The 72,089-nt window shown below is 43.3% G+C and overlaps 1 non-coding gene across 1 annotated transcript; it reads left to right on the forward strand.

Annotated features, from left to right (window-relative positions):
- Positions 1 to 19,920: 19,920 nt before the first annotated feature.
- Positions 19,921 to 20,006, forward strand: LOC120996854. Its single transcript, XR_005777952.1, has one exon. It is a non-coding gene; the product is annotated as a small nucleolar RNA SNORD71 (small nucleolar RNA).
- The last annotated feature ends 52,083 nt before the right edge of the window (positions 20,007 to 72,089 follow it).

A 72,089-nucleotide genomic window follows, 5' to 3' on the forward strand; every position in this document is an offset into this window, starting at 1 on the left:
TTGCTAAAAATATATATTTCTGCTGCCACAAACAACAATAGTCCTTAAAAGGACTTTTGGGTCTCTGACAAGTTTTTCTACTGCAAATTTTTTTTCCATTCCCTACACTATCTTTCCCTTCCTCAGCACAGCTCTCTCTGACGAACACTGAGCTGAACACATGTCATTGTGTGCTATATAGCACCCGATGGCGAGTTCCGGCCAGCCAACAAACGTGCGGGGAGGAGACTCGAGCATTGCGCTCGAGCACATGCGGTATTCGGCCGAATACCATCATGTGCCAAGCATCGAGATGCTCGAGACGAACTGGTGTTCGGCCGAGCATGCTGGATCAACACTATGCCACACCCAACCACCCTCATTAAATTGAATCCCCCAAAAAATATTAAATTGCAACTTTGCGGAAACTGAACAAACGGAAACACATGACTGAGGCTTCACACCCAAATTCACGTTAACAGTCACAGGTAGACTGCTGTGACACCTTGTGAATTGATGCAGTAATCACATATGTATGCTAGTTTAATTAAATGGAACAAGTCCCACAAAAATTAAATTGCAACCGTTTGGAAACTGAATATACGTAAACGGAGGATTGAGGCTTGACGATCAATTTCTCTTTCCCTATCTGTCAGCTGCCTTGCTTGTCCCTATTCTACACAACTCACTCAATTCTTCTTTGGAATCCTAGCCTTCGCTTCACTCTTCCTGGCAATAATCTTGATTTCTGACTCTCCCTGACTCTCTAAGATCATTTTCCTGGCAGACACTGTCACACCCAACCAATATTGACACACATGGGGAGCCCTATCTTATATACTGGCACACATAGGGGGGCACTATAGAGGAGAGGAGCACTATGGGGGGTCCTATCTTATATACTTTCACAAAAGACAGGCACTATTGAGGGGGTGGAGCACTATGGGGGCCCTATCTTATATACTGGCACACATGGAAGGCACTATAGAGGGGAGGAGCACTATGGGGGATTCTATCTTATATACTTGCACACATGGGGGGCATTATTGAGTGGAGGAGCACTATGAGGGGCCCTATCTTATATACTGGCACACATGGGAGGCATTATTGAGTGGAGGAGCACTATGGGGGGCCCTATCTTATATACTGGCACACATGAAGGGAACTATGGAGGGGGATAAGCACTATGCGGGCCCTGTCTTCTATACTGGCATACATGGGGGTCACTTTGGAAGGGGAAGATCACTATGAGGGCCCTATGTTATATACTGGCACATATGGGGGCACTATGGAGAGGGAGGAGCAATATGGTGGCTCTATCTTATATACTGGCACATATGGGGGCACTATGGAGGGGGAGGAGCACTACGAGGGCTCTATCTTAAATACTGGCACACATGTAGGGCACTATGGAGGGGGGATGAGCACTATGGGGACCCTATCTTATATACTGGCATACATGGGGGCACTATGGAGAAGGTGGGAGAGCAGCACTATGGGGACATCTTCTGAGGCCCTATCTTATATACTGGCAGACATGGAGGGCACTATGGAGGGGAGGAGCACTATGGGGGCCCTATCTTATATACTAGCACACATGGGGGGCACTATGGAAAAGGGGGGGGGCTATGGTGGCATCTACTGATGACCCTATCTTATATCATGGCACACATAGGGGGCACTATGGATAAGGGGGGACAGGAGCACTATGGGGGCCCTATCTTATATACTGGCACACATGGGTGGCACTATAGAGAATAGGGGGATAGGAGGGTCTTGTGGGCACACAGTAGGGAGCATTGGAACACATTATGAGGGCACTATAGGGACATTGGCTCTACAGGGGGCACTAAGAGGAGGTATTGTTTATACTGCCACACAACAGGACATATAAGGGGGCATTTTTCTACTGTTACACATTATAAAGAGGATTATTACTACCAGGGGCATTATGGTGGTCTTTATTACAGTTAAGGGACTATGAGGAACATGAATACTAGTATGAGCATTATGGGAGCATTATTATTTCTGGGGCACAGTGGGGACATTATTACTGTAGGGGCACTATTACTACAACGTGTTGTCTAGTAGATAATTATTTCTATTGGTGGGAATTTGGGGAGCACTATTACTGTGGGGGGCACCCAGGCACGGTATCAGCTTAGTACAATTATTTTTGGGGAACATTATGTTTACACTATTAGTGTTAGGGACACTGCTTCCTGGGTGCAGTTATTTTTTAGGACACTGTGTGCCAATAATTATTGAAGGGGAACAATCTGTTGTGCATCAGTTCCGTGCATTGGGGACCGCAATTTGGGGTCCCCAGTGCACGGGCAACGTCTGTGCGGCGGCCAGGATGGATAGAGACCCATTCAACTTGAATGGGTCCGTGATCCGTCCGCACCGCAAAAAAATAGAACAAATAGAGCGGACAGAAACACCACGGAAGCACTCCGTAGTGCTTCCATGGGGTTCTGATCCGTGCTTCCGTTCCCCATCTCCGTGATTGTAGACCCATTGTTCGTGTGCAAGAGGCCTAACTAGTATAGGGAGCACAACGGGCACACTATTGGGGGTGGCAGGATGGGTGTTCAAGAAAGTGGAAGGATGATGGAAAACTAGGAAACTAGGATGTCTGTCTGTCAAACTCTGCAGAGAGAAGAGATGGCTGAAAGAAATCATCATGGCGGTCTGGTCTGAAGGGAGAAGTTGAGGACAGAGAACATCTACATCAAAGGAGATGCCACTGTATGTAAGAGGTATATGTACCTGTATTAGGGTATTTTCACATCTGAGTTATTGATTCTGACAGGCTTTTCCAGCAGAGAACAGCCTGTCGAAATGCTCCGGAACTGCTGAATGTAGACAGAATGCCTGCCGGCCTCATTAACTATAATGGGGTCTGGCAGAGATCCGGCCACAATCTGGCAAAAATGCTGAGAATCAGCGGGACACAAACTGCTGCATGCCTGAGTTTGTGTCCGGCCAATTCCTTGCATTCTCTGCCGGATCAGGTGGACGAGCATGGTGCCACAGGTGTGAAAGTCGTGTTACCCTGTATGTTTTGTATTGCTATAAGTAATATTAAGACGGAATAGGTTAGGTTGAGAATTTGGTTTGGGGAAGAAGGGGGGGGCAGGCACATTCTTTGCACAGGGGCCCTCTGCTGTCTGTGTCCGCCCCTGACTGTATATAACACTTCATACACATACCATATCAGGAGTGGTAGGTTCCACTTTAAACACACTTTCAGACACTGCTAAGTAGATGTGCTCACATGGAAGGAATATTGCTGTGTAAAGTAATTAACACGGAAGAGGACAGTATACTGGTACAGATGGATCTGGATAGATTGGAGGCTTGGGCAGATAAGTGGCAGATGAGGTTTAACACTGACAAATGTAAAGTTATGCACATGGGAAGGAATAATGCAAGTCACCAGTACATACTAAATGGTAAAAAACTGGGTAACACTGAATGGAAAAGGACCAAGGAATTTTAGTGAACAGTGTGCTGCTACGCAGTTAAAATCTATATAGTTTATTTAGTTGAACTATTCATATATTCTATATTTTGTCATATGCTCCCATCTAGTGGCCGTTTTTGGTAATGCACTTAGTTTATTTGCTCATCATCTGTCTTTCATTTCTTTGCTCCACCCCTTCTTCTGTGTACCTCCCTTCCTGTTTTCTTCATTCTGCTCTAAGGATTCAACAGGTACACATGTATTCTCATGCTCGCTTGCAAAAGCATCATCTTTTGACCACACAACACCGCAATCCATGCTGCTGTACTCTGTTATCTGGCTACAGAATAAAGCAACTTACTCGGATAAACTCGGTGTTGGTGAGTTCAAGCTATCTGATAAGGATTGTCCGCAGTGATTATATTTGCTTATACAGGCCAGGCATAGAGGTCTAACTAGGGATAAATCGCTATTACAACAATCTGAGTCAGAATAGTCAAAAGATGTATAGAATTCCTACAGCCTGCTGTGTATATGTGTAGGCCTAATCTGCAATCAAGCTCAGTGCCATCCGCCATCTTGTGAAAGCACAAGCTTACTGCACTTCATGTGAATGTTCAAAACTGTTTCTCTACATTGCACTGTGTTACCTCACCTGTCTAAGCTGCTGTTCGTCTTCTTAAAGAGACAGTACAATTTTTCGCTGTTCGTCTTCTTAACCCCTTAAGGACACAGCCTTATTTCACCTTAAAGGGCTTCTGTCACCCCACTAAACAATTTTTTTTTTTTGTGTACTTATAATCCCTATCCTGCGATATATCTATACATTATGTTATTAATCATTTTCGTTCAGTAGATATGTCAAAAAACGTACTTTTATAATATGCAAATTACCTGTCTACCAGCAAGTAGGGCATCTACTTGCTGGTAGCAGCCGCAAAAAACCGCCCCCTCCTCCTGTTGATTGACAAGGCCAGCCGCGATCTCCTCCTCCGACTGGCCCTGTCAGCATTTCAAAAATCGCGCGCCTGTGTTGATTCGGCGCATGCGCTCTGAGATAAGGAGGCTCGCCTCCTCAGCACTCCCTCAGTGCGCCTGCGCCGATGACGTCAAGGACCAGGACATTTTTTGCAAATCTGACCAGTGTCACTTTAAGTGGTGATAACTTTAAAACACTTTGACTTATCCAGGCCAATCTGAGATTGTTTTTTCATCACATATTGTACTTCATGACACTGGTAAAATGAAGTAAAATTTTTTTTTTTTATTTATAAAAAAATACCAAATTTACCAAAAATTTGTAAAAAAAAATTGCAAATTTCCAAGTTTCAATTTCTCTACTTCTATAATACATAGTAATACCTACAAAAATAGTTATTACTTTACATTCCCCATATGTCTACTTCATGTTTGGATCAATTTGGGAATGATATTTTATTTTTGGTGGATGTTACAAGTCTTAGAAGTTTAGAAGCAAATCTTCAAATATTCTGAAATTTTCAAAAAAAACACTTTTTAGGGACCAGTTCAGGTCTGAAGTCACTTTGTGAGGCTTACATAATAGAAACCACCCAAAAATGAACCCATTCTAGAAGCTACACCCCTCAAGGTATTCAAAACAGATTTTACAAACGTCGTTAACCCTTTAGGTGTTCCACAAGAGTTAATGGCAAATGGTGATAAAATGTTAGAATTTAGATTTTTTTGACAAATTTTCCATTTTAATCAATTTTTTCCAGTAATAAAGTAAGGGTTAACAGCCAAACAAAATGCTAAATTTATTGCCCCGATTCTGTAGTTTGCAGAAACAACCCATATGTGGCTGTAAACTACTGTACGGGCACACAGTAGGGCGTAGAGGGAAAGGTACGCTGTATAGTTTTTGGAAGGCAGATTTTGCTGGACTGGTTTATTTACACCATGTCCCATTTGAAGCCCCCCTGATGCACCCCTAGAGTAGAAACTCCATAAAAGTGACCCTATCTAATAAACTACACCCCTCAAGGTATTGAAAACTGATTTTACAAACTTTGGCTGTTAACCCTTGCTTTATTACTGAAAAAAATTGATTAAAATGGAAAATTTGACAAAAAAATCTAAATTCTAAAGTTTTATCACCACTAAATTCTAAAATTATTAAAATGGAAAATTTGCAAAAAAATTCGAAATTGTCAAATTTCATCTCCATTTGCCAATAACTCTTGTGCAACACCTAAAGGGTTTACAAAAGACTTTAGGTGTTGCACAAGAGTTATTGGCAAATGGAGATGAAATTTGACAATTTCGAATTTTTTTGCAAATTTTCCATTTTAATAATTTTTTCCAGTTACAAAGCAAGGGTTAACAGCCAAACAAAACTCAATATTTATGGCTCTGATTCTGTAGTTTACAGAAACACCCCATATGTGGTCGTAAACCGCTGTACGGGCGCACGGCAGGGTGCAGAAGAAAAGGAATGCCATACGGTTTTGGAAGGCAGATTTTGGTGGACCGGTTTTTTGACACCATGTCCCATTTGAAGCCCCCCTGATGCACCCCTTGAGTAGAAACTCCAAAAAAGTGACCCCATTTTAGAAACTACGGGATAGGGTGGCAGTATTGTTGGTACTAGTTTAGGGTACGTATGATTTTTGGTTGCTCTATAGTACACTTATTGTGATGCAAGGTAACAAGAAATTGCTGTTTTGGCACCGTTTTTATTTTTTTGTTATTTTCTAAATTCATCTGACAGGTTAGATCATGTAATATTTTTATAGAGCAGGTTGTCACGGACGTGGCGATACCTAATATGTATACTATTTTTTTATTTATGTAAGTTTTACACAATGATTTAATTTTTTTGTGTTTTAGTGTCTCCATAGTCTGAGACCCATAGTTTTTTCAATTTTTGGGAAAATATATTGGGTAGGGTATGATTTTTGCGGGATGAAATGACGGTTTGATTGGCACTATTTTGGGGTGTGTATGACTTTTTGATCGCTTGCTATTACACTTTTTGTGATGTAAGGTGACAAAAAATAGCTTTTTTTACACAGTTTTTTTTTTTACAGTATTCACCTGAGGGGTTAGGTCATGTGATATTTCTATAGAGCAGTTTATTACGGACGCGGCGATACCTAATATGTATCCTTTTTTTATTTATGCAAGTTTTACACAATTATTTCATTTTTTAAACAAAAAATAATAAAAATCATGTTTTAGTGTCTCCATATTCTGAGAGTGATAGTTTTTTCAGTTTTTGGACGATTATCTTAGGTAGGTTCTCATTTTTGGCGGGATGAGGTGACGGTTTGATACTATTTTGGCGTACATACGACTTTTTTGAACACTTTTATTACCTTTTTTGGGAAGTAAGGAGGGCAAAATTTCAATTTCATCATAGTTTTTAAAAAAAAATAAAAAAATTTTATGGCGTTCACCGTGCGGGAAAAGTAACATGACCGTTTTATAGATCAGGTCGTTACGGACGCGGTGATATCAAAGATGTGTAGGGAATTTTATTTTTTTCATTTTTAATCTGTGATAAAGGTTTTTTTTGATTTATACTTTTTTTCACCTTTTTTTTACATTTTTTTGACCCAGACCTACTTGGTTCTTGAAGATCCAGTGGGTCTGATGTCTGTATAATACAGTACAGTACACTATATAGTGTACTGTACTGTATTTTCACTTTACAAAGTCTGATTAGACTTCTGCCTTTAGCAGAAGTCTAATCAGCACCATGGACAGCCTCTGATCAGTACCATGGACAGCCGGACGCCTGTGAAGGCGTCCGGTTGCCATAGTAACCCATCACTTGCTGCCACAGCAGAGCAGTGGGTGATGGGGAGGGAGGGGGGCCCCTCCCTCTCCCATCGGGGGCTGAAAAGGCACAGCAGCCCCCGAAGGGAGAGGGAGGGAGCTCCCTCCCTTTTAACCTTTTCCATACAGCGGTCCTTAGGCACCGCGGCATGGAAGGGGTTAAACGCATGCATCTGTGCCAGCACTCTGCAAACCGCTCAGATATCCTGAGAGAGGGGGCGGGCGGATGATCGCATGCCTGCCCGCCCCCCCAAGCACCGCCCGCCCCGCCCGCCCTCTTTGCCGCACTCCCCGCACCTTCCCCGCTGCGCTCACCGGCAGATAACAAAGAGGGCAGCAGGGGGGGTTAAACATTAAAATAAAGGTTATTTGAAGTTTATGATCCCCGCCAACTTTACAGGATTCTTAATAAAATTTGAACAGGCTTATAGAATGGTCATGGAAATTGAGGATGATTCTGAACCCACCTCAATGATAAAGTCATTTGTAAAAAGATTCAAATACCTTGATCCAGTCTCCAGGGAATTAGCATTAGGAAAGCTTAGTTTACAAGAGGCAGCAACATTTATTGATCAGATTAGGAGATCGATGAAACAAAGTAGTGTTAAGGCCAAAGTTGTTGCTGTCCAAAAAAAGGATGAAAAACAGGTAACTAATTCAAGTCAGCTTAAATCAAACCCTCCATGAAAGGAGAATATTCCAAACAGAAAGGAAAGGTGTCATTTCACAGAGGACAAGTTACTTGTTATCATTGTGGGAAAATAGGACATTTAAAATGGCAATGTAGGAAATTCTTTAGTGAGACACAAAATTCAGGGAAAGAAAATGGTTTTGTGCCAACAGCTCCTTCTCCAGAGCAGTATCAGTCACAGTCACCGTATGCACCTCTAATGCGACAAATTAGAGAATTAACATTGAATAACACAACGTACAAGGGGAAAACTTATGGTGATAAGATTGAGGGGACAACTGGTTTGTTACCTTCCCCATGACTAGGACGAACTATGACCTCTCGTCCTTTGGAACTAGTAGCTCCAGTTTCATTAGATGAGTGTGGGAGACCTTTTGTAAGGGGATCTTTACAGGGCAAAGAGGTTACATTTCTCATTGACACAGGAGCTCAATTAAGTGTGACTAACCAGGATTTACCTCTAACTCCAAATGCACCTGTTTGTACAATTGTTGATTTTTGTGGAAAGAATGGTACTAAAGCAATTTTAGTTCAGAATGTTGGTTTGGAAATACCTGGCTATCTGAAAACTGAAATAGACATTTGGCATAGTAATAACTCTGAAAACATCATAGGCACTGACATCAGGAAAAAATGGGGTTGGGTCATTGACTTAGGGAATAAGGTGATCTGGAAAGATGTTGATGGATCTAAACCTGTAGTCAGTGATCCCACTGAATACAGTCATGTTGGGACTGTTAGCTTAACAGAAGTTGTTTTTTCAGAACATTTGTGGCCAGATACTGGTGATAATGAAGTTTTAAAAGGAATTGTACAATGTACTCCTTCTTTGTGGGCACAATTCAGAAATGAGGTGGGCACAATGAAGGAAGTGCTTGTAAATGTAGAGGGGAGAGATCCTCCTCCCCAAAAGCAGTACAAATTGCCACCTGAATCAATTGGTCCCATGTCTAAAATCATACAGGAACTACTTGATCAGGGTGTCATTAGAAAAGCAAATTCAGTAACGAACAATCCTTTGTGGTGTACCGTGAAGCCTGATGGTTCATACCGAATGTTATTGGACCTAAGACTGCTGAATGTGGCACCCATTGTTGCAGATACTCATGACATAATGGCACGACTGAATGCTAATGCAAAGTTTTTCTCTGTTTTAGACATCAGTAATGTTTTTTTCAGCATTCCTCTTGCAAAGAGTTGTCAATACAAGTTTGCATTTTCTTTCATGGATGAGCAATATGTATTTTGCAGATTGCCTCAATGAGCTCATTTATCACCTAGCATATTTCATCAGGCAGTTGCAAAAGTATTGTCCAAATTTTCAAGACCCGATTGTCTGTTGCAATATGTAGATGATATTCTTTTAGCCACTGAGGATAAAGAGTTGCATTTGTCTCTCTTAGCAGAATTGTTTTCATTGTTGCATGAAGCAGGTTTGAAATTGAATACCCAAAAAGTCAAGTTGTTGCAAAATAAAGTGAGATATCTTGGAGTGTTAATCAGTCCAGGAAAGAGATAGCCTCTTCAAGAAAGGATTGAAGCTATTGCTTCTCTTCCCATTCCAACATCACACAAGGCTCTAAGACATTTCTTGGGTCTGGTAAACTTTTCCAGAGAATTCATAGAAGGGTTTGCAGAAAAAGCTAAGCATCTTTATGATCTCTTGAAAAATAATGATGATGACTCTTTTGGACAATGGGAAGAGTAACAACAGAAGGCATTTGAACTTTTAAAGCGAAATATGCAAAACTCTCCAGCATTGTCAACAGCTATGCCTCTGGCACCTTTTGCTTTGCAGGTTCATACCTCAGACACGGCTGTGTCAGCTGTACTCTTGCAGTTGCAAAGGGGAGAATGGCAGATTTTGGGCTATTTCTCTAAGCTTCTCACACCTGTGGAAAAAGGGTTTGAAACTTGTGCAAAACATTTGGTGGGTGTTCATTTTGCTGTCAAGGCAATAGAACACATAGTTGGATTTAACAAAATCATTCTGCAGATTCCTCACTCCACATTAAAACTTCTCCTTGAGAAAAACATCCCGAGTGTGTCACATTGCACATTGGTTGTTGTCTTTATCATCAAAGCAAATTGAGATTGATCACAAAGCCAAGTATGTACTTCCTCAACTAATGCAGTATGAAGGGAAAGGGCATGAATGCTTAGAGACATTTTGTGAACCAAATTCATCTCTTTTTAGAAGAGATGCAGAGAACGTTGATGAACCAGTGTTCGTAGATGGCTCCAGATTCTGGTCAGAGGGAAAATACTATTCAGGTTATGCTATCTGGTATCCTGAGAGGGGATATGCAGTTCAGCATAGGCTACCAGGACACTATTCAGCTCAGAGAGCAGAGTTAGAAGCTGTCAAGACAGTACTGACAATTGATGAGAAAGAAAACAAGAGTCCCTTGGTTATTTATAGTGACAGCTCATATGTCGTGAGATCAATGTTATTAGACAAAGGGAATACATGGGTTGATGCAGTACCCTTTGTACTGATGAGTATAAGAGGAACTGTTTCCTCTACAACACAATATACTCCATTTGAATTAATGACGGGAAGAACAATGCCATTAATTTTCCCAAACGAACCATTCTTGTCTACTCCTCAAAAAGATGCAGTAGCAAGGTCCAGGTGGTTACAGTTATTACAAGAGAATTTAAGTACAATTCTTCCATATGCTGCATCCAAAATGCAACGCATGATCCCACCTCACTCTTCTAAATTTTTGAAAGGTACTTTTGTAATGATTAAGACCTTCAGGAAGAGTGGACCTTGGGAAAGTAATTGGGAAGGTCCCTTTGAAATCATTTTGGGACAAACAACTATGGGACAAGTACTAATTTTGGTTCAAAGAGCACCGAATGCTTTAAAGAATACTCGCAGACAACAAGTTGATCAATGTAAATTGTATGTACCAAAATAATGATACTGCTTTTCTTCATTAGGGAATGAAATTCTTCATGGAATATGCATTCTACAACGGAAAAAGATGTCTTCAGAAAAACAGTTTTATGATGAGAATGTCATTGTTGATTATGATGTTCACAACTACGTTCGCAGCATGATAAAAAGAGTGACCATGATACAGAGACTTCAATCCTTGCATGAAGGAGAAGAGAATTTCATCTTGAGGATTTTCTGGAAGAACAAATTCAAGATAATTCCAGAGACATTTCCGGAAGTCTTTGCATGGGTTATGGCGTTAACTGTTGTATTGAATTACAATTCAGACATGATACACACATTGAATTACATGCAACAGCAGGACCCAAAACATTCACACAAGGAACATTCACAGATAACAATAGAACAGGTACATGGCAGTGTACATCGATAGATGTATTATACTGGAGTATCGTGATAAAAGGAAATAAGTCAGCTACATGGTCTGGAGACCTCACAAATGATAAGATATCATTAGGAAGAGTGGGAAAATCTCGAGAGGAAATTTGGTTTCAAACCCAGAATTATGTAAAAATAATGGATTCATAAATTTTTCCCATAACAGGAAAAGTTGATGAAGATTAGGTGGAAAATTGGAGATTCCAAATAACTAGGGAACCTGTTGACGTTAATATAACCATAAATTTCAGAGGTACAAATGTTATTAATCCTGAAGTTCAAATCGCTCTAACATTGGTGAATATTCAGGAAGGAACAGATCCATTATATTTAAAGTGCAACACAAGATTGGAGATTCCATCTGAATCTGTGGTAACTTGGAAAAAAGGAGAGGTATTTTTAGGTAGTTTCTCTAATGGTCCAACTAACATGATTCATAAAGGTCAATCTGGGAATGTGAAATGGTTTGATAAAAAGTTCATATTTTATCAAGACCATTCATCTTCCAAAGATTCAGGAATTTATCAGTGTTGCATATTAACTATAAATAATCATAAACAATGTGAAACTGTAAATGTCACTGTGTGGTCACCTACAGAAAATATTTGTACCAATGTTAAATTTGAACCATCTAGTCCTTTCCAGATTAATCACTTCTAGTCGAAGTCTCTTTTGAGAAATGGTTAATATGTCACCATAATGTGGACATTTAATATATCAGACTGGAAAATATCATCAAAGTATCCTCAATGTGGAAAGCATCTTGCTCACATGGACGAAGGTTTAGAACAATGGTTTAAGAAGAGTATTTCCAAGCAAACTAGAACTAAAAGAGTTATAGTAGAGGGTATTTTAGGAGGAATAGGTACCTTTGGAAGCTTGGTCAATACAATGAATATAAATTCATTACAATCAGATTTAAAAACCATAGGTTATCTGGGAAAGAAAGGAATTCAAGTACAGAAAAGTCTAAATCAGCTTTTGGAAAAAATGATTGTTAATTCTGTAGTTGTTTTAGGATCTTCTGTTTCGCATCTTCAAGATGTTACTTTAAGTTTGATCCGAAGTGAACAAGAGTCAGAAGTAGCCAGGGCATGTATAGAAATCCAAATAGAATATTCTACGAATTTGAAAATGATGGCTCAGGCTTTACAAAGTGGAATTACTCCACTTGGTATACTGGAAAATTTACCTATGAAATATAATTATAGTATGAGACATATAGATTTATGGGTAAATAAGTGGTTAGGATGTAATGAGAACACATGTACAGTGACCTCATTGATTCCAGTAGCTGGAAGAGAACAAATGGTCGTTCCAATAATTGTTTTAGGAAATCCTGTGAGTGAAACACAGTTGATTTATTATCAATTGCAATATACTGAATTTGCATATGATGGTTCTCATATAGAACAATTGGATCTTTCTTCATGTCTACACTTTGTTTCTAAAATAATCTGTTTACCGGAGCAAGATAAGGCGAGTTATCATTCTTGTTTCAATAATCAAACTTCTTGCCATGCACGGATTGAGAATGTATACTCAATTCATGATTTGGTAACTCAAGTTGGTCTAAACAAAGTTTGTGTACAAGTGATGTCTGAGAAAAAAAAGGTCGTAGCATTCTTTTTGTCACGGAAGGTGTTACAGAAAACTAGAAGACACAAATGAAGATCATCCCAAAACTAAGGAACCAAAGGGTAAGCCCTGTAACAGCCCTAGCTCTCTCCCTTACTGCTCAGCCTATGCAAAAATCTATATGGTAGATAATTGCATACCCTCGTTCCTCGACTGTATGACACCTGAACTCCCTATAATAGTGAGGGGACACAACCACCAGCTCCCTACACTTAATACGGAGGGAGTCAGGGTCACCTAAGATCAAGCAAACAGAAAAACAGGAATAAAGAAACAGACTTATCTTGTGGATGCAGCAGTAACAGCTTCTAGCATCAGCACACTCCAGGAAGTTGTATAAACCGCAAAGTGATGCAGCATGGGAGGGGATTTAAAGGGATGCAATCAGTGCAACTAGATGACAGCTGAGAGAGGGAAACGAGATGACAAAACGAAAGCAAAACAAAAGAACCTCAAGCAGGAGGTTCTGAAGAACGTCTGTCAGAGCTTCACAGATGTCTGGCGGTGACAGTACCCCTCCTTCTACGAGTGGACTCCGGACACTCAGAGCCCACCTTCTCAGGATGGGACCTATGGAAAGCCCTGATGAGACGAGTGGCCTTAATGTCCGTCACTGGGACCTATCACACCCGTGGAGGAAAAAGTTTGAAACACGTACCAGGCGCCAAATCCCTCGGTTATTAGTCGTGAAAAAGATATAGGTTGATTCTTATTTGTGTATAAAATATAAAAAAATAAAAAAGACCTTCACTAGGTCTATTGAAGAGCTCGGGTTTTCGGAAACAAATACCTCAGTTCGATAGTGATGATATTAAGAATCATAAATTAATGATAATAAAAACAAATGCACTCACTTCACAGGGGGGGCAGTCACCAGGATAAACTCATGACACCTGAGACTATTTTCCCCCCCGGCCAGGATCGCATGAAGAGATGTAAATAATTGAACGCCGCCTACACACGTGGCTTCTGGTCAATCATTTTAATAAGTATAAGGCTCAACGCGTTTCGAGGGTCTGAGGCCCTCTTCTTCAGGAGAAATACATAAATGAATAAATAAATGAATAAATAAATGAATTTGGTTACAACAGAATACATAAAAAGTTATTGTATAGATACATACATACATATACATTCATACACACATATACGCACACACACGCACACACATGTGAAAATTGTGTACATGTGTGTGTAGGTGCACCCATACAAAACCACATGGCAGCACTCATGTGGATGGTATTTTGCCTCACGTTTATCGTTAGGTATATAGAGATAATCATAAAGATATGCATATGGATAATAAATCACATGTATCAAGTTCATTCATGGTATGTAGATACATACACCTAATAAGATAGAAAAAACCCAATAGAGCCTTAATAAACAATAATCAATAAAGAATGTGTAAAGATACATATATATATATATATATATATATATATATATACACATACGTACACATATACATACACATACACATACACATACACACACACATGTACATTAGATAATAGATAATAATATATATAAATATTCATATGTAAAATGGTGAACACACATATGCTGTCCAACCAGGATACAGATAAAGATAAAAGGTATACATGCATATAAAATCTGCATAAGAATAATTCTATGCAGATTTTATATGCATGCATACCTTTTATCTTTATCTGTATCCTGGTTGGACAGCATATGTGTGTTCACCATTTTACATATGAATATTTATATATATTATTATCTATTATCTAATGTACATGTGTGTGTGTATGTGTATGTATATGTGTACGTATGTATATATATATATATATATATATATATGTATCTTTACACATTCTTTATTGATTATTGTTTATTAAGGCTCTATTGGGTTTTTTCTATCTTATTAGGTGTATGTATCTACATACCATGAATGAACTTGATACATGTGATTTATTATCCATATGCATATCTTTATGATTATCTCTATATACCTAACGATAAACGTGAGGCAAAATACCATCCACATGAGTGCTGCCATCTGGTTTTGTATGGGTGCACCTACACACACATGTACACAATTTTCACATGTGTGTGCGTGTGTGTGCGTATAGGTGTGTATGAATGTATATGTATGTATGTATCTATACAATAACTTTTTATGTATTCTGTTGTAACCAAATTCATTTATTTATTTATTCATTTATTTATTCATTTATGTATTTCTCTTGAAGAAGAGGGCCTCAGACCCTCGAAACGCGTTGAGCCTTATATTTATTAAAATGATTGACCAGAAGCCACGTGTGTAGGCGGCGTTCAATTATTTACATCTCTTCATGCGATCCTGGCCGGGGGGGAAAATAGTCTCAGGTGTCATGAGTTTATCCTGGTGACTGCCCCCCCTGTGAAGTGAGTGCATTTGTTTTTATTATCATTAATTTATGATTCTTAATATCATCACTATCGAACTGAGGTATTTGTTTCCGAAAACCCGAGCTCTTCAATAGACCTAGTGAAGGTCTTTTTTATTTTTTTATATTTTATACACAAATAAGAATCAACCTATATCTTTTTCACGACTAATAACCGAGGGATTTGGCGCCTGGTACGTGTTTCAAACTTTTTCCTCCACGGGTGTGATAGGTTCCTTTTTCTCTCTCCTCTCCACACCGCCTATATCTCTTCTTAAGTGGACAAGGGCAATCCTTTACCCACTGAAACACTTGAGCAGCCTATCCTGTTCCTTAATTGCAGAAGGGCATAACTCCATATATATATATATATATATATATATATTGATATATATATTGGTCTATATAGAATTCACCTCCGCCCCCTGGCGCCTCTGATAGCCTCTACTCTAGGTACCTATTTTGTGACTCCTGGTCTGTTTCCAAAACCAGGAAGTTCAAATTGTACCGTAATCCTCTTTTTGTATCTCTACATTTTGCGTCACTGGGACCCCCATCCTCTCCTCAGGACCATAACCCTCCCAATGAACGAGGTACTGGAGAGAACCGCGGACAACATGAGAATCCACAATCCTAGAGACCTGAAATTCAAGGTTACCATCAACCACAATCGGAGGAGGAGGCAAAGAGGAGGGTACAATGGGTTGGACATAAGGTTTTAATAGGGACTTATGAAAAACATTATGGATCTTCCAAGTCTGAGGAAGATCAAGACAGTAGGCAACAGGATTGATGACGGACAAGATTTTGTAAGGCCCAATAAACTTAGGACCCAACTTCCAGGAGGGAACCTTCAATTTGATATTCTTAATAGACAACCACACCAGATCACCAAAATTCAGGTTCGGACCAGGCACACGTCTCTTATCCGCCACACGCTTATATCTCACACTCATGCTCTTTAGATTATCCTGAATCTTTTGCCAAATAGATGACAAAGACGAGGAGAATCTCTCATCATCAGGTAAACCAGAAGACCCCTCTCCAGAGAATGTCCCAAACTGCGGATGAAACCCATATGCACCAAAAAATGGTGACTTATCAGAGGACTCCTGACGACGGTTATTTAAAGCAAACTCAGCAAGGGAGAGAAAAGAACACCAATCCTCCTGATTCTCCACCACAAAACAGCGCAGATATGTCTCCAGATTCTGATTGACGCGCTCCGTTTGGCCATTCGACTGTGGGTGGAAAGCAGAAGAGAATGACAACCGAACCCCCAAGCGATAACAGAAAGCCTTCCAGAATCTGGAAACAAACTGCGTGCCCCTATCAGAGACTATGTCTGAAGGAATACCATGCAATTTGACAATGTGATCAATAAATGCCCAGCATCTTAGCATTAAGCAACCCAGGAAAAGGAATGAAATGCGCCATTTTGCTAAAACGGTCCACCACCACCAGAATCACAGTCTTCCCTGAGGAACGAGGCAGGTCCGTAATGAAGTCCATGGACAGATGTGTCCAAGGACGGGAAGGAATGGGTAACGGGAGGAGAGGACCTGATGGCCGTGAATGAGGGACTTTGGCATGAGCGCAGGTCTCGCAGGCTGCCACAAAACCCTCAACCAACTTACCAAGCGCCGGCCACCAGAATCTCCGAGCGATGAGATCCACTGTGGCTCTATTCCCCGGGTGCCCAGCAAGGACAGTATCGTGGTGCTCCTTAAAAACCTTGTGTCATAAAGCGAGAAGCACAAACAACCTCCCAGGAGGACAAAGATCAGGAGCCTCTGCCTGGGGTGCCTGAACCTCTGCCTCCAATTCAGGATAAAGAGCAGAGACCACCACACCTTCAGCCAAAATGGGACCTGGGTCTTCAAAATTCCCACCTCCCGGAAAACAACGTGACAGGGCATCCGCCTTCACATTCTTAACCCCAGGGCGAAACGTGACAACAAAATTAAACCTACTCCAAGTAGGCCAGATTCTTATGGTCGGTAAACACGGTAATAGGGTGTCTGGCTCCCTCTAGCCAATGGCGCCATTCCTCAAAAGCTAACTTGATGGCCAACAACTCCCTATCTCCCACATCGTAATTTCTCTCTGCGGAGGAGAGTTTCTTCGAGAAAAAGGCACATGGTCGCCATTTGGCAGGAGAGGGACCCTGAGACAAGACCGCACCCACACCCACCTCAGAAGCGTCCACCTCAACTATGAAGGGCAGAGAGATATCAGGCCTTACGCGCCTCTACCGACCACGAGGAACAATCTACCCCCTTTCTAGTCATATCAGTGAGTGATTTAACAACAGAGGAATAATTCAAAATAAACTTCCTGTAATAATTGGCAAAACCCAAAAAACGCATCAGCGCTTTCTGATTCTCAGGAAGCTCCCACTCAAGCACAGCGCGGACCTTCTCGGGGTCCATGTGAAAACCAGAAGCGGAGAGAAGAAACCCCAGAATTTGAATTTCTGGAACCACAAACACACATTTTTCCAGTTTAGCGTACAATTTATTCTCCCGCAGGATGAGCAAGACCTGACGTAGGTGGTCCTTATGAGTTTTGAAATCAGGAGAAAAAATCAAAATGTCATCTAGATACACTAGTACAAATTTCCCCATTAAATGATAAAAAATGCTGTTCACAAAATGCTGAAAGACGGCTGGAGCATTCATCAAACCAAAAGGCATAACCGTCTTCCATTCGTCTCCTTCTCTGACCCTGTCCAGGTTGTATGCCCCTCTTAGATCCAACTTGGAAAAAACTTTAGCCCCAACAATCTGGTTAAACAGGTCCGGGATCAGAGGAAGCGGATAAGGGTCACGAATTGTGATACTGTTCAGCTCCCTGAAATCCAGACATGGTCTTAAAGAACCATCTTTTTTCTTAACAAAGAAAAAACCAGCGGCAACAACCCTCGTTCCTCGACTGTATGACACCTGAACACCCAATAATAGTGAGGGGACACGACCACCGGCTCCCTACACTTAATACGGAGGGAGTCAGGGTCACCTAAGATCAAGCAAACAGGAAAACAGGAATAAAGAAACAGACTTATCTTGTGGATGCAGCAGTAACAGCTTCTAGCATCAGCACACTCCAGGAAGTTGTATAAACCGCAAAGTGATGCAGCATGGGAGAGGATTTAAAGGGATGCAATCAGTGCAACTAGATGAGAGCTGAGAGAGGGAAACGAGATGACAAAACGAAAGCAAAACAAAATAACCTCAAGCAGGAGGTTCTGAAGAAAGTCTGTCAGAGCTTCACAGATGTCTGGCGGTGACACTTTTCTTCTTGTATACATTACGAGAATTTGACAAGAGGTCTATATTGTTTGGAAGGAGATTTGAGAGCTATTTCTATGAATTTAGGAAGACTTAATATTTCTTCCATAAATACAAATCCATTGAAAATCCTTCCAATACAATTCAATCTCACTCAAATTGATAAATTTCCGTGGGATAAGTGGACAGAAGAAATTAAAAAGGATAAAGGTCTTTTAAAAATATTAAACAAACAAGTAAAAGAAGCTGAAATTGCATTTAATCACCATCAAGGACAATTATCAGAAATAGAACATGAATGGAATACTATATCTGGAACATCTTGGTGGGGAAAATTGAAGAAATCTGTAAATATGTGGACAAAATCTTCTGCACAAACAGCAGTTGGGAATACTTTGTCCCATCCTATTATTATTATATTTATTTTGATATTTTTGTGTGTTATTTATCACATTTTTATTATGTATAGGATTAGGAAAACATATAACAATATAAAGGAAGAGATAAATAAGGGAGATAACATTTTAAAAGAAATGTTAAAAAGAACTCAGTATTCCAATTCTATATTGAATACTGAATCAAAAATTGATCAATCAACCAAGTGCTATAACATGGTCAATGAATGAATGTGATATGAATGTGATACGAATGGTGAATAATTGCGTTAAATTAGAAGGTTATGATTGAAAAATTTTGATTTAAAATCATAATCAGGGGGAAATGTAAAATAACATATTAACACTTTTTAGTAGGATAGGGTATTTTAACCCCTTCCCGACTGCAATCTGTATATATACGTGATAGCTGCACATGCCCCGTGCAGCTATCACGACTATAAACGTCAAGACAGTTCTTTAATACAAGCGCTGCAAAACGTTTGGATTAAAGCTTCTGCCCCTGCCCTGCTGCTGTCACGGACAGCATACAGTTCAGTAATGCCGGCAAGGGACCAATCAGAGTGGTCCCTTACCGGCAATCGACCAGATTGGTTAGTCTGTGCAGACTAACCAATCGGATCGCGGCAGTGAAAAAATGCTGGTTTCAGGCTCTGATCTGCGCTCTGCAGATCAGAGCCTGAAAGCAGGTAGTGTTCCTCATGCCCCCCGATCTGTGCCCCTCCAAGCCCTTGGTGCCCCTCTATGCCCCCCCGATCTGTGCCCCTCTCCTGCCTCCTGCGCTCATCTCCTGCCTCCTGCCCTGATGCGGTCCGCCCCCTCCCCGCCCCATACATTAGTCCTGCCCCAGCCTCCCTCAATGCTGGCTGCCGAATCACCCCCGACCCCCCCTTTCAAGCGCTGCCCCCGGTGCCCCTGCTGTGTGTGATGGCGGCGGCTTCATTCCTGAGCCGCCGCCATCAGCAGAGAGTGTCAGCTCTATGCTGACACTCTGCTGTAACCACATAGATGCCGCGGCAGCGGCATCCATGGGGTTAATAGAGGGAGGGGGCTCTCTCTCTCTACCATCGGGGCTGCTGCGCTGCGATTGCAGCGCCCGATGGTTGCCATGGCAACCGGACGCTTTCCAAAAGCGTCCGCTGTTGCCACCTACAGGGCATCTGATTGTATTATACTTTGCAATGCAAGAGCATTGCAAAGTATAGTACAGCCATCAGCCCCACTGGATCTTCAAGATCCAAGAGGGACTTGATAAAAAAAAAGTGAAAGTAAAAATAAATAAATAAAAATGTAAAATTAAAAGAATAAATTGCCTTTTCCTATAAAAAATTTAAATACACATATTAGGTATCACCGCGACCATAACGACCGTCTCTATAAATATATCACATGATAGACCCTGTCCGATAAATACCATAAAAAAAATAAAAAAAACTGTGTAAAAAATGCCATTTTTGTCACCTTACATCACAAAAAGTGCAACAGCAAGCGATCAAATAGGCTTATGACCCCTAAAATAGTACCAATCAAACCGTCACCTCATCCCGCAAAAAATGATACCCTATTTAAGACAATCGCCCAAAAAATAAAAAAGCTATGGCTCTCAGACTATGGAGACACTAAAACATCATTTTTTTGGTTTCAGAAATGCTATTATTGTGTAAAACTTAAATAAATAAAAAAAAGTATACATATTAGGTATTGCCACGTCCGTAACGATCTGCTCTATAAAACTGTCACATGACCCAACCCCTCAGATAAACGCTGTAAAAATAAATAAATAAAAACTGTTCCAAAACAGCCAATTTTTTGGTCACCTTGCCCCATAAAGTGTAATAATGAATGATCAAAAAATCCTATGTACCCAAAAATGGTACCAACAAAAACCTCAACTCTTTCTGCAAAAAACGAGCCCCTGCACGAGACAATCGGCAGAAAACTAAAAAACATATGGCGTTCAGAAAATGGACACACAAAAACATAATTTCTTTTTCAAAAATGCTTCATTATGTAAAACTGAAACAAACCAACAAAGAAAGTAAACATATTTGATATCATTGTGTCCGTAACAACCTGCTCTATAAAAATAGCACATGATCTACCCTGTCAGATGAATCTTGTAAAAAAAAATAAAAAATAAACGGTGCCAAAACAGCCATTTTTCGGTTACCTTGCCTCACAAAAAACTTAATATAGAGCAATTAAAAATCATATGTACCCCAAAATAGTACCAATAAAACTGGCACCTTATCCCCTAGTTTCCAAAATAGGGTCACTTTTTGGGAGTTTCTACTGTAGGGGTGCATCGGGGGGCTTTAAATGGGACAAGGCATCTAAAACCAGTCCAGAAAAATCTGCCTTCCAAAAACCATACGGTGTTCCTTTCCTTCTGCACCCTGCCATGCGCCCTTACATCAGTTTACGACCACATGTGGGGTGTTTCTGTAAACCACAGAATCAGGGTAATAAATATTGAGTTTTGTTTGGCTGTTAACCCACAATGTGTTAAAGAATTTTTTTTAATAAAATGGAAACTCTGCCAAAAAAGTGAAATTTAGAAATGTCATCTCCATTTTCCTTTAATTCTTGTGGAACACCTAAAGGGTTAACAAAGTTTGTAAAGTTTGTAAAAAAAAAGTTTTGAGTTACTTCAGGGGTGTAGTTTCTACAATGGGGTCATTTATGGGGGGTTTCCACTTTGTAAGCCCCACAAAGTGACTTTAGACCTGAACTGGTCCTTAAAAAGTGGGTGTTGGAAATTTTCTTAAAGATTTTAAGAACTGCTTCTAAACTTCTAAGCCTTCTCACGTCCTAAAGAAATAAAATCACATTTCCAAAATGATGGCAACATAAAGTAGACATATGGGAAATATGTGAATTTTTCAAAATTTTTGGTAAATTTGGGATTTTTTCATAAATAAAGGTGAAATATATTGACTCAAATTTGTGACTATCATGAAGTACAATATATCACGAGAAAACAGTCTCAGAATGGCTTGGATAAATAAAAGTGTTCCAAAGCTATTACAACATAAAGTGACGCATGTCAGATTTGTAAATTTTGACCTGGACACTGGGGCATCAATGACCCTTGGTCATGAAAGGGTTAAGGACCATGAAAGGTCAGCACTTGTGTGAAGTGTCAATTTTGACAGTTCTTGAGACGACAATAGTATTTGGAAAGGTTAGGAATCCTCCTCCTCAGCATATTATTATTAGCTTTACAAATAAGGAATACTTAGAAAATCATGATGTAAGGGGTTTTACTTGTTAACCATATATGTCTGTTAGAATGGTAAATTTAGGATACAATGTAACTCTATGGAGTGTAAACCTATAAAAAGGCTTTGTTTCATGACATTGGCAGAGCATTCTTTGACAAGACACCTGTTGCTCTCTACACACACAGATTCACACATACACGTTACTTTAAGGGAATTACTTTTCCACTCATTTTAAATTGGTTTATTGCTTGCTTGTTACCTTTTGAGATTCATCTGCTGTACTTTATTTTTCTCTTCCCAAACTTTGTAACCGTTTCTTTTTATGCGAATTAAATCCTTTTAACTTTTATCTTTTGTAACGGACCGTTTCAGCAGACAAGGGGTTAAAATCCGTTTAGGCGATAAGCCCCTTTCTGAGAGACAGGCACAGCTACTGCAGGATACACCAAACTCCCGAACTGGATACAAAATAGCACTCCAAACTGGAACCTCACGAATAGCTGCTAGCAGACGAACAGGAATCAGCTTACACTCCTGGCAATCATTCTCTAACAGCATACAGCGGATCCCCCCAATAACGAGACAAGGCTCCGTGTTGAGGGTCAAGCAGTGGTCTGAGGTGCTGGCACAACCAGCCTGGTTTTTATTACAGTTGTTGCAAATACAGGTCCGCCCACAGGGGTTTGAAATACAGCCAATCAATATGTTACAACACATACAATGTAAGTACACGCCCCTAGGGGACCAGAAGGAAGACTTGTGACATAGGACAGATATGCAGCACTGTAGGATACACAGAGACAATACATCCCCACAATGCATCATGGTTTCCTCCTCTCTGTCCCGGAGACAACCGAGGCGTAATCCAATTATCTCTCAAGGCAAAGAGAAGTCACCAATACACATGCGCAGACAACAGGACAGACATCACCCTTTAAACACACAATGGGACAATGGCACAATAGAAACACACCCAGCATTTTCCTCCCAAGCTGACAAGTTACACTTATTATAAATTGTTACAACTTTGTGAGTTTACATTGGCCATACATATAACTTACATCAATTTAAACAGTATAACTTGGGGACAAACCTATCCAAAATTCACTTGAATCGGTTCAGGGGTTTAAAAGTTAGTATATGGCCCATAATCCTGGGGCAAAAGGCCAGCAGCCAGGCCTCTCCAAAACCCAGTGGCGAGGTTGACTGCATGTCAGTTTTGTCACACTCTAATGATCAACCAGCTGAAATAAGAGATTCTATAAATCACCTATTTGCTGTGTGTGTACGCTACCAGCAGTTGTCTGCAAAATAGTCAGCCTTCTTGCAAGACTCTAATATAGAGGATTCTTCAGCAGAACTGACCAGGACTGATGCACTTAACCAACAAAGGGATCTCGCAGTGCAAAATGCTACGTTTAAGGCAGAACTCCGCATTACTCAACTGCAGGAGACCAGATCTCACAGATCCACCACAACCAAGCTCACTGCCCTTTCTTCCAGATCCTCTCATTCCAGAAGATCAACATTAAGTTAATAGAGGCCCGCGCTGATGCCGAATCAAAAAAGGCGCAAAGCTCCTTTACCAGAAAGCAAGCAGAGAGGGAAGCTCAAAGGGCAGCTAAACAAGCAGAGTTGACAGCTCAGCAAGCAGAAATGACAGCTCGTCATGCAGAGATGGAAGCTCAAATGGCAGCTCAACAAGCCAAGATGGAAGCTCAAAGCAAAGCTCTCCAAGCAGAGGCAGATTCACAAAAAAAGATTCTGCAAATGGAAGGGGAGGAAGCAGCTTCCCTAGCAAGGCTGAAAGTCCTTGAAAAAGCAATGGGACAAAGTACTAATTCAGACTACCTTATCCCAGCAGAACTGGAAGATCCAGCTGAACGCACCAGTGAATACGTTTTAAACTATAACATCAGCAAAGATACAGATTAATCTCCTGTACCTCCTACTAACAACACTGTTCTGACTCCCAACGCAGAGACCTCTCAGCTCTATATGCCTGAGCCTCTTCAAGTCTACAACGCAAGCACATCTATGCAGCAAACCGGATCAACTCATGTCAACAACAAGGTGACTTCCGGTGATAAGCCGCAGCTCAAACCAAAGCCAGCACAAGCCTCAGAGACTACATCACAGTTAAACGCTCATGCAACATTATTTTACCCTGGTAAACCTCACCCTACATCACCAGAGAACTTTCACACCCAAGGGGTTCCACGTGTTACTTTGACACCAAGGAGTGAGAGACCAGATATGAATTACTTTGCCTGATACATGGTACGCCGTGAGCTCATTAACACCAGTCTCTCAAGGTTTGACGACTGTCCAGAGAGCTACAGGGCCTGGAGATCAACCTTCAAGGGTACTATTGCCGATCTCAACCTTACTGCTAAGGAAGAACTGGATTTGCTCATAAAGTGGCTGGGACCAGAATCTGCAGGTCGTGTTAAGACTCAGAACAGTACATGTTGATCACCCAGATGCAGGTCTTGTTGCTGCATGGGCAAGACTTGAGCAAGCCTATGGTAGCTCTGAAGCCATAGAAAGCGCTCTATTCAAGAGACTACAAAACTTCCCAAAAATAAGGAACAAAGACTACCGCAAGCTCCAAGATCTAAGTGACCTCCTCATGGAGCTAGAGTTGGCAAATACTGACCCACGTCTACCTGGACTAAGCTTCCTGGACACCGCTCATAGTGTCAACCCAGTGGTGTCTAAACTGCCATACGGCCTACAAGAGAAATGGGCACAACAGGGCTTAAGATACAAAATAGACTATAATGTATACTTTCCTCCATTCTCATATTTCTGCAGGTTCATTAGTGATCAAGCCTGGATGAGAAACGCTTCAGTGAACCCAACCTGCCTGCTTCATCCTCACCATCATCAAGGTATGATAATACAGCAGTTAGACGTAGAGACTTAAATAGAGCTATGTCTGTTAAAAGGACAGACATCTCACCCTCCACAACCTCACCTACTGATCAGGGCATTGTGGATGACAGAGATAAAGATGGATGAACACAACCTAGGTGAAAGCTGGTCAAACGAAATAAATATATATGGCGCCCAAAATAAAGATTCAGAATAAATTGAGTATTGGAGTACCTTAAAATGTATATTTTATTAATACCATTTAAAATAATAGGCCCAACGGTGAAAAATTAGCACAACGCCTCACTAGGAGGTGACAAAACATCTGCCAACCAAAGATGAACTGATAGGGAGAAAAAATACATATAAGCCAGGCGGTGTGTACACTGGCTCACTCAGAGGGTGAGTTAGGAAAAAACAGGGATAGAATATAGGAGGGAGACAGATGCTGGGTCTCTTCCCCTCAATGCGTCCCTGTATCCTAACTATAAACTTAACCCTCTCTGGCTGCCCCTAGATGGCCCTCAGACCTATCCGTTGACTGCCCAGCTTCGTCAGAAGCAATAAAGACCAGTCACTCGCTAGGGCAGGCAGACAAAAGAAAAAAGTAATAATAATAAATGAAAAAACATCCCTACGCGTTTCACTGACGGATACCAGATCATCAGGGGACCAAAATAGTGCCAGGAACGCAGGCAAACAACAACAAGACAGTGTATGCCTGTTGTAGCCTAAGTTATAGAAAATAGAGTCTATGCCAATATTGAACGCGGAATCCAAAAAACAACGGGGAAGCTTGATTCCGACATTTCCTCAAGTGAAACTGACGCCAGAAAGGGTAGAGGGTATAGGGCCACGGGGAGCCTATGAGAATAGTGGTCCACGTGGTTCTTTTGACAACAGTGGTGTTTGTTTTTTAGATCAAGGAATACCTTACTACCTGCGAAACCGCAACCAGACTGCATCACCCACAACTCCAAGTCAAAACAGTGTGGGCAGATATTGAATCTGTCCTCACGTAAATTGCAACAGGCAGAAATGGCAATCCTTGGTAAAGGGCTGTCATTTGTGCCAACATCCTTTTTTAATCTATTCAGTTGGATCAAGGATCTGAGTTTGTTTGCCAGGAAACTCAAATGGCACAAACACTATGCCTTGATCAATAAACGAGAGAGCAGAGAACTAGGCATTTCATCTGATATTCTACAGGATGTCAAATTGCTGTTCAGTCTGAGTGATTGTACTATGCAGGAGGGTAAAGGGCCCTTCACTACTTTAAAAAACAGAAGTATAAGAATACCACCAGCTGGGGATCCCTCCTGCATTGATGTGTTTCTGAACCAGGTATCGCAGGATTTGGAGCGGATGACTCTGGAGGAACCCAGATTCAACTGCTCTAAAGAAGAGTATAAGGCTTTAGAGCATCTGGCGTGTGATAAGGCCATTACGATTAAATCCTCCGATAAAGGGGGTAATGTGGTGATTCTGGACACACCAGATTATAAAAAGCTCTGCCTTGACCTATTGAGGGACACTGATACATACGAAAGACTTAGAAACTATCCCACTGCTGGTTACCAAGCCACACTGAAAACTATTCTTGGTGAGGCCAAATCATCTGGTCTTATTTCAGGGGATGAGTTTGAGTTCCTGTATAAAAAATATCCTAATACTCCGACCTTCTATAGTCTTCCGAAGGTTCATAAGGGAACAGCACCCCTTAAAGGAAGACCAATAGTGGCCGGAGTTAACAGCCTAGGACAAAATGTGTGGGATTTATTTGGACTACATTTTGACCCCTTTTGTGAAGACTTTACCGTCTTACATTAGGGACACCAGTGACCTTCTGGGTCGACTAGAAGGTGTCTGCATTGATGGGGATACCTGGCTTGCCTCTATTGATGTGGAGGCGCTATATTCCTCTATCTAATCATCTGGGACTGAGAGCTGCAGAGACCTTCTTGCTGACCAGTGGCCGACAACATTATGCCCATAATGATTTTGTCATGAAACTTTTGGAATTCACTTTGACATCTAATTATTTCCTCTTTGATAGTGTCTTCTACCACCAGCTCAGGGGCACGGCGATGGGGAGCCCCTGTGCCCCGTCGTATGCCAACTTGTTCCTGGGCTGGTGGGAGGAGACAGTTGTGTTCGATGAATCACTGGCCCATGTCGTCACCAATGTGGGGACGTGGGTCAGGTTCATCGATGACATTTTTTTATTGTGGAATGGAGAGGCAGGCCAACTGCAGCATTTTGTTGAAACACTCAACATTAATGATGTGGGGCTACGGTTTATGTCTGAGGCCCAATAAGACTCCCTACCCTTTTTTGGATGTTGTCATAATGAGAGGGAGACAGGGCGAACTTCAAACCGAAAAGTACAGAAAGCCTACATCTACTAATGCCCTCCTTAATTGGAACAGCCATCATCCCCTTCCACTCAAAAGGGGTATTCCCACCGGACAGTACTTGCGAATGAGGAGGAACTGTTCCACAATGACAGAACTCAAACAACAGGCGGATGATTTACGTGTAAGATTTAGGGAAAAAGGCTACCCCGACTTGACCCTTAGAACAGCGTATCAGCGGGCCTGCTCAAAAAAATCGAACAGAATTGTTGCATCCCAACAAGATTGTCAAGGAGGAAAAACAGATTTGCCTAATTGGCACCTTTGATGGGGCCGCAAAAGAAGTACGTGAGGTGCTATCCAGACATTGGAACATCCTTTTGCTTGATCCAGACATTAGGGATGTTGTTACACCCACGGCTAACATCACGTATCGTAGGGGGAGATCTATACGTGACCGCCTGGTGCGCAGCCACTTCAGCGAGATCAATGACCGGTCAGGTGGATGGCTGAAACCGCCTGCGGGTTGCTTTCGCTGCAGTGGCTGCGTTGCTTGCCCCTACATCAAAAAAGGATGTGAATTCCAAAGTAACGTAACTGGCAAGATCTACTCCATTAAGGGATTCTTAAATTGTAGATCCAAAGGAGTCATTTATAGAGCCACATGTCATTGTGGCATGGAATATGTGGGTAAAACCACACGTGAACTTTGACGGAGGGTGGGGGAACACCTTGGAGACATCAGGCACAAAAGAGACACTCCATTGGCCAAGCATATTGAAATCAGCCACAATGGTAACTATAGGGGTATTACCTTTATGGGCATCGAAGCAATCCCTCCCTTGAAGAGAGGGGGTAATTGGGATAGGAGGATATTGTAGCGTGAGACGTGGTGGATATTTGAGCTTAAGACTACCAATCCTACTGGCCTTAATGAACAGCTTTCATTTAGCTGTTTCATTGAGGAGTCAAGATCCACGCATTGACTTAAGCTTTTAGATTCATTCATTGATATTGGGACGTATCTATCCACATAGTATACTCAGCTGCAGTTCTATACCTGATATGAATGAATCTCCTCTTGATAGGAGTAATACACTCGTCATTCACCCTTTATATGGACTACAGTATGCCCCATGTTTGCAGGGTATATATACTATACTATACCATTATATTGTGTCTAGTCTCGATTCAACCTTAGCTCCATTGGATCTTATTTTAAGTTGGGTCATATCATTTAGGGTGTCAATCTGGGCTACCTGAATTTATGATGTCTTCTATTTTATAGTGTTCCCCCTCCCTCCTCCTTCTTCCCTTCTTCCTCTGCTCTCTCCTTATGTGCCCTGACATCTTATGTGGGGTGTTCATAAACATTGTTTGGTATGTATCATCCCCACAATTTGATATATACCTATCCAGTTTGTTGTCCTTTTAATCTGCCATTAAATATCCTAGGTAGCGCCTCCTGTGACCATACGGAGTGACGCACCTCCTTTAGGCTATTTTAGCCGTGATACAAGGTTGCTAATGGCGAGTGGAACTAGCCCATCTCCACATCGCTAGGAGCATACCTCGGCATCCGCCCCCCACCCCTCCCCTATACTGTTTGACCTATTAGATACCAAGGAGATACGGCCACAATAGAAGGGATGGTTTCTCCGCCGCACCCGATCATGTGACTCCTGATAGTGACGCGACGGTACACGTCATGCGTCACGTGATTGATCATGTGCTGCAGGGGCCTATGCGACGCGCGAGGCTTAAAAAGGACGCCAGCGCTAGTCACCCGCTCCCACTGCCATACGCAGGAGAGGTGCGGACCGAGGACGCAGGTTAACTACTCTGGCAAGCTAAGTATATCCGGATGTACTATATGGATTGTCTTATTAACTGCCATAACCTATGACTTAGGCTACAACAGGTATACACTGTCTTGTTGTTGTTTGCCTGCGTTCCTGGCACTATTTTGGTCCCCTGATGATCTGGCATCCGTCAGTGAAACGCGTAGGGATGTTTTTTCATTTATTATTATTACTTTTTTCTTTTGTCTGCCTGCCCTAGCGAGTGACTGGTCTTTATTGCTTCTGACGAAGCTGGGCAGTCAACGGATAGGTCTGAGGGCCATCTAGGGGCAGCCAGAGAGGGTTAAGTTTATAGTTAGGATACAGGGACGCATTGAGGGGAAGAGACCCAGCATCTGTCTCCCTCCTATATTCTATCCCTGTTTTTTCCTAACTCACCCTATGAGTGAGCCAGTGTACACACCGCCTGGCTTATATGTATTTTTTCTCCCTACCAGTTCATCTTTGGTTGGCAGATGTTTTGTCACCTCCTAGTGAGGTGTTGTGCTAATTTTTCACCGTTGGGCCTATTATTTTAAATGGTATTAATAAAATATACATTTTAAGGTACTCCAATACTCAATTTATTCTGACAGAGATAAAGACCCTAATTGTCAGTGTCCTATTCACAAGAAGCCTCACCCTCTTAAGAAATGTCGTGGGCTTAGGGCAAAGACTTTACAAGAGCGCAGGGAGATTCTCAGAAAACTTGGCATATGCTACAAGTGCTGTGCTTCTTATAGCCATTTTGCTAAAGACTGTAAAGTTGTCATTAAGTGCACAGAATGCGGTAGCAACAGACACGTAACAACCATGCATCCTACTCCACTTCCAGACAACCCACAGCAGCTTCCTACCTCCACTCCCATCTCAAACCATGGCGGGGAGCAACAACGTCATGCTCCAACCAAAGATAATGTCTCTTCTTCATGTACAGAAGTCTGTGGAGAAGGCAAGGACCACAAATGCTGTGCCAAAATATGCCTAGTCAAGTTATACCCAAGGGATCATCCTGAGAAAGCTGCTAGGATGTATGCCATAATAGATGAGCAGAGTAACAGATCCCTGGTTAAGCCTAAATTCTTTGAGATCTTCGGCATAGAAGGTCACGCAACACCATATACTCTCAGAACTTGTTCTGGTCGTGTAGAGACTTCCGGCAGAGGGGTTGATCGATTCATGGTCTCTCATATCAACGAGGCATACCCCTACCAACGTTAGTCGAGTGCAACCAGATACCAGACAAAAGGGAGGAGATTCCCACTCCAGAAGCTGCGTATCAACATCCTCATTTAAAGCACCTTGTAGATGAGATTCCTGCAATGGACAAGAATGCTGAAATCTTAGTCCTGTTAGAAAGGGACATTCTCAGAGTACATAAAGTACTCGATCAGTGCGATGGGCCTGACGACGTCCCTTATGCACAAACTTGACCAGACTTGACCTAGGCTGGGTAATAGTGGGCAATGTATGCTTGGACAGGATGTGTACGCCATCTGAGATCCTCTCCTTCAAGACTTAAGTGTTGGGAAATGGACGTGTTTCCAACTTCAAACAGTGCCCTCACCATTATGAAGTAAAGGAGAAGCTTCTTGACATCATCCAAGTACCTGATGTTAATCCTGTCCTTTGTGATGACAACCTAGGTACTTCAGTGTTTTGTACTACAAGTGAGGACAACAAAATAGCCTTGTCAGTTGAAGACAGAGAACTCATCTAAATAATGGATAAGGAATTGTTTCAGGATGAGTCTAACAGGCCTGAAATGAAGGACCATTTCATCACCTTTATGAAAAGGATCTTTGACAATGATCACGCCGAACCAGCGCCACCACTTCAAAGACACGATGAGTGCTGGTACCTGCCTTTCTTCGGAGTGTATCATCCACGTAAGCCAAAACAAATCAGGATAGTATTTGACTCCAGTGCCAAGCATCAAGGTGTATCCCTAAACGATGTTCTTCTCACTGGCCCGAATCTAACCAACAAACTTGTGGGCGTGCTTATGAGATTTAGAAGAGAACCAGTTGCCATAACTGCTGATATTGAACAGATGTTTAATTGCTTCATTGTAGGTGAAGACCATAGGAACTTCCTAAGGTTTCTGTGGCACCGTGACAACAACATGGACAAGGAGATTATTGAATACCGCATGAAAGTACATGTTTTCGGAAATAGTCCCTCACCTGCTGTTGCAACATACGGATTACGAAGGACTGCCATTGATGGAGAAAAGGAGTATGGCGTGGATGCTCAACACTTCGTCTAGAGAGACTTTTATGTTGACGATGGACTTAAGTCTTTACCTACAGACGAAGAAGCCATAGACCTGCTCCAAAGGACACAAGGTATGCTTTCTGAGGCCAACCTCAGACTACACAAAATTGCCTCAAATAGTGTTGCTGTTATGAAAGCCTTTCAACCTGACGATCATGCCACAGGGTTTAAGGACTTAAATCTGGGAATGGACATGCCACCTATACAGAGAAGTCTGGGCCTAATGTGGGACTTATTAAAGGACACTTTCAGCTTTCAAGTCAGCACTACAGACAAGCCATTTGCCAAGCGTGGTGTTCTGTCAGTGGTAAACAGCCTATACGATCCAATGGGATTTGTGGCTCCCATCACCATACAAGGTAAACCCTTACTTAGACAGTTCTTAGAGTCTATTAAAGATTGGGATGCTCCACTGCATCTGACAAGCTTTCAAAGTGGGAGTCCTGGAAGCAATCTCAACACGCCTTAGGCTACTTTCACTCTCGCGTTTTGGCTTTCCGTTTGTGAGATCCGTTCAGGGCTCTCAGAAGCGGTCCAAAATGGATCAGTTTTGCCCTAATGCATTCTGAATGGAAAAGGATCCGCTCAGAATGCATCAGTTTGCCTCCGTTCCGTCTCCATTCTGCGTTGGAGGCGGACACCAAAACTCTGCTTGCAGCGTTTTGGTGTCTGTCTGACAAAACTGAGCCAAACGGATCCATTCTGACACACAATGTAAGTCAATAGGGACGGATCCATTTTCTATGACACAATCTGGCACAATAGAAAACGGATCCGTCCTCCATTGACTTTCAATGGTGTTCAAGACGGATCAGTCTTGGCTATAGAAGACATAATACAAACGGATCCGTTCTGAACGGATGCAGACGGTTCTATTATCTGAAAGGATCTGTCTGTGCAGATCCATGACGGATCCGCACCAAACGTGAGTGTGAAAGTAGCCTTAGATGGAATCCATATACCATGCTGATACACCTCAGCTTCTTTTGCTACGAGCCGGAGAAAAGAGCTTCACATCTTCTCAGATGCATCTACTGAGGCCATAGCAGCTGTTGCCTACCTCAAGGTGAGAGACTCTTCTAAATCAAACCCACATAGGGTTTCTGTTTGGGAAAGTCAAGTTAGCACCTAAGCCTGAGCACACAATTCCTAGGCTTGAACTTTGTGGGACTGTGCTAGCTGTCGAAATTGCAGATTTCATATTATCCGAGCTAGACATTCAGATAGATGACACCAAATTCTACACAGACAGTAAGGTTGTTCTGGGCTACATATACAACCAGACTAAACGTTTCTATGTCTACGTCAGCAACCGTGTAGAAAGAATCAGGAAATCATCTAAACCTGAACAATGGCATTATGTCCCATCTGAAATTAATCCTGCAGATCATGCTACTAGGCCAGTGTCGCTCTAAGGCGATTTCTTGCCATCAGAGGACCAGTCAAAACACTGAGGTCTGACTGTGGAACTAATTTAGTTGGAGCCTGAAGAGTTACAACTCAACTCTAAGCCAATCCAAGAACTTTTAGCTGAAAGGGGCTGTACATGGATTTTCAATCCTCCTCATTCTTCCCACATGGGCGGCTCATGGGAGAGAATGATAGGCATTACACGAAAAATACTGGACTCTATGCTTATGGACTTGAATTCCACGAGACTTACCCACGAGATTCTAACCACTTTCTTGGCAGAAGCATCTGCCATAATCAACTCAATACCACTTGTTCCAGTGTCTACAGATCCAGAGAACCCAACTATCCTTACCCCAGCTACCCTGCTTACCCAGAAGCTTGAGTCCATTCCTATTCCACCTGGAAACTTTAAAGACGGAAATCTGTGCTTTGGAAGCGAGTACAGAACCTTGCCAACCGCTTCTGGAATCGTTGGAAGATGAAGTATCTTTCCACCCTGCAAGGACGCAGGAAATGGCAACGACAGTACCCTAACATAAAAGTTGGAGATCTTGTTCTGCCCAAAGACCAGCAAGCTGAAAGAATCGAGTGGCCTATGGGACTTATTGTGAAGAGCATTCCTAGTGATGAAGGTACGCAAGGTGGAGGTGAAAGTTGCAAGACAAGGGACTGTAAAGACTTTCATCAGGAACTTGTTCTGATCTTGCCCTTTGGAGAATGAACTTATTGCCTAGGCTGCTGAATCTTACCTGAAACTTCAAGCAAGAAGTGTTTTGTTTTAATTGATTCACTTGAAGCCTTACAGTTTGGTTGTTGCATTATATGCCTGTTCTCTTTATGTTTTTCAGGTCCTCGGACATCAAGCAAATTACTGTTGTTTATTTGCAATTATGTAACTACCGTTATGTTTATATAGTGACATTTTCAATGCCAAACAGGGAGTGTGCTGCTACGCAGTTAAAATCTATATAGTTTATTTCGTTGAACTATTCATATATTCTATATTTTGTCATATGCTCCCATCTAGTGGCCGTTTTTGGTAATGATCTTTGTTTTTCTGCTCATCATCTGTCTTTCATTTCTTTGCTCCACCCCTTCTTCTGTGTGCCTCACTTGCTGTTTTCTTCATTCTGCTCCAAGGATTCAACAGGTACACTTGTATTCTCATGCTAGCTTGCAAAAGCATCATCTTTTGACCACACAACACCGCACAACTCCACAATCCATCTGTTTCTACTGTACAGTCGTGGCCAAAAGTTTTGAGAATGACACAAATATTAGTTTTCACAAAGTTTGCTGCTAAACTGCTTTTAGATCTTTGTTTCAGTTGTTTCTGTGATGTAGTGAAATCTAATTACACGCACTTCATACGTTTCAAAGGCTTTTATCGACAATTACATGACATTTATGCAAAGAGTCAGTATTTGCAGTGTTGGCCCTTCTTTTTCAGGACCTCTGCAATTCGACTTGGCATGCTCTCAATCAACTTCTGGGCCAATTCCTGACTGATAGCAACCCATTCTTTCACAATCACTTCAGAATTAGTGGGTTTTTGTTTGTCCACCTGCCTCTTGAGGATTGACCACAAGTTCTCAATGGGATTAAGATCTGGGGAGTTTCCAGGCCATGGACCCAAAATGTCAACGTTTTGGTCCCCGAGCCACTTAGTTATCACTTTTGCCTTATGGCACGGTGCTCCATCGTGCTGGAAAATGCATTGTTCTTCACCAAACTGTTGTTGGATTGTTTGAAGAAGTTGCTGTTGGAGGGTGTTCTGGTACCATTCTTTATTCATGGATGTGTTTTTGGGCAAAATTGTGAGTGAGCCCACTCCCTTGGATGAGAAACAACCCCACACATGAATGGTCTCAGGATGCTTTACTGTTGGCATGACACAGCACTGATGGTAGCGCTCACCTTTTCTTCTCCGGAAAAGCCTTTTTCCAGATGCCCCAAACAATCGGAAAGAGGCTTCATCGGAGAATATGACTTTGCCCCAGTCCTCAGCGGTCCATTCACCAAACTTTCTGCAGAAGATCAATCTGTCCCTGATGTTTTTTTTGGAGAGAAGTGGCTTCTTTGCTGCCCTTCTTGACACCAGGCCATCTTCCAAAAGTCTTCGCCTCACTGTGCATGCAGATGTGCTCACACGTGCCTGCTGCCATTCCTGAGCAAGCTCTGCACTGGTGGCACTCCAATCCCGCAGCTGAATCCTCTTTAGGAGATTATCCTGGCGCTTGCTGGACTTTCTTGGACGCCCTGAAGCCTTCTTAACAAGAATTGAACCTCTTTCCTTGAAGTTCTTGATGATCCTATAAATTGTTAATTGAGGTGCAATCTTAGTAGCCACAATATCCTTGCCTGTGAAGCCATTTTTATGCAACGCAATGATGGCTGCACGCGTTTCTTTGCAGGTCACTATGGTTAACAATGGAAGAACAATGATTTCAAGCCTCACCCTCCTTTTAACATGTCAAGTCTGCCATTTTAACCCAATCAGCCTGACATAATGATCTCCAGCCTTGTGCTCGTCAACATTCTCACCTGAGTTAACAAGACGATTACTCAAATGATCTCAGCAGGTCCTTTACTGACAGCAATGAAATGCAGTGGAAAGGTTTTTTTGGGATTAAGTTAATTTTCATGGCAAAGAAGGACTATGCAATTCATCTGATCACTCTTCATAACATTCTGGAGTATATGCAAATTGCTATTATAAAAACTTAAGCAGCAACTTTTCCAATTTCCAATATTTATGTAATCCTCAAAACTTTTGGCCACGACTGTACTCTGTTATCTGGCTACAGAATAAAGCAACTTACTCGGATAAACTCGGTGTTGGTGAGTTCAAGCTATCTGATAAGGATTTTCTGCAGTGATTATATCTGCTCATACAGGCCAGGCATAGAGGTCTAACTAGGGATAAATCGCTATTACAACAATCTGAGTCAGAATAAACAGCAAACTAAGCTGTAAAAACCAGTGTCAGGCAGCTTCTGCCAAGGCCAATAAGATAATGGGTTGCATCAAAAGGGGCATAGATGCCCATGATGAGAACATAGTCCTACCACTTTACAAATCACTAGTCAGACCACACATGGAGTTCTGTGTAGTGATGAGCGGCAGGAGTAATATTCGAATTCGCAATATTTTGCGAATATTTTGTAGAATATTCATCATATATTCGCAAATTCGAGAATTCACAATTATTTTCTTGATTGCGAAAATCGGCAATGTAATATGTGCGGATTGCGCGCGCAATACAGGCGTGGGTCACTTTTTTGCTACATTTTTCAAGCTGCTCGAAGTTTCCTGAGACTGGAGAAAATGGTTGGCACGGCAGAACATTACAATAGCTTTATATGCAGATAGAGTGCTCCAATATTTTCGCGATTGCGCAAATCTGCAATTAATGATGTGCGTATTTTTACGCAATACGTGCAACTTCACATTTTAGAAGGTCTGACTACATATTACTGATTGGTGCACTAAGTATTGTTGTGAACTTGTGACATCACAGCACTAGTCTGCAGCATGTAAGTATGAACAGCAGAGAAACAATAATTTCTATCACACTATCTAACAGACTGCACTGCAACAGCTACACTATATAAGGATATAACCTACACTGACTATCTGTATTATACATATATATATATATATATATAAGCTAATATCTAACTATCTATCTAATGTAATGAGTGGAAAGCATAGAGCACAGCAATGACACTGCTCTCTCTCTCAGAACTTCTTATATAGTAAAGGGGTAGGCAACTTTTCTATTGGTTGCTAGGGATGTTGCTAAGCTCAGACAAAGACATTGCAGCCTTCTCATTGGCCCACAAGCAAGAAGCAGGGAGGGATCATGGGTTCAGATGAAAAAAAATCTAGAATATTCGAAAATACGAATATATATCACTATATTCTAAATATTCGCAAATTCTCAAAGTGCCGATATTTGTGATTAATATTCGCTAATCGAATATTCGCAACCAACACTAGTACTGTGTACAGTTCTGGGCTCCTGTGAACAAGGCAGACATAGCAGAGCTGGAGAGGGTTCAGAGGAGGGCAACTAAAGTAATAACTGTAATGGGGGGACTACAGTACCCTGAAATATTATCAACATTATTCACTTTAGAAAAAAGACGACTGAGGGGAGATCTAATAACTATGTATAAATATATCAGGGGTCAGTACAGAGATCTCTCCCATCAGCTATTTATCCCCAGGACTGTGACTGTGACAAGGGGACATCCTCTGCGTCTGGAGGAAAGAAGGTTTGTACACAAACATAGAAGAGGATTCTTTACGGTAAGAGCAGTGAGACTATGGAACTCTCTGCCTGAGGAGGTGGTGATGGTGAGTTCACTAAAAGAGTTCAAGAGGGGCCTGGATGTATTTCTGGAGTGTAATAATATTATAGGCTATAGCTACTAGAGAGGAGTCGTTGATCCAGGGAGTTAGTCTGATTGCCTGATTGGAGTTGGGAAGGAATTTTTTTTCCCTTAAGTGGGGAAAATTAGCTTCTACCTCACAGGGTGTTTTTTTTGCCTTCCTCTGGATCAACTTGCAGGATAACAGGCCGAACTAGATGGACAGATGTCTTTTTTCGGTCTTATACTATGTTATATACTATGTTACTATGTCAAAGTCAACTTCATTGTCAAAAGCCACAGTACACACAAAACATATAAAACATACAGAGGATAGAAATTTCACATTATGTTATAAATTATATTAACTCTCGCATTTGAAGTGAACCGCTGGTTGACTCTTAAAGGGTTAATGCTGTGGTTCACTGCAAAATGATTAAATAAAAATATTCTACAGTTTTCAAACCAGCACCTGGATCTGAATATGTTTGTACTTCCATGTAATTAAAAATGTATTTAATAAAATGTATCTGTATAGCGCCACCTGCTCTTTGTTCTTATATTTCTTATGTCTTTGCCTCAATGAAAATGCCGCACATGCTCCTATAACTGTCTCCTGAGCTGTGACAGGGAGAGAGCTGTGGCAGAAATGACATGTCCCCTGAGCTGCAGAAGAAAAGACACTGCCCCTGAGCTGCCAGTTTGATATAAATATAGCAGATCAATGAATAGGGAGCTCTCTGGATCTATGTGAGGTACAGGGTGAGGTACGGATTTAGATTTTTTTACAACGATCATGGTATAACCCCTCTAACGCACTTCTAAAGCTGTTAAAATGTTTACTGAGATGCTAATTATACACATTCAATGGTACAAATGGTTAAACTTGAAATGGCTTATCTATGCACTATGTATTTTGAAAGGCTGAGTATAAAATGGATATAGTTAACTGGCAATCCTTTAGTAATAGTTGCCAGGTGGTGGGCTGGACCCCACTTTCCCCTGGCTAGAGGCTTGTTAGTGGCAAGTTAGGGAAGATAAAGTGTATGTACACTGCTGTTGGTGTATAAGTTCTTCTCCAGGTTGACATCATCCCTGTGAGTGAGGTAATGCATGCAGGGGCGGACTGGGAGCTTAATGTGGCCCTAGAAAAAAAAAATTACCCCATGTTAATAGCGGGTGCAAACTGACAGAAGACGAGGCAACAGAAATAGGCAGAGCCAGCAATACCACAGTGCAGTACAAAATGTTCCCTAATTTAATTAATTCTAAGAGCATCAGATCTTGTACCTGGATGGCAGGCAAAAGGAGGGCTTGGGTGGCCCTCTGGGCATTGGCCCACCGGGAAATTTCCCTGTATGGTCTATGTCTAGTAAACCCATGAACGCACACATACAGCTGTAGACTTTGCTGCACATGGTTGCGTTATATTACTTCTGTTGCCGGCCACAAACAGGACATCCGATCTAGGACTTCACCCCGCAGTTGAGCATTGCAGAGAAACATTGAGATAAATTGCAGGCCTTTGGTCATTTAGGAAGATTTAATGTATCTGTGGAAAGAGACTCAGGGGGGATCATCATAGTAGCCATCCCCACACACAGCCTTTGGGAAAAACTACTCTGTGTTATACTCGAGAGCTGTGCCTACTGCTTGTATGTGCACTCTGACACCTATCATCCGCTCAGTAAAAGAGACTCTTTTTTTATTATAACCAAGCTGGCCTGGTCATTAGCCTAAACATCCAGTCTGTCTCCCCTGTTCTCCTTCCCTGCACCCCACTTTGAACCTAACTTTAAGGGCACCCTAGCCCCACCAGGCAGGAGACCCCGAAATCTAGCAAATGCCTTATGGAGAAGAGGGGTTGCACCCCCTCCACGTACTGATAGCCTGGGAGAGCACTGGAGTAGGAAATAGCCACTGTGAGGACTACAATCATTCTCATTGCTGCCCACCACCACTCCCATCCACTCCACTTCCCCTACAGGCGAGCGCGTTGCACTTTTGTGTACCCTTCCTCCACTGCGGTATCTATCACTTAGCTGCATGTTCTGCCCACTCCTTGCCCATACGGCATTTGTCTCTTAGTCCCTACTGCTGGGGCATGTGGTGCTTCTTTTACTACAGTGGACTAGGCAGCAGAACAGTCCCTGGCAGCCAGTTATCCATACCCAGGCCTTGGAGGTACCTTTTGTAGTTTATCAGCAGCAGCCTCTTAAAGGGGTTGTCCAGATTCAGAGCTGAACCCAGACATAACCTCATCTTCACTCATTGCATGTATGAGGGGTGCTCATGATAGACCCCCTTGCCTTGCGTCGGAAGGCGCAAGGGCTTTTTCTTTACCACTGGTGACATACTGGGCTTCGTATGAGTATGCTAGGCGGAGGCTTCCACCTAGCAGTGATCCCCATGACGTCCAATTTTGGTGAGCTCGTGCAAATTGTAGCATCTTTTTCCTATTTGTAGTGGAGATGAGTGGTACCCGGTGGGGTCTTCTGCTGTTGTAGCCCATCCGCCTCAAGGTTGTGCGTGTTGTGGCTTCACAAATGCTTCGCTGCATACCTCGGTTGTAACGAGTGGTTATTTCAGTCAACGTTGCTCTTCTATCAGCTTGAATCGGTCGGCCCATTCTCCTCTGACCTCTAGCATCCACAAGGCATTTTCGCCCACAGGACTGCCGCATACTGGATGTTTTTCCCTTTTCACACCATTCTTTGTAAACCCTAGAAATGGTTGTGCGTGAAAATCCCAGTAACTGAGCAGATTGTGAAATACTCAGACCGGCCCGTCTGGCACCAACAACCATGCCACGCTCAAAATTGCTTAAATCACCTTTCTTTCCCATTCTGACATTCAGTTTGGAGTTCAGGAGATTGTCTTGACCAGGACCACCCCCCTAAATGCATTGAAGCAACTGCCATGTGATTGGTTGACTAGATAATTGCATTAATGAGAAATAGAACAGGTGTTCCTAATAATTCTTTAGGTGAGTGTATATTGACTGTGGGCTGTGATTGAGTACAACTCTGCACAGCTTGGGATTTTTTATTGCTAAAATTAATTATATTACAATACAAACAGACCTGTAGAGATCATCCTGTGTGACTTGCTGCTAAACTGCTTTTAGATCTTTGTTTCAGTTGTTTCTGTGATGTAGTGAAATATAATTACACGCACTTCATACGTTTCAAAGGCTTTTATCGACAATTACATGACATTTATGCAAAGAGTCAGTATTTGCAGTGTTGGCCCTTCTTTTTCAGGACCTCTGCAATTCGACTGGGCATGCTCTCAATCAACTTCTGGGCCAATTCCTGACTGATAGCAACCCATTCTTTCATAATCACTTCTTGGAGTTTGTCAGAATTAGTGGGTTTTTGTTTGTCCACCCGCCTCTTGAGGATTGACCACAAGTTCTCAATGGGATTAAGATCTGGGGAGTTTCCAGGCCATAGACCCAAAATGTCAACGTTTTGGTCCTCGAGCCACTTAGTTATCACTTTTGCCTTATGGCACGGTGCTCCATCGTGCTGGAAAATGCATTGTTCTTCACCAAACTGTTGTTGGATTGTTGGAAGAAGTTGCTGTTGGAGGGTGTTTTAGTACCATTCTTTATTCATGGCTGTGTTTTTGGGCAAAATTGTGAGTGAGCCCACTCCCTTGGATGAGAAGCAACCCCACACATGAATGGTCTCAGGATGCTTTACTGTTGGCATGACACAGGACTGATGGTAGCGCTCACCTTTTCTTCTCCGGACAAGCCTTTTTCCAGATTCCCCAAACAATCGGAAAGAGGCTTCATTGGAGAATATGACTTTGCCCCAGTCCTCAGCGGTCCATTCACCATACTTTCTACAGAAGATCAATCTGTCCCTGATGTTTTTTTTGGAGAGAAGTGGCTTCTTTGCTGCCCTTCTTGACACCAGGCCATCTTCCAAAAGCCTTCGCCTCACTGTGCGTGCAGATGCACTCACACCTGCCTGCTGCCATTCCTGAGCAAGCTCTGCACTGGTGGCACTCCAATCCCGCAGCTGAATCCTCTTTAGGAGACGATCCTGGCGCTTGCTGGACTTTCTTGGACGCCCTGAAACCTTCTTAACAAGAATTGAACCTCTTTCCTTGAAGTTCTTGATGATCCTATAAATTGTTGATTGGGATGCAATCTTAGTAGCCACAATATCCTTGCCTGTGAAGCCATTTTTATGCAACGTAATGATGGCTGCACGCGTTTCTTTGCAGGTCACCATGGTTAACAATGGAAGAACAATGATTTCAAGCCTCACCCTCCTTTTAACATGTCAAGTCTGCCATTTTAACCCAATAAGCCTGACATAATGATCTCCAGCCTTGTGCTCGTCAATATTCTCACCTGAGTTAGCAAGACGATTACTGAAATGATCTCAGCAGGTCCTTTAATGACAGCAATGAAATGCAGTGAAAAGGTTTTTTTGGGATTAAGTTAATTTTCATGGCAAAGAAGGACTATGCAATTTATCTGATCACTCTTCATAACATTCTGGAGTATATGCAAATTGCTATTATAAAAACTTAAGCAGCAACTTTTCCAATTTCCAACATTTATGTCATTCTCAAAACTTTTGGCCACGACTGTATATGGATGTGTATGTTTTATACAAATGTATGTCCAATAAAAGATTTTGTATTTCTATAATTTCTGCTGTTCTGAGTCTAGTTTTGGGTTTATATGTCTAGTTGATCTAGTACAGCAATCATTCCGGGCGTTTATTCGCTTCGCGATTTGGGATCATACGCCCTGTTAGCCCAACTTGCCAGTTCCTCCATCAAGAATATTTGGTCTAATTTTGTGTACCAAAACTCCAAGGAGGGAGATGTAGGCCGGAGCCAATTCAGCGGGACTAGTAGTCTAACTGCTTGTACTAGTATGGTCGGTAGTTCCGACAAAGCTGGTTGCCAGGTGTCGGACGGTAGCCATAATAACACTGATGCAGGGGATAACTTAATTGAAGTTTTACAAATTACATTTACTTGGCGTTCTACCAGCTCCCAAAATGGTTGGATATTCGGGCAGAACCATAGAATATGACCTAAGGTACCCCTCGCCCCACCACATTGCCAACACAGATCATTCATAGAGAGTCCCATTCTGAAAATCTTAAACGGGTCATTATACCAGCGGGTCATAATTTTAAATGAATGTTCCTGTATTTTGATGCATTTGAAAACCCATGGGATCTCTGATATATCTGAGTTAGTTCATAGGTGGAGAAAGAACAGTCTAAGTCAGATTCCCAAGCCCTGATAAAAGCTGGGGTACTACAGGGCCTTTTAGTCAATAACCATTTATACAATAACGAAATGCTACATCTAGGTAGTTTATCATGGGACGCGAGTTGTTCAAACCAAATAGGGACAGGGGGTCTGTCATATCTGGCTTTTAAATCTTGGCAAGCATTCTTAAGCACATTATGTGCCAAGAAATTTTCCACTCCCACTAAGTCGGAACAGAATGAGGTTATGTCTCTCTCCGTCTTTAATCTGGTAAGGAGGGATGCCAATGGGGTGTTCTTAAGTAGTCCCCAGAATTGTGGAATGGATGGCATTTCAGCTTTTAACAAGAAGGGGATAGCCGTAGCTGGTAGATTGTAGGGTGGAGTTGAAAAAGGTTCCATATGGCCCTTGAGGTTTTTAACTGTCATAAAAAGGCTCGTGGTTAACCTCATTGGTTTAGCATCAGGTAGGTCAAGTCCCCATAAGCCCGCTAACTGCTTTTCTGTCAACATCGCAAGCTCAATATCTGCTCCCAGGGGTCTGAAGGCTGGTACACAAAGAAGTAACCATCTCTTTAGTTGTATGGCTTTATGGTAAAAAGCTAAGTCTGGGAGTCCGAACCCTCCCTGTAAACGGGTGCTAATTAATCTATCATAGGCCACTCTGGGTTTCTTACTCCTCCAGAGGAATAACGTAAACATTTGACAGACTCGCTGGAAGAATGAGTGTGGAACACTAATCGGTACCATTTGTAACAAATAAAGCAACTTTGGAACTATATACGTTTTAGGACATTCTTGCGGCCTATCCATGAGACCCTTGGGAGTGATAACGTGTGCAGTTGGGTTTGTATTTTCCTTAAGAAAGATAAATAATTGATGTTATACAACTTTGAGGGGTCGCTTGTGAGTTCCACACCCAAGTATGTAAGGGAAACGTCATTCCATTTAAATGGGTGTGCCGTTTTGAGAGCCTTCAGCGTGGCGATTGGTAGCGATATCCCCATCGCCACCGATTTAGAGTAATTTATTTTGAAGTTAGATAGTTCTCCAAAGGTGGAGAAAAGATCTAAAATCAGAGGAAAGTCTTGTCTAGGGTTTGTGACTAGAAGCCAGGGGCATAGCTATAGGGGTGCAGAGGTAGCAGTCGCTACTGGGCCCAGGAGCCTGAGGGGTCCCAAAGACCCTTGTGCCACATAAGACACTGGCATTATAGAAAGTGCACACTGGTCAATTCACACCTCTGGCTGGAGGGAAGGGGTTAGGTTAAGAATTTGGCATGAGGGGGTGCCCTTTCAAGGTTTGCCTCAGGAAGGATATGTGCTCCGCTGCCCCTTGCCAACAAGCACTGAGGGACGGGGGCCCAAGCTGAACTCTTGCACCAGGGCCCATGAGCTTTTAGCTACGCCCCTGCTAGAAGCATTAAGTCATCAGCAAATGCTGCACATTTATGTTCAGCAGGCCCAACCTGCAGACCTCTAATCAACGAGTTATTGTGAAACGCTTGTAGTAACGTTTCCATAACCATTATGAACAGGGACGGGGATAATGGACATCCCTGTCGGGGTGCCATTGGTGATAGGAAACGTGTTTGACAGTGTGCCATTGACTCGTACTCTGGTGCTGGGTGTGCTATAAAGAGACATTATCGCTTGTATGAACTCAGAGGGAACTCCAAACCTGTGTAGGGTACGCTGCTTGTACAACCAGTTAACCCGATCAAAAGCCTTCTCGGCGTCAGTACTAAACATCACGAGATGCAGTGATTTAAGCTTTGACCACAGGATGGGGTAATGAGACGACAAGATTGGAAGTGTCCCTCTCTGCCCATCAGGAAGCCAGCCTGTTCCTTATTAATGATCGTGGGTATTAAAGAGGACAACCTGGTGGCTAAAAGTTTAACCCAAATATGTATATCCAAATTTAACAACGAGATTGGCCTATAATTACTACACTCTTTTGCGTCTTTACCTTCTTTATGAATGATTGTGATTGTGGCCTCTAGAGCCTGGCTAGGGAGAGGTACACCCCTCGCCAGCGATTGACACCACTTCGTCAACTGGGGCAAAAGGGATAGGAGAAACTTCTTATAGTACCCTATCGGTAGACCATCAGGGCATGGCACTTTACCCAAAGGCATTCTCATGACCACCTTTTTTACTTCCTCCTCTGAAAAAGGTTCCGTCAAACTGAGGCAATCATCCCTGCTCAGAACAAGAAGTTTCAAAGCTGTTAGAAAATTATCTATGTGGTGTACCCTTTCAGCCTCCGACAGTCTCTGTGAGGTTGTTCCCAAAGAGGTCCCAAGATTGTATAGCTTTTTGTAAAAAGAGCAAAATTCTGCCACTATTTCAGAAGTGTTGGAGACATAGACATCTCCTGAGGATTTGATGGAGGAGATGAATTGCGCATCTCTTCTCTGTTTGGTTTGGTGATACATAAGTTTGCCTCCCTTGTTTCCGTGTAAGTATTGTTTAAATTTGGCATACTGATACGCTTTTGCGCACTTAACGTTAAGTAGCTCCTTCAACTGCCTTCTTAAGGATTTGAGCTCATCTTGAGCAAGGGTAAGTTTGGACTGTTTCTGAATGGATTTAATGGTCGCAATTTGGCTTAATAGTGAGTTCAGTTTCTTTTGTCTTTCCTTTATAACTTTAGCACCTAAGGCAATGAGTTCTCCACAGACAAAGGCTTTGTGAGCCTCCCATATAATTGTCTGGGACGTATCGTTCACCGTGTTATCGTGGAAATAATGAGACAGTTTGATAGACAAGTCAGAAATGTGTGTGTCCGCATCGAGCAAAGTTTTGTTTAGACGCCACGACCATTCCCTTACGGGGAGGTTGGCAAATGAAAGCGTAGTCGTGACGGGGGCATGATCAGAAACTGTAATGGAATCTATTTGCGACTGTCGTAACATGCCAATGTGTGAGATGGGAGGAAAATATAGTCAAGTCTTTGGAATGATTTATGTACCGAGGCGTAAAACGTGAAATCTTTATCTAAGGCATGTAAAGCTCTCCATGTGTCTGTCAGTTGCGAGTTTCTCAGTAAGCCGTTAATTCCGCCTAACGTTTTCTGTGACGCGGTAGATTTGTCTAGGAATGTGTCTAAATTCGGGTACAGGGAAACGTTAATGTCGCCCCCAATAATCCTCAAACCCTCAGCAAAATCCTGGAACTTCAGTAGGGTCTTGAGTAACCATCTATGATGTCTGGTATTGGGTGCATAGAGGCCTGCTATTGAGACCAGAAGGCCCCCTATTTTGACCTTTACAAATAAAAATCTGCCCTCAGGGTCGTCTTGAACCAGAATAGGCTCAAATGGGACATTTTTGCCAATGGCAATGCTTACTCCCCTAGAGGCTGACGAATAGGTACAGTGAAACCATTTGGGGAATTGCGAATTCGAAATATAAGAGGAATTTTCCCCCTTTTAAGGTGTTTCCTGTAAAAGACAAATGTCAGTACCAAGTTTTTTCAGGAGCGTATAAATCTGGGACCTCTTCTGTGGTGAATTAAACCCTCGAACATTGAAGGTAGTAATTTTTAGTTCCGCCATTTAATAACTGTAACCAAACCTAAAGCAGATAGCTGACAGTACACCGCATAGACATAGTACATACCAAATAGGGACCCGTCGAGCCAAGTCCAGTGCAGGGCGGGCACACGATGAGGCGACACCTGGGTATCAATTGAGGTGCATCCGAGGAGGCTTGGATTACTAGGTACATATAAGGAAGCAAGTAAGCTGAGCACATAACAATTGGAGAGCATGCTGAATACACAATAGCGGGGAAATATGCTGAGTACATGAGTATGGGCATCTAACATATCAAATATGCAAATATTCATGAGGAAGCATAGTGCCTGTCGGTAAATGAGTAATTTGGATACACCAATGTGTCTGGGGTTGCTATATACATGTCGATAGGTAGACATGCTAGATTCGCTCCTGAATCTGAGAGGGAAGAAAGCATGCTAGCCAGGAGAAATGCTAGATATACCATTGTACATGAAAAGGCTGGGTGTTAATAGACAGGTAGATTTGTTAAATGCATCGATCTGCTTGGAGAGGCTGAGTATATAGGGATATATAAAGAAGCTGAGTACATTAGTGTAAATAGAGAAGCTGGGTACATATCTTTGAAGAACTAAGCTGAGTACATCTGTATGCATGGGGGAGCCACACGCACATGGGCATGTGTCTACGCTGAATACATAAATAGAAGGGAGAACGCTGAGTACATATGATGGGACAAATAGACCAAATATGAAACACCAGGCAAGTATGCTGACTACATCCCGGAGAACAAATAGTGGAAATACAAAATGAGTACTCTCTGCGAAGAAATAGACCAGCAAGCTGGGCATCTGGTCATTATTTCGGAGTCTGGGCACTAACAGGTAAATAGACATGGGAGGTAACTGGCATTGGGCATAGTAGACACTCACAGAGGGGGCATCCGGGCTGAGCACACGACCATCCACCGAACCACATTGAGAAAAAAAATTATAACAGGAACCACACAAAACTGTAAGCATATGAAAATAGGAGTACGGCTAAGGTTTTACACCAAAGCTGCAAGGTGGGGGGATAACTGTATATCCGGAGGAACATCCTAACCCGATACCTCCCTCCCCACACTTCATAGGGTTAACTATGATCTTGCCTGGTACACAAGTCCAGGACCGGTGTTAATAACTGGAATGCACATTTCAAGAGTTATATAAAAGACATAAACTCTGTAAACGGAGATTATCTAAATCTCATGAAGACAGGGTATGACAATAAACAATCTCAGAAGAGATAACAGGGAAGGGTCACTGAAAACAGCTAGCGGGTGGAGAGTTCAGAATTAATCCTACTGGATAAGAGATTGGACACAGGAACTCCAGGGGTAAATGTAGACTCTTCAACCCGGCATCTTTCTGCTGGTAGAGGATCTCTGCCAGGACACTGCTGCCCAAGGGTCTGGAGACGGCAATTGAGGCAAGCGGGAGGTAGAGATATCAATTGGCAACCAGGAATCTAATTCCAGCGGAGCGATTTTCAGGATCTTCCATGCGGCCTGCAAGTCCTGGGGTGATCTAACTGTACATCTCCTGCCATTCTTGGCAAAAGTGATCCCAAAAGGAAAGAGCCACCTATACATCACTTTCTGATTTCTAAGGTAATCCGTGAGCGGCTTCAAGACTCTGCACTTGGCCAATGTAGAGGCAGCTAAGTCTTGATATAAAGATATAGGTGAGTCCTCATAAGATAAAGATGGCTTCTTCCTAGCGGCTTGAAGGATCGCAGCCGTGTCTCTGTAGCTTAAGAGGCCACATATGACATCTCTTGGGGGGTCCTCCTTCTTAGGCGTAAGGAGCGATGAATCCTCTCTACAATAATGGCGGATGCCCTTTCATCTCCCACCAGGTTTGCAAATAGGGCTAAAGCAGTTCGCTCTAAGTCCTCATGTGTCACAGACTCTGGTAGCCCCTTCATATGTATATTTTTTCTCCTGCTCCTATTTTCCTGGTCCTCAATCATGAGGAAAGCATTATTTAGGGCAGTAATTTGCTCCTATGAGATGTCTGATAGAGCTGTGCTGTTAGCTATTACTTGCTCTTGGCGGGACTCCAGCAGCTCAACTCGGGATCCCAGGGCCCGCATGTCATGGTGTAAGTCTCTTACCTCCTGTAACAGAAGGGCCAGGGCTTGTGATAGCGACTCTTTGAGGAAGGACTTAGTGATGTGTTCGGCATCATTCTGTGGATTGTCCTCTGCTGGGGACTCTGCATAGTCCAGTTCTTCATCGGTCTCTCCGTCAGACTCCCGCTCCTTGTGCTTGGGCGCCATCTTGGCTAGACGTGCAGGAGACTGCGTGGATCGCTTGTGTAAGAATTTATCCAGATCGGCTTGGATCCTCTTTCCCTTTGGGGTGTCAGGAGCTTCTCTGGATCGTTCTCTGCCGATCTTCCCCATTTTATCTTGACTGAAAGTGTGCAAAAGCTGTGAAGTGGGGTTTATGGAGAGAGCTCTCACTCACAGCTCCGTCCTGCACAGCGGTTTGGCTCCGCCCCCTAGACATGGTAAATTAAATGGTGCCCTAAAAAAAACAATTTATCCTGGGGAAAAAAGTCCTCATATGGCTATATGAATGGAAAATTAAAAAAGTTTTGGCTATTGGAACGTGGGGAGGAACAAACAAAAATGCACTATTTAAAATGGTCCCGGTACTTAAGGGGTTAATGGGAGCTGTAAAAATTCTCTGTGCACTGAGCTCCCCCTAGCAGTGGCTGTGGAACAATAGCGTGGATCTGTGTCGGAAACAGAAAAAAAGACTTGAAAACACATATATTAGTCTGTGCAAAAATAAAAATTGGGCTGCACAGGCTTTTATTTTTTGTTTGCTAAAGCTGGTGTTATACAATCTTTGAAACCACCAGTCTGCGGACTGCTCACTGCGCCCTCAGAGAATTTAACTTTTAAGAATTGACTACATTCTTTTTGCTAACCCCAAGTAAAGAAAAATAAAAGGAGATTAATAAGGTTACAGCGAGGTATTGTATGTGATCCCAGCTTACTTATAAAAGACTATAAAGATTAACATGTACTGTATTCGAGCCCTGGCCTGTATGGAGGAGGAATCACTGTGAAATGTCAGTAAATACTTCACAGATGAAATATTCTGCACAAATATATTCATTTCAATATTAAGCACTGCATACTTCTCATACAAGCAGGAACATGGAAGCATGCAATATCATACCATGATATAAATGGAAAAATGTTGCCGCTATCTATCATATAAATGACTGTATAGGCCACAAGTGTTTTTCAGTTTAGGCTGTATTTTAGCAGAAAAACAGGCAAGAAAAGGGGGTGTTGTAAAGCTGGAAATGCACGTTTAGGGCCCATGCACACAAACAAATTTTCTTTCCATGTCCATTCCATTTTTTTTTTATGCGGAACCATTCATTTCAATGGGTTCGAAAAAAAAAAACGGAAGTTACTCCGTGTGCATTCCGTTTCCGTATGTCCATTCCGCATAAAACAGAACATGTCCTATTATTGTCTGCATTATGGACAGGACTGTTCTATTAAGGGACAGCTGTTCCGTTCCAATAACCATATTACGGGATGCACACTGTATATTTTGCGGAACAGTGTTTTGAGAACCGCAAAATAGATACGGTTGTGTGCATGAGCCCTTAGCCAAGTTAATCAAAGGAATAGGTTAAAAAGCTATGTATGGCTGCTCATAGTACTCAGTGGCTGTATGATAAGGAAGGAGTCTAGGGGACTCTGAAACACATATGGCCCTTTAGTATGAGCCATCATTCACATGTAGTACAACGTAGTGATATAGACTGGATGACTGCAGTTATTAGCTGGATGACTGGAGTTCAACATTTCAGCAAGATATCTAGCGGGATTCAGGCCGGCTTACATCAGTTATATGTTTTCTTCATTTGTCCCACATGTGCAGTTGAAGATCCGTGATGCCGATAAGAAGCCACACATTACCAGCCACGGGAGCACCGCAAGTGCACAAGCTTCAACCAAAACAAGTGAAGAACAAGTGAAGCACTACTGTGTCTTGACCTCAAACCAAACAATGGGGGTCATTTACAATCAGAAATATTAGGCGTATCTCTGGCGCAGATTGAGGTGCAAAGGTTATTTGCGCCGCAATCTGTGACTTTTCCCCGCTCACGCCAGGTCTTAACAGTGGGCGTGGGTGGGGAAGAGGGAAGGCCGGCATGCCCATCTCATTCATCATTTTCTATGTGTAGAAAATGGTATAAATGTAAGCCAGCAAAGAAGCTGGCTTACATTTAGACGGGCGCAGGATATGCTGAAGTTATGTAGAGGCCGTCACATCTACATAACTTTGGTGGATCCGCCGCCAGCGCAGGGGCTTATTAAGATCTGGTCTAAAACGCTGATCTTAATAAATGGACCCCAATGTGTTAAGGTCCAGCCACAGTGACCCAGTTGTTAGTACTGCAACCTCTTATTGTTGGAGTCATGGGTTCAAATTTATTGTCGTTTTTTTTGTCTGAACACAACCTTATTCTATGATGTACACATAATTTCCTTTTTCTGTTTTATCAGATTTATATCTACAGTGTCTTCCTATTCTTCTACTGGTCCATTGGGTTATCGCGCTATGAGGTTTTGTATTTTTTCCTGTTCTTACTATGTATATCAAAATGATGGTGGAACCTACATTTCTAGGGCTGCAGGAGAGGGTGTGAACACAGGCCAGTTGTGCAGTATTCGTAGTAAGTTTTATAATTGTTCCCCATACAGTTTGCATCAGGCAGAGTAAAAAGTTCTTTCAATGGCCCCTGGTGGACTTGTTATATTGTCAATTAGTGCTGATTTACAAGTCGTTTTACACTGCCGTATGCCTAGCAAGTGTAAAACAATTGCTTACTGCTATTATGGACACCTGAATCATCCACACAACTAAAATAGATAAGATGAAGGTGGATGTTGGGCTCCTCGCAGGCATTACAAAACCTCAGAGAACACGTGACACATACAGAGGATTGGACATCAAGCCTAGATGACCGCACTACAGATTTCCCCCTACTGGGTCCCCATAATAAAAGTAGACCTATGGCAACAGAAGGCTGATGACCTCGAAAATAGACTTCGGGGAAACAATCTTCACGTCATTGGCCTACCTGAAAAAGTGGAGGGGCAAAAGCCAGACCAGTTTGTGGAGAAGTGGCTTAAAAAAAGTTTTTCAGAGGCACCATTTTCTCTGCTCTTCACATGGGTTCATCGAGAACCTGTTAGACCTCTTATGTAGGGCTCCGCTGAGACCATTGCTTGTCCAAATGCTGCCTGCAAGAGCAGAGATACTGTTCTGCCCAGTGAGCAGGTGAGACTTGATTTGAGACTATCATAGTGTCCAACTTCTTGGGCTAGTTTCTTCACCAACAGAGCAAAAGCAGAACAGTATAACTTTGTAATATGGCTTAGGACATATTTTTCTTCACTGACTATTGAGCTGACACCTGAACAGAATGCTACATGAGATATATGAACATATTCTAGGGGTACATTTATTGATCCTTTTGTGTTTAGGTTAGTTTTTATATACCATATTTGCACGGCCCCATTAATTAGGTATGAGTATGTGTAACACCCCAGAATGGCATTACGACTCTTACGCCCTGTTTCTATCGGTGTATGCAAATATATGTCAGCTTGTGTATTTATTTCAGGTCCTATACACTGTGCATTTCTAATGTTTGCAACTGTTGTGTTTAGATGTAATGTGTCTGGTTCACCAGCAGGTGGCAGCAAATACAGCAGATCTACAGTTAGGTCGAATAGAGCTTTCCATTCCATTCTAACCCCCCTCTGTGGAGGAGTGGGTGAGTCCCACTTCCTGCAGGATGGGTGGGGATCAGTTTTAGTTAGTCTAGCTTACCCCCTGCTAGGGGAAGGAGGGTGTGCTGGGCACGTCTCTGCAGAACGTGCCCAGGCTAAGACAAACTGGCCAGAGCACCTTTAACTCTGCTGGATGTAGAGGCCACAGCTTAGAGCCTCAGGAGCCAGGAGGAGAGTTCCCTGGAATAATTAAGAGACAGACTACAAAGAGAGAAGTTGCAGCCAGTGTCAGACCACTCTGCTTGCTGCTGTTTATATACAGGACATTGTGCCCTAGGCAGAATCCTCCACCCCCCCCCCCCCCCCCCCCCCCCACTTCCCATGTACTCTGCCTGGTGCACACTAAGCATCAGAAGCAAGCAGAGTTAATGGCAGGGAGGGAGGTCTGTTTGGGTAAAAAAATATATATATATAATTTCTTAATTGAATAGAAAAAAAAAGTGTTCAAGGCATTTATATACTACTGGTACTTCATTCCTTAAAATATAAGGATGTGTGTGTTTTTAAATATTTATAATTTAAAGAGGACCTTTCACCTATTATGACACTATGAACTAACTATACATACATGGAGAGCGGCGCCCGGGGATCTCACTGCACTTACTATTATCTCTGGGCGCCGCTCCGTTCTCCTGGTATGCCCTCCGGTATCTCCGGTCACAAAGTTATGGTAGATGGAGTCTGCCCTTGTTCTGCTGCAGCGCTGGCCAATCGCATTGCAGAGCTCACAGCCTGGGAGAAAATAACCTCCCAGGCTGTGAGCTCTGCGCTGCGATTGGCCAGCACTAGAGCAGAACAAGGGCAGACTCCACCTACCATAACTTAGTGACTGGAATCTCCACCTACTATAACTTAGTGAGCGGAGATACTGGAGGGCATAACAGGAGACCGGAGCGGCGCCCAGGGATAATAGTAAGTGCAGTGAGATCCCCGGGCGCCGCTCTCCATGTATGTATAGTTAGTTCACAGTGTCATAATAGGTGAAAGGTCCTCTTTAAGAATAGTGATGAGCGAACTTCTGTTTTCAAGTTCGGCGAACTAGGTTCGGGTTATTTACAAAGTGTAATCTCTAAGCACAATATAAAGGACATTACAAATAAAGTGGTTGTTTTGAGGGATACTGTCGGGGCCACTATTAATATTCAGGGCAATCTAAGAGCACTATTATTATGGGGGGGAATATCTTTATGGCAGTGTAATTTGTATAGTATTTGGGGGCACTGGGGAGCACATAGTCCACAATATTGGGAATGGCAGCAGGATGACAAAGTTCGGGCACAGGAAGGGGAAGGATGATAAGAAAAGTGAGGAACCTAAGATGTCTGTGTGCTGAACTCTGCAGAGACAGCAAGAACCATTATACATACAGTACAGACCAAAAGTTTGGACACACCTTCTCATTCAAAGAGTTTTCTTTATTTTCATGACTATGAAAATTGTAGATTCACACTGAAGGCATCAAAACTATGAATTAACACATGTGGAATTATATACATAACAAACAAGTGTGAAACAACTGGAAATATGTCATATTCTAGCTTCTTCAAAGTAGCCACCTTTTGCTTTGATTACTGCTTTGCACACTCTTGGCATTCTCTTGATGAGCTTCAAGAGGTAGTCCCCTGAAATGGTTTTCACTTCACAGGTGTGCCCTGTCAGGTTTAATAAGTGGAAAGGAGAGAAGAAAGAGACAGGAGGCCGCGCTTCGTGTGTGTGGCTGTATATTTGGTCTAAATGCACTGTATACAAGAAGCGCTTACCGTATGTTGTTGTGTGAAGCCAAAACAACTGTAGAAAGCTTGTGCTGGTATTCTCCCGTCCAGCATGCGGGGTCCTGTACTGCTGCCAAGGGTTCCTTTTTCTCTGCCCCAAACGGTGGCAGGAGAAATAAGAATGAAGATAAAAGATATAGTGGTTTTTGAACCCTATTTTCGGCGCTGAAAACAGGAGGCAGATTCTCATAAAATATTTTTTAAAAATTGAATAGCTTATTTATTCTTTTGTCAACGCGTTTCAAGGGCGCACAGCCCTCTTCGTCAGGACAATAAAAGCATTATGCTTTTATTGTCCTGACGAAGAGGGCTGTGCGCCCTTGAAACGCGTTGACAAAAGAATAAATAAGCTATTCAATTTTTTTAAAATACTTTATGAGAATCTGCCTCCTGTTTTCAGCGCCGAAAATAGGGTTCAAAAACCACTATATCTTTTAGGTTTAATAAGTGGGATTTTTTGCCTTATAAATGGGGTTGGGACCATCATTTGCGTTGAGGAGAAGTCAGGTGGATACACAGCTGATAGTCCTACTGAATAGACTGTTAGAATTTGTATTATGGCAAGAAAAAAGCAGCTAAGTAAAGAAAAATGAGTGGCCATCATTACTTTAAGAAATTAAGGTCAGTCAGTCAGCCGAAAAATTGGGAAAACTTTGAAAGTAAGGGCTATTTGACCATGAAGGAGAGTGATGGGGTGCTGCGCCAGATGACCTGGCCTCCACAGTCACCGGACCTGAACCCAATCGAGATGGTTTGGGGTGAGCTGGACCGCAGAGTGAAGGCAAAAGGGACAAAAAGTGCTAAGCATCTCTGGGAACTCCTTCAAGACTGTTGGAAGACCATTTCAGGGGACTACCTCTTGAAGCTCATCAAGAGAATGCCAAGAGTGTGCAAAGCAGTAATCAAAGCAAAAGGTGGCTACTTTGAAGAACCTAGAATATGACATATTTTCAGTTGTTATACACTTGTTTGTTATATATATAATTCCACATGTGTTAATTCATAGTTTTGATGCCTTCATAGTCATGAAAATAAAGAAAACTCTTTGAATGAGAAGGTGTGTCCAAACTTTTGGTCTGTACTGTATATATATATATATATATATATATATATAAAGAAAAGGCAACAGGAGCCGCACTGCGACAAACAATGTCAGCGGAGTGCAAGCGGCTATGGAGGCGGTCCCCCTCCAAGGCATATAACAAAAAGAAATTCCGCAGCACTTCCAAAGCGTAAAATGAAAAAATAGTACTTTATTTACCAGACAGCAACGTTTCGATCCTTCTCTCTGGGATCTTTCTGAGAAAGATCCCAGAGAGAAGGATCGAAACGTTGCTGTCTGGTAAATAAAGTACTATTTTTTCATTTTACGCTTTGGAAGTGCTGCGGAATTTCTTTTTGTTATATATATATATATATATATAGTGATGGACGAACATCTGCCGGGACGGTTCGCGAACGTGATCAAATGTTCGCGAACCTCAAGTTCGCAACGGGTCCCATTCATTTTAATGGCAGGTGAACCTGAAAAACCTTCAGCTCATATTTGCAGCCAAGAAATAATTACTAGAAGTACACAAATAGTCCCACAACATGGACAGTGACATACCAGATGTATTATTCGAATTTGCGATCTCCATAAAAAAAATTTCAATGCGAAATATCGGCAATATAATTTTCGTGTACGCGCATGCGCAAATGCACTGTCCTGTACCCAAATGCACTATAAAGAAAGTATATTGGTATATAACACCCCGCTTCAATCAATTTTTTTGGTGGGCGACTGGTATATCACACCAGTAGAAATGATTTGTTCCAATAACGCTTGTCCCTCTATATACCTGCAGTATCGCAGCAGAACCGCACACAACTGCCGCACAATACAAATGCACTATAATATGCTTTCTAACATAGAAAGTATATTATAACATTGTACAAGGAAGGCAATCCATTAGAATATACATAAAGATAAAACGTAACCTTTAATAATTTTACTATGAGGGTCTATTCACACGTCCGTAAGTGTTTTAAGGATCCGCAAAACACGGACGCCGGCAATGTGCATTCCGCAATTTGTGGACCGCACATCGCCGGCACTATAATAGAAAATGCCTAATCTTGTCTGCAATTGCGGACAAGAATAGGACATGTTCTATTTTTTTGCGGAAACGGAAGCACAGATGCGGAAGTGCGGATCTGCAAATGCGGATGCGGACAGCACATTCCGGCCCCATTGAACATTATTGGGTCTGCACCCGTTCTGCAAATTTGCGGAATGGATGCGGACCCATTTTGCGGACGTGTGAATGGAAAAGATATCCCTCAAAATGAAAATAAATTAAATTATTAAAGTTAAATGGGTTCTGCACTTTGTTTTAACTGATGATCTAGGACCCCCAGGACCCCCGCCGATCAGCTGTTTGAGAAGGCAGCGGCGCGGGCTTCTAACTTTTTACCGCTGGCCCAGTGACGTCACGACTAGTATCAACTAGCGTGGGCAGGGCTAAGCTCCATTCAAGTGAACAGAGCTTAGCCCCGCCCACGCTAGTTGATACTAGCCGTGACGCCACTGGGCCAGCGGTAAACAGCGAGAAGGCCGCTGGCCAGCGGTAAACAGCGAGAAGACCATCAGTTAAAACAAAGTGCAGAACCCCTTTAAAGGGGTTATCCGAGTTAATAATAAAAAATAAAAAAAACACTTAAAATCCATCAGGATATACATATAATTTGGTTAAGCTAGATTTCATCAAGTTAAAACCCATATTTACACCTTTTCATGGTTCTGTCATTGCTTTGTTTACATGCTGCAGTACATGCTGAGGGGGCGTGTAACAACAGAGCCTGAGCTCTGCCTCATGAATATTTCTGGGCGTGAACAATCTGACCTTTCCTTCACCCTGCTCTGCACTTTGCATAAAAATAAATAAATACACACACAGGGCAGAAGATCTTCCTGTCACATTGCAGCTGTACAGTAGAGATGGGAAGTTCGGATCTTTTTCATGAATCGGTTCATTTGAATCAGTTCACTCAAAAGAACCGATTCATGAATCAGCAAGTGAACTGAAGATCAATGCGCATGCTCAGCTCATTGAATCTTTGGTTCACTTGCTGAGTTGGCTCTCAAGTGAACCGAAGGTCAGGAGGGACTTGCTCCTGGCAAACACAGCTCTGCTGCAGTGAATGCAGTGGAGCAGACTGTGATGTAGTGGCTATAGTTATTGCAGGGACTCAGAGAATTGTCTGAGAGTTTATTAGTCAAAAGAATCGTGTCACTGAGTCCCTACCAGACTTCCTGCTATGCTACACTGCTGCATGCACCCTGTACACACACAGCTCTGCTACATGCTATACTACACACCCTGTACACACACAGCTCTGCTACATGCTATACTACACACCCTGTACACACACAGCTCTGCTACATGCTATACTACACACCCTGTACACACACAGCTCTGCTACATGCTATGCTACACACCCTGTACACACACAGCTTTGCTACATGCTATACTACACATCCTGTACACACAGCTCTGCTACATGCTATACTACACACCCTGTACACACACAGCTCTGCTACATGCTATACTACACACCATGTACACACAGCTCTGCTACATGCTATACTACACACCCTGTACACACACAGCTCTGCTACATGCTATACTACACACCCTGTACACACACAGCTCTGCTACATGCTATACTACACACCCTGTACACACACAGCACTGCTACATGCTATACTACACACCCTGTACACACACAGCTCTGCTACATGCCATACTACACACCCTGTACACACAGCTCTGCTACATGCTATACTACACACCCTGTACACACAGCTCTGCTACACTGCTGCATGCACCCTGTACACACACAGCTCTGCTACATGCTATACTACACACCCTGTACGCACAGCTCTGCTACATGCTATACTACACACCCTGTACACACACAGCTCTGCTACATGCTGTACTAATGACCCCAGCGCTTCCATGAATTTTTGATAATCAAGTGGATGTGCGCTTGCAAAATGCCGCACAAACCCTCATCCAGCTGATTTCTGTGTGGCCGCATCACTTGCGGTATAGAGCTCTGGCAAGGTATAGAAATTTTCCAGAACACCGGCAGTGTAAAATAACTAAAGGACGGATTCGTCCTTCCGGTCTGCGCATGCGCAGACCGGGAAAACTGACAAAAAGACTGCCAGAGGGATCCGTCCATCCACATGGCAAATGGATATACTGATCCATCCTTTCGGTGCATTCGTAGACGGATCCGTTCTTGCAATGCATTTCTAGACGGATCCGCACACGGATTAGTCTACAAATGTTGTCAGTTGACAAACCGATCGGCAGATCCAGCAGGCAGCTCCGACTACGGAACTGCCTGCCGGATCACACTAAGGCTCCATTCACACGTACGTTGTGTGTTGCGGACCCGCAAATTGCGGATCCGCAACACACCCGCCCGCCACCCCTATAGAAATGCCTATTCTTGTCCGCAAGCTGCGGACAAGAATGGTACATGTTCTATCTTTTGCGGAGCTGCGCACCTGAAGATCGGGGCCGCGCTCCGCAAATGCGGCTGCAGACAGCACACTGTATGCTGTCCGCATCCATTCCGTCACCATAGAAAATGAATGGGTCCGCACCCGTTCCGCAAAATTGCGGAACGAATGTGGACCCATTTGCGGATGTGTGAATGGAGCCTAAGGGTACTTTCACACTAGAGGCAGGATCGATCCAACAGGCTGTTCACCCTGTCAGATCCGCCCAGCCGCTATTTGGCCGTGACGCTGGACTGCCGCTCTGTCCCCATTGACTATAAAGGGAACGGTGGTGGAGCTATGGCGCAGCACGGCAGTGCACAGCGAGCTGCCGCTTGACTAAAAGTACTGGATTTCCGACTTTTTAGGGTACTTTCACACTAGCATTAGTGTGATCCGGCAGGCAGTTCCATCGTCGGAGCTGGCTGCTGTATCCGCCGATCAGTGTGACAACTGACAGCATTTGTAGACGGATCCAGGTGCGGATCCGTCTAGAAATGTATTGCAATAACGGATCGGTCTATCCGCTTGTCATGCGGATGGACTGATCCCTCTGGCAGTCTTTTTCACAGTATTCCCGGTTTGTGCATGCTCAGACCGGAAGGACGGATTCAGTTGTTTTGCAACGCCGTATCCGCAAGGCAGCTCCGTCGTCGGAGCTGCATGCCTGCTGGATCTGCCGATCAGTGTGACAACTGACAGCATTTGTAGACGGATCCAGGTGCGGATCCGTCTAGAAATGCATTGCAATAACGGATCCATCCAGCGGCACGGCCAAATAGCGGCAGGGCAGATCCGACAGGGTGAACAGATAACGGATACGTCCTGCCGCTAGTGTGAAAATATCATTAGCATTATCTGTATCTAAGCATTATCTATATTATTCAAATATATATTCAATATGGATATTGCTTAGATAAATACATATATTGGTGGCAGATAAGGATTTTATATAGCTGAATAATGATGATGATAATAATGATGGCCAATTATTTATTTATATTTCCCAGGGGGTGTTCAATGTGTACTAGTGGGGGGGACGGGACCAGGGTTGTAATAACGATCTCCAGATGCAGAGGGGAACGTTTACAAACTGCCACCTCTAGCCCCAGTGAATGCAGGAGGGACAAACATACCCTGTGCTGCTGGAGAAGAGATCACCTCGGCTCTGGTATGTACTGCACATGAGCGATCGCATAGCAGAGCCGAGGCAGTGTAAGGAGAGCTGGAGGGGGGAGGGCACCAGAGGCTCTGACGTTTCGTTTACAGAGCCTGGACACTCCCTCAAGCAGGGAGACGGCTGTAAACGAAACATCATCAGCAGAGCAGAGCCGAGCAGTGTGAGGAGAGCTGGAGGGGGGAGGGCACCAGAGGCTCTGACGTTTCGTTTACACAGCCTGGACACTCCCTCAAGCAGGGAGAAGCTTGTAAACGAAACGTCATCAGCAGAGCAGGCTTACTGACGTCAGGTGTAACATGACCCAGAACTGAACTGGCCAAACAGTGATAGATAGGTGATGAAAGTGATTTTAATAAACTTTCACTGGTCTACAATAAAAGCAGGAGGGAAAGCAAAAAAACATCCATCCCTGGACTAGATGATGATGTGGTATTGAAGTACAGGGTGGGCAAAGAACTGTCCCTGATGTTGCCCTACAGGGGGTGCTATTCTGGCCCTGATAGCCTAACCACAGACCACCCGTCCTGATAAGAGCGACCCCGTCTGAAACCTTACCCTATATAAAAATAGCCCTAGTAAGCCCCTAGCCCCCTGACTTCCAGGTGATCACTATATAGATCTATGTGTTTTTAACTCATTATAAAAGTACATTATAAGTATATTACACCCCTCTGTGTATCACACATATTGATAGCACACCTATACTAGTGTTTAAAATGACTTTTGTGGCCATATTAGCTAGCGTTTGGTGTCCCTAATAGCCTGTCCCTGCTCCACACAGCAACCTCTCCCTACACTGGCAAAACACTGAATGTAAAATGGCGGCCAGATCAGGTTTATTTATAAGGTAGGGGGTATGTCCATGTGCTGAAATGTCTCAATTGGCTGTCCTGTACCGCCTGATGGATGTGTCATGGGTCAAAGTTCTTAACAATGCAAAAGAATATGGCGGGCGCGAATTTCTCCATATGTTCGCATGTTCGGCGAATCGCGAACACGCAAAGTTCGCCGCGAAATAACCGCCGGGCGAACCGCAAGGCCATCTCTATATATATATATATATATATATATATATATATTTTACATAAATTGTACTTTATATTTGTGGAGGGAGGGAGGGACCCAATGCCAAGTTTTGCTATGGAGCCCCATGATTTCAATGTACGCCTCTGGTTGCAGCATAAAGAAGAAGCTAAGTTCTACAGCAAGCCTGTCAGTACAGCAGAGCCAGAGAGCAACAGATGTAGCAGGGTTGAGTTTGCCTGCCAGAGTTTTAATGCTAAAGCCTGCTGGGACCAAGACAAAGTTTGAAGATTGTGACTGATGAAAGTTTACCAAAGTAAATCTGCTTTTTAACTGCATCTTAAGGTCTGGACTCAAGTTATTCTTTTATCCCTCAATTATCCACCCCTATTTGTCTGCTTTGGAGCCAACGCCTGGAGTACAATCGTATCCAGGTAGGAGCACCGTGACACTAGAAGGGACATTTTAGGCCACCCTATACCCTATTTTAGGCCATTCAACACCTGGGTACCGCCCCATTACAAAAGGGGTCCTGGGAATTGGAGTTGCATATGTGTATTAGAATTATGTGGGGTTTGCTATGCTTTGTAATCTGGGGGCTTGATATGCAAAGCGCAGAGGGCATGGCAGTTGCAGAGAAAGCTGAGCCTCTAGGAACAACAGCAACACCCCCATTGCTCCTAAAGGCTTATTTGCATATAATCAAACTTCATTTTTCTTAGCAATGCATTCACATATGAAGATGGGACCAACACAGATTTTTTTCAGCAGCCAAGGACACATGCAACAGGTCAGCCAGTTCAATAGGTACAAATCTGCTGACCAATCCCTTTAATATGGATTTACCATCAGGGGCGGACATACCGCCTGTGCAGCCGTTCGGCTGCACAGGGGCACAGTGGGTAGGGGCGCCCGTGAGAGGTTCAGTTGCAAGGCAGGGAGAGATGAGCGCTTCCATTGTGGAAGCGTTCATCTCTATGTTCATCTGTATCATCGTCCTCAGGACAGCGATACAGATGGATGCTGCAGTGGGCAGGGGAGAGGTGTTTCCCTTACCCATTCCTCTGATAGGCTGCAGGCCTAGTGCCTGCAGCCTATCAGAGGCCGGTGCAGGCGAAGCGATGACATCATCGCGCCGTCTGAGCCGTACAGCGCGGGACACAGGCCAGAAGAGGCCTTCACCGCTTCACTGAGTGTCATGGAGGTAAGTATGTGAGTTACTTTTTTTATTTTTTTAACACTATGCTGTTGCCCAGAATGGGGAAGGAGGGAGAGGAGCACTATGGGGGCATCTACTAGGGGGCATTATACTGGCACACATGGGGGAGAGGAGCACTATGGGGGCATCTACTAGGAGGCATTATACTGGCACACATGGGGGAGAGGAGCACTATGGGGGCATCTCCTAGGGGGCATTATACTGGCACACATGGGGGGAGAGGATCACTATGGGGGAATCTCCTAGGGGGCATTATACTGGCACACATGGGGGAGAGGAGCACTATGGAGGCATCTACTAGTGGGCATTATACTGGCACACATGGGGGGAGAGGAGCACTATGGGGGCATCTCCTAGGGGGCATTATACTGGCACACATGGGGGGAGAGGAGCACTATGGGGGCATCTCCTAGGGGGCATTATACTGGCACACATGGGGGGAGAGGAGCACTATGGGGGAATCTCCTAGGGGGCATTATACTGGCACACATGGGGGAGAGGAGCACTATGGAGGCATCTACTAGTGGGCATTATACTGGCACACATGGGGGGAGAGGAGCACTATGGGGGCATCTCCTAGGGGGCATTATACTGGCACACATGGGGGGAGAGGAGCACTATGGGGGCATCTACTAAGGGGCCTTATACTGGCACACATGGAGGGAGAGGAGCACTATGGGGCATCTACTAGGGGGCTTTATACTGGCACACATTGGGGGAGAGGAGCACTATGGAGGCATCTACTAGGGGGCATTATACTGGCACACATGGGGAGAGGAGCACTATGGGGGCATCTACTGGGAGCCCTATATATTAGAATTATAATGGCACGATGGGGGGGAGAGGAGCCATATGAGGGCATCTACTGGGGGCCCTATATATTGGCATTATATACTCACACATGGGGGGCACTATGGAGAAGTGGGGGAGAGAAGCACTATGGGGGCATCTGCTGGGGGGCATTATATAGGGGCATTTTATACTGGCATAAACTATATGTGCAATATGGGGGTGGGGATGAGTACCATAGTGGCATTTTATACTGGCAAACATTATATGGGCACTATGGGGAAGGGAGAGGAACATTATCAGGGCATCTACATGGGGCACTCTATGGGGGCATTTTATACTGGCACATTATGTCAGGCACCATGGAATGGGGGAGGTGCACTATGGGGGCATCTACTGGGGGCACTATATAGGAGTATTTTATAATGGTGCAAAATTATGGGGCACTATGGGGACATTAGCTCAACTGGGGGCACTAAGAGGGTTTTTTGGGGCACACAGTAGGGGGCATTGGCACACATTATGAGGGCACTATAGGGACATTACCGCTACTAGGGGAACTATGAGGACGTATTTTTTTTTACTGCCACACAGCAGGGCCTTTTTGTATCATTATTTTTGGGGGACATTATGTTGATTAGTGTCAGGGACATTATTTGCTGGGCGCAGTTATTTTTTAGGGCACTGTGTGCCAATAATTATTGAAGCACTATCTGGTACTAGTATTTTCAGGGGGTTTATCTGTTTCTGCAGTATAGTATTGGGGAGCACAGCAGGCACAGGATGGGGTGTTCAGAAGGTTAGAGAATGTTGTAAAAGTACGAAACTAAGATGTCTGTCTGTCAAACTCTGCAGAGAGAAGCGATGGCTGAAAGGAATCATCATGGTGGTCTGGTCTGAAAGGAGAAGATGAGAAAAGAAAAGATCTAAGAAGATGTCACTGGATGTACAAGGTATGTGGCGCTGTAGGCTACTTTTACATCTGCGTTAGTGATTCTGGCAGGCTGTTTTAGCTGAGAACAGCCCGCCGGAATTCACTGGATGCAGACGGAATGCCCGCCGGCCCCATTAACTATAATGGGGTACGGTCGAGATCCGGCCACAATCTGGCAAAAATGCTGAGAATCAGCGGGACATACACCGCTGCATGCTGTGGTTTGTGTCCAGACGGATCGTAGTGCCGCGGGTGTGAAAGTAGCCTTACCTTGTATGTTTTGTATTGCTGTATGTAATATTAGGAGGGAATAGGTTAGGTTGAGAATTTGGCATGGGGGAGTGGAGGGGCCCAGGCACATTCTTTGCACAGGGGCCCGCTGCTGTCTGTGTCCGCCCCTGTTGACCATAGACCCTACATGGAAATTTCCCAGTGGGCCGGCCCCCCGAGCACTCCTCTTGGTTGTTGGCCAGGTACATAACAATCTGCTGCTCTCAGCATTAATTAAGGCTAGGAGCTTCGGGTACTTATTCACCTGGCCTGCTGTCGCAGGTGCCCTCCTGAATTCATCCGTATCACCGTCCTCTGCACTGTTGTATTTAGTTCTGCTGGAGCAGTATTTTGTGCTGCATTTTGGTTTTGCTGGCCAGTCTACTTCTCTTTTCCCTACTTGTGTTGTCCCACCTTCTGTCAATTTGGACTCAACTAAAACATGGGGCCACTTTTAGGTTTTTTTCCAAGGCTACTTTAAGTTTCCAGTCCGCCTGTGAATATGAGGTGTTTGGGGGCATACAGGAAAAGAAACATGGTCTGCTCTTCCATATGTTGGCACCAGCCACATATACTTTGTATGCAGGAGAATCATTTGACCTCAGAGACTGTCAAGTCCCTTAATAAACCATGGTTATATTGGTATAGACATTCATGATATAATAACATTTGCAAATACAGGTGCACTCTGCGGTCTTACTAAACCCTCATACTGATGTTAAAATTGAGAAATTAGCCAACATATCCTACTGTGGAGGACATGTCTGAGCCCGAGCACCGTGCCAAAGTTGCTCAAGTAGCTCGGGGCCTAACACTTACCTACCTGTGCCGTATGGGCAATACCAGGAGCCAGTGGGCGAATTACAAGAGCGTAAGGTCCGACTCATAGCCAACTCACCAGTTACCTCCAGCATGTAGCCATGCTTGCAATTGGCCAAAATCATTAAAAACAAAAAGATAGCATTTAGTAATTATAAAAAAAAAAAAAAAGGATGACAGGCAAATTTATAAGATTAGGCAGAGAGAGGCCAAACAAGTTATAAGAGCTTCTAAAGCACAGGCAGAAGAGAAATTAGCTCAGTCAGTGAAAAAAGGCTATAAGACATTCTTCAGATACATAAATGAAAAAAGGAAACTAAAACAAGGAATTACCAAATTAAAAACAAAAGAAGGAAGGTATATGGAAGAAGATAAAGAACTAGCTGACTGCCTCAATGACTACTTCTGTTCAGTTTTTACAAAGGAAAATGAAGGAAAAGGACCTCAGTTAGGAAGGAAGACTAATGAATCTTTTGATGCATGTGTCTTTACAGAGGAAGAGGTTCTAAGTCAGCTGTCTAAAATTAATACAAATAAGTCACAGGGGCCTGATGGGATACACCCAAAGCTATTAAAAGTGCTCAGCGGTGAACTAGCAAAACCATTAACAGATTTATTTAACGAATCACTGGTAACAGGAGTCGCCCCAGAAGATTGGAAATTAGCAAATGTTGTGCCCATTCACAAGAAAGGTAGTAGGGAGGAATCGGGCAACTATAGGCCAGTAAGCCTGACATCAATAGTGGGGAAATTAATGGAAACCATACTCAAGGAGAGGATTGTGGAACATCTAAAATCCCATGGATTGAAAGATGAAAAACAGCATGGGTTTACTTCAGGGAGATCATGTAAAACTAATCTTATTGATTTTTTTGATTGGGCAACTAAAATAATAGATGGCGGAGGTGCAGTAGACATCGCTTATCTAGACTTTAGTAAGGCTTTTGATACTGTCCCACATAGAAGGCTTATTAATAAATTGCAGTCTTTGGACTTGGACTCCCATATTGTTGAATGGATTAGGCAGTGGCTGAGGGACAGACAACAGAGGGTTTTAGTCAATGGAGTATATTCAGACCATGGTCTTGTTACCAGTGGGGTACCTCAGGGATCTGTTCTGGGACCCATATTGTTTAATATCTTTATCAGCGAAATTGCAGAAGGCCTCGATGGTAAGGTGTGTCTTTTTGCTGATGACACAAAGATTTGTAACAGGGTTGATGTTCCTGGAGGGATACACCAAATGGAAAAGGATTTAGGAAAACTAGAGGAATGGTAAAAAATCTGGCAACTAAAATTTAATGTTGATAAGTGCAAGATAATGCACCTTGGGCGTAAAAACCCAAGAGCAGAATATAAAATCAGTGATACAGTCCTAAACTCAGTATCTGAGGAAAGGGATTTAGGGGTCATTATTTCAGAAGACTTAAAGGTAGGCAGACAATGTCATAGAGCAGCAGGAAATGCTAGCAGAATGCTTGGGTGTATAGGGAGAGGAATTACCAGTAGAAAGAGGGAGGTGCTCATGCCGCTCTACAGAGCACTAGTGAGACCTAATTTGGAGTATTGTGCTCAGTACTGGAGACCATATCTCCAGAAGGATATTGATACTTTTCAAAGAAGAGCTACTAAACTAGTACATGGATTGCAGGATAAAACTTACCAGGATAGATTAAAGGACCTTTACATGTATAGCTTGGAAGAAAGACGAGACAGAGGGGATATGATAGAAACCTTTAAATACATAAAGAGAATCAACAAGGTAAAAGAGAAGAGAATATTTAAAGGGAACCTGTCATGTGGATATTTGATTATAATCTAACTAATTATATACAATCATTAACTACTAAAAAGTACTTTAGATGTATTCACTTACTGGTGTGACAGATGGTTACCTCATAATATACACACAAAGATGCTGCATGCTAATGAGCTGATTTGAGTCCAGCGTGATGTCATTGAGTCCAGTGTATATTTAATTAAGAGCTATAGCCACTCCCCTGCCCACCTGCTGCTGATTCATATGGAAAAAAAACTGTCATTCAGCAGCAGGTGGGCGGGGAGAGTCAGGAGCTCATGAATATTCAGGACTCATCATTATCAGCTGGAGCTTTTCAATACAAGATGTTGGCAGATTGACTGGGTCAATTAAAGAAAGTGACCCAGCATTTTGCTAAGAGAATCAGTCACTTATTTATGTTGCCCTTAGTTAGGACACCATAAAACTGGTGACAGGTTCCCTTTAAAAGAAGAAAAACTGCTACAAGAGGACATAGTTTTAAATTAGAGGGGCAAAGGTTTAAAAGTAATATCAGGAAGTATTACTTTACTGAGAGAGTAGTGGATGCATGGAATAGCCTTCATGCAGAAGTGGTAGCTGCAAATACAGTGAAGGAGTTTAAGTATGCATGGGATAGGCATAAGGCCATCCTTCATATAATATAGGGCCAAGGGCTATTCATAGTATTCAGTATATTGGGCAGACTAGATGGGCCACATGGTTCTTATCTGCCGACACATTCTATGTTTCTATGAGAAGGGAGGAGTCTGCGAGTCCCACTCAAGACTAGCTGATATGGCCCAGGCCTTGCAGGTGCACCTAAATGTAGCCTGTGGATGGAAAACAGGCACATTTAAATTGGAGTTTATACACCTCCAAGCATCTCTATATACAAACCAACAGAAAAAATGACGTAAGTGTTAGGCCCCGAGCTACTTGGGAAATCTTGGCGCTGTGCTCGGGCTCAGACATGTCCTCCACAGTAGGATATGTTGGCTAATCTCTCAATTTTAACATCAGTATGAGGGTTTAGTAAGACCGCAGAGTGCACTTGTCTTTGCAAATGTTATTATATTGTTATATTGGTTATCACATCCACATAATTGCTTTCTTGTTTAGGATGTCTATTGTGGTACTTGTGGTCCACTGCGGGCATCCTCCACTGTATGCATTTTTGCTGGGAATCGCCATTAGAAAAGGGATACAAGTTGTCACGGCTGAGGATGGGGGAAATCCTCAGCCGTGTGCAGCCCGGTGATGTTTCGGCTGCTTGGCCATGTAGACAGGATTAGGGAGCAGGTCACCTCCTAAGGCATCCCTAACCTGACCCTAGCTCCTAGTTACATGGGCCAACCTTGATGGTAGGAGGGCCCATGCTTCGGAACCTAAAAGTCCCTGCTGGCCCTCAAGATGACCCTCACCTAGGAGCTGAGTAAGACAAGCCCACTCCTCCTAGACACGGAGGAGCAGGAGTCTCAACGGCCAAGCTGCAGGAAAAGGGGAGACATAAACAGCTCTATGGATATGGCAGGTGAACAAAGAGTTCCACCTACCTGCCACAGCCTTGCTGACTGGATCCCTGTGTTAGCAGGGTGCAGATCACAAGCGCATCCCTACACAGGGACCCAGATCCATAGCTGCACAAAATCACATATAAAACATCACACGGACATCACACATAACTGGAAATAACTAAAGCACAATATGGTTATGACATTAAGGTTTATGACCACAGGGGTGGCTCTTACTGGCAGGTAATAAATACATGAGGCTGCTCTCAGCTAAGCATGGCTGAAGCAACCTGAAGGCCTGCAAAAGCAGTGAGGCTTTATAGGCCAAGAAGCCACACCCCACAGTCGGACACACCCAGTGATCACACACACTAGGAAGGGGATTAACCCTTCCAACACCAGGGAAGGGAAAACACCACTTAAAGGGAACGTGCACACAATAACATAAAACACAGTGCACACATCCACACATCACACACAAAACCGCATGCGCAGGGTAGCGAGCTGCATGGCACAGCTCAGCCTGCTACGCTGCCACATACATACTGTTGCCAGCGGCAACCACAGGTGAGGCCAATACCACAGCCCTCACCTGTGATTGAACACCAATGAAAACCGCTGACAACCGCATGCGGTTCAGGAGTCACGGTCATAGCCATGGCCGTGACACTCCCACCCCTCAAAGCCCCCCCACCAAAAAAGACACGTGAGGGACTCAGACAAGGGGATAGGAGAAGGGGACGTCCACTCTCAGTGCCGGTTCTAAAAAGGGGTCGCTGTCAGCTGCATCCTCTCCCGGCTCACACTAGCCAGTCCGACGAGGACTGCAGCCCGCACCAGCAACAAAGAGAAAAGAACCACTGAGAGATGGACGAGGGGACTCTCCACTCACGTCCCCACTCCAGTCGCTGCCAGCAGACACTCCTAACCAGCACGCAGCCGGACCACTTACGGAGTGCTGCCAGCAGACGACCAGAGATGGGAACATGGAGAGGGACGAGGGATCCCCAACACGGACACGGAAGGTAAGGTGGCGGGGAATAAGCCACCAACCGTGCCGTAAACGGAGAACCCCCAGGAACGCTCTCCCTCCGGAGAACGCGCATGCAGGCCACAAGGATATGGCACTGCATGCTGCACCCTCTTTCGAAGGTGTGCAACTCGCACACCAAACAAACACCCTAGTGCTATAAAATCAGGGGGACGCCAAACGAGGCAACGGTGAAGGGAAGGCGGGGAAACGCCACTCACCGCGCCGTCAGAGGCGAAAACCCCCAGAACGCTCTCCCTCCGAAGAGCGCGCATGTAACCCTTCCGCAGAGGGCGGTACATGCTTCACCATCTTTCGAGGGATGCATACTCCCACCCCTCAAAGCCCCTCCCAACAACAAAAGGGGAAAGTTGGTGAGGCATAAGAAACAATGGGAGGGGGGGAGGGGAAAGACAAACAAAAAGGGGACACCAACACGGACAACGGTGAGCTGGGAATGCCACTCACCGCGCCGTAAATGGTGAAAGCCCCATAACGCTCTCCCTCCGGAGAACGCGCATGCACCCCATCCGTAGACAGCAGTGCATGCTTTACCCTCTTTCGAGGGAGCGCCACGTAAGAGCGACTGTGGTCATACTGTCACGGCTGAGGATGGGGGAAATCCTCAGCCGTGTGCAGCCCGGTGATGTTTCGGCTGCTTGGCCATGTAGACAGGATTAGGGAGCAGGTCACCTCCTAAGGCATCCCTAACCTGACCCTAGCTCCTAGTTACATGGGCCAACCTTGATGGTAGGAGGGCCCATGCTCCGGAACCTAAAAGTCCCTGCTGGCCCTCAAGATGACCCTCACCTAGGAGCTGAGTAAGACAAGCCCACTCCTCCTAGACACGGAGGAGCAGGAGTCTCAACGGCCAAGCTGCAGGAAAAGGGGAGACATAAACAGCTCTATGGATATGGCAGGTGAACAAAGAGTTCCACCTACCTGCCACAGCCTTGCTGACTGGATCCCTGTGTTAGCAGGGTGCAGATCACAAGCGCATCCCTACACAGGGACCCAGATCCATAGCTGCACAAAATCACATATAAAACATCACACGGACATCACACATAACTGGAAATAACTAAAGCACAATATGGTTATGACATTAAGGTTTATGACCACAGGGGTGGCTCTTACTGGCAGGTAATAAATACATGAGGCTGCTCTCAGCTAAGCATGGCTGAAGCAACCTGAAGGCCTGCAAAAGCAGTGAGGCTTTATAGGCCAAGAAGCCACACCCCACAGTCGGACACACCCAGTGATCACACACACTAGGAAGGGGATTAACCCTTCCAACACCAGGGAAGGGAAAACACCACTTAAAGGGAACGTGCACACAATAACATAAAACACAGTGCACACATCCACACATCACACACAAAACCGCATGCGCAGGGTAGCGAGCTGCATGGCACAGCTCAGCCTGCTACGCTGCCACATACATACTGTTGCCAGCGGCAACCACAGGTGAGGCCAATACCACAGCCCTCACCTGTGATTGAACACCAATGAAAACCGCTGACAACCGCATGCGGTTCAGGAGTCACGGTCATAGCCATGGCCGTGACACAAGTGCATGATTTGCTCCCCTGTATACACATGCACAACTGCATATGGGTTTGCCTGTGTAACACCTGAGGTCTTCCCTCATTCTGATGGATGATCATAATCTCTATTTAGATCCCTCTTTAGACAAGACGTCTCCCTCTGCTGACTCTCGGTGGTAGTTTGCTTCTTTATTAGACAAGGTTGGTTGGTTAGATCTGTGGAGAGTGAGGCACCCTGATATTAGGGAATCTACCTATCACACTCTATATCATAATTATTTATCCAGCTACCTGTTGCAGTTTTGAAGCTAAATGCAGGTGTTCTCTCACTTAATGATACCCTTTTAACCCAAACCTGGTTTTAGCTTCAAAACTTTGTCAGGGACCTAACTGTGTTAAAGTGCCCTTACGGCATACTTGAGGGGTTGTTTCTAGTTATCGATGTCCTATGTTTAAAAAAAAAAACTTCTGCTAAGCCTGAGGAAGATTTAGCCCAATTGTGCCCGAGGCAGACTATATTTGCTGACCTAAGCAGAATTGTGTTTGAGGCAGACTATTGCTGACCTAAGCCCTGCTAATCGCGATGCCTGGCTGACAAATGGTAGATTGTAGTCTTGAGAGAAAAATCCTCTTGTAGATAGTTTTTCACTAAGCGATCTTATTTTGAACTGGGCAAACCAGTCTGGCAAATTGCTATCCTGTGCAATTAAATACAATAACACAGTAAACCCAGTTTTACCTCTCTCCTACATGAGCGTGTTTAGGCAACTGATGCCCCATTTACCTCTGAAATCTCTGAAATCCAGGAAAGTATATCCTCCATGGCAAATGAGGTCTCTGGGCCAGATGGCCTGCCTGTGGAAGTATATTTGCAATACTTAGATATCTTGGCCCCTCATCTCCTGGATATACTTATTGCTGCATATTCCTCTGGTTCTCTCCTGGACTCCATGGAAGATGCTACCATATAAAAAAAATTAAAACCTGACAGCATTATGTCAGTGTTATACAATACATTCCAAAATTCTAAGGGTTACATAGCATCATAAATCAATATAATGCTATGCGATCCTATCAGTGCTACGTAGTCAGGATGGGAGCTCTCGCAGACACATGCTGCGAGTTCAATGCATTGAACTCGCTCATGTGAAACCAGCCTAATAAATACTGATTATAAAATACTAACACAATTATTAGCCATTAGATTATGTACTGTCATCTACAACATTTTCCATCAGTCTGATAATATTAGGAAAGTGCAGGCAGGAGCACAGGTGGGTTGTCGGGAACAGCAAGATTGGTCCTTGACTTCTTTAGATGCAGCCAAGGCCTTTGATTCTGCAGAGTTGTCTTACTTACCGGTGGTCCTGCATAGGCTTGGGTTTGGGGAACAATTTATTTTGTGGATCTCCATTATCTCTTGGGCTCCATGTGGTCATATTCTTCTGTAGTACCCCAGAGCAGGGGGTACTTCCAAATTGTTTATGTTATGTTATTTTATGCTTTGTAACCCCAGTATAGTAATTTATGGGAGTGACAGAGGGCACGGCCCCTAGAGAAGCGGAAGTGTGGACTTTTAGCTCCACCCTAGAGCACTCCAGTTGAGGAGTCTTAGTTTTATCAGGGAATGAGATAGGTTTGTTATTCCATT

Source organism: Bufo bufo, chromosome 3 (genome assembly GCF_905171765.1).
Source record: "Bufo bufo chromosome 3, aBufBuf1.1, whole genome shotgun sequence".
NCBI classification, from domain to species: Eukaryota; Metazoa; Chordata; class Amphibia; order Anura; family Bufonidae; genus Bufo; species Bufo bufo.